Source organism: Gambusia affinis, linkage group LG24 (genome assembly GCF_019740435.1).
Source record: "Gambusia affinis linkage group LG24, SWU_Gaff_1.0, whole genome shotgun sequence".
Lineage (NCBI taxonomy): Eukaryota > Metazoa > Chordata > Actinopteri > Cyprinodontiformes > Poeciliidae > Gambusia > Gambusia affinis.
The window spans coordinates 6,451,205-6,523,293 of record NC_057891.1 but is presented as its reverse complement, the minus strand read 5'-3'; the positions used below and the strand labels follow the sequence as shown (position 1 = coordinate 6,523,293).

At 39.0% G+C, this 72,089-nt stretch overlaps 1 protein-coding gene across 1 annotated transcript; it reads right to left on the bottom strand.

The window, feature by feature from the left end:
- Positions 1-28,637: 28,637 nt before the first annotated feature.
- LOC122827272 (SLIT and NTRK-like protein 5) lies at positions 28,638-42,138 on the bottom strand. Its single transcript, XM_044110037.1, has 2 exons — positions 41,441-42,138; positions 28,638-40,099 (listed from the first exon to the last, which is right to left on the bottom strand). The coding sequence occupies exon 2, from the start codon at positions 40,038-40,040 to the stop codon at positions 37,416-37,418; it is 2,625 nt and encodes an 874-aa protein (XP_043965972.1). The 5' UTR covers positions 40,041-40,099; positions 41,441-42,138; the 3' UTR covers positions 28,638-37,415.
- Positions 42,139-72,089: the final 29,951 nt, after the last annotated feature.

The window sequence follows — 72,089 nt, the reverse complement described above, 5'->3', positions numbered from 1 at the left end:
AGCACAATATTCTGAAGTGTTTATGTGTAAACAAGAGCCATGATAACGTAGCTGGGAGAAACAAGGTAGGAAAAGAAACACCTGAGTACAGAAGCCCTATTTGTGACAGCAGCTAATGCACTTTTTTTTTTTTTTTGCATTACTTTTAGGCAGTGCGTTTAAAAATACAGCAATTGCCGGTTTACAGAGATACAAAGTCAATTAAAAATGAGAGCGTCTTTTGTTTCGAGCAAAAAATTCTCCCGAGTGTCTTATCTTCAAAGAAATATCCAATTAAGCAACCATTCTAACTTTGCTTTGCCAGTTAAGCACGAGTTTCAGTGGGTCACAGAACATAAAAAGGTTGGAGAAACATGCTCTCCCTCAAAAGTTTCTGAAAGAATTCTTCCAGTTTTGTAGTACTTATTAAATTAAGTATTCAGCCAGTGCAAATAGGCATGTGTGCTCTCTATCAAACTTATTTTTTTCATCTGAAACTGATGTATATTTGTACCCTCTTCATGTTTCAGAGTATGTGGTTAACTCACAGCAGTTTTAAACTAACCATATATCGTATCAGTTTGTTTATTACCTATAAGTGAAATTGCAAATGCACTCTGTAGAGATTTCTTCCACCTTCCAGCTGGGACTCAAATTTCCAAATTGTTTGGAGAAATGAATCAAAAAGATAATTTACTAATCCTTAACGAAAATTTGATTGCGGCTGTTGTGATAAACTTCCTCCTTCCGAACGTACAATCTCACAAATGGAAAAAAGGGTAATAACGTCCCTCTGCAGAAATCAAAACATGACCATTTGGCCAGCAGACAAGTGAAGGCACAGTGGCTCTCAGCAGAGCCAATTACCACAAGAGAATAACCACATGAAGTGCCCCATCAGGGATAATGCTATAAAATTGGGGAACAACGCTGGAAAGATGAGGGGAAAAGCATCATGGTAGTATTATGAATGGGTATGTGTTTTCACAAATTGTCTTATGTCCAAGTATCCATGACGACCGCCACCTATGAAGCTCTAAAGTTGGTGAAAATCAGTAGGTTAAAGACAAACAAATGTTTAAAAACCAGGAGAAGGACAAAAATGCTAATTTTACATCTAGCCACTGTTGTACTGAACATACGATTCCTGTAGTTTTACAGACTGAACCGATTTCACATAGCATGTTATGCATCAACCTCAGTGGCCAGTCTAGACATCTGGGGTGGGACATTCATGCCCTCGGTGGCTGCTGTGCTGCATGTTTTAGATGTTTCCATGCTTGGAGGTTTCGAAGAATTTCATGAGCCAATTTTCATTCCTTACCTCTTTGATCTTACTTGAGGATGCACAAGGGGCCTGTTGTCGAGAGGCAAAGGTCCACAATGGACAAGTCAGAGAAGGGCCAACACATTTTCAAGAAACAAGAAAGGAAGTGTAACATTATATTGAAGAGCCGACAGATTTATTTTTGTTTCTTACATAAAGACCGGAATGTGTTAATAAATCCTTTATCTAAATTAACTTTTCTATTTTGGGATTCAGAGGCAGTTTGTGTGAAAATATCCCTCGTTTTACTAAGTCATATGCAATCAAACACAACCACTCAACTGACTGAAGTACATTTTAAATAACTTTGTTAGAACTGTTAGGTATTTGTGGTGACCCTAGACTTTGCTAACCAGGTAATGATCCAAAATGCCCATATAAAAACTGCTAGCTCATAAAGGTACTGTAAGAGGTTAGTGATATTATTTTTTTTTATACCCAAACAAATGTCCTGATTGTGCTTTTGTATTGAGCATAAGCATGTTCTTGAAAAGATTTCACTGTAATTCCCAAACATTTTGATCAGATCTACTTAAAAGCCCAGTTGAGCTTCTGCACATTTTGGTGTTAAATTCTTGACAAAATAAAAATGTGGGATGGCGTTGTAAGAGCCATCTGAGCGTACGTTCTACTCAGCAGTAAGATCATTAACTTGACCCGTTGGTATATAGAGCATAAAATTAGTATCTGAATTGGTGTTAGGCCCCTTCAACAACTGTGTTGTCACATGGCTCCAAAGCAAATTAAGACAATTCTTCTTTATCTCATTAAAACCCATTAATTCACTTTAAGCAGACTGTGCAACTGATTCAAATTTTCCCATCAAGGAAAGATGCAATTTCATGATGAAGGCAGAATGGTTACCTCGTGGTCAAATACACAATTAGGCAGCATGGTTGGTTAGCTCAAAGCTAATGCATTGCAATAAGCTCATTTAAACCAGGACATCCTTTGGGGCACACATTGCTTTGCTCACCTTTACTGCTTTCTTAGCTGTGTCACAATTAGTTTGAACATGCTGGCATCATAACTTTGAGAAGTTTTGAGATTATATACTCTGAATGCTCCCGATATCGAGTGTTTAGCAAATGTCTTACCGTTCCATCGCGCTTTACTTTGCAGAACCTGGTAGGGTGCGTATCTTCTGAATTCCTCCCACTTCAAAGCAATGCCACAGTGAGCACTGCTCACTATAACACTATAAACTGTGATACAGTCGGGGAGGTTGAGTCATCAAAATTGGTCGAATTTCAGCAGCCACAGAGAAAGAGCAGCAACACATTGTTAAGGAGATTAGAGGAACAGTCAGAGGAGAGAATCGCCTTTACTTTAATCCCTTATGGGTTTAAATGGAGACGAGCAGACACTGTTTGAACGTCTGTGAAACCGGGGCAACTGTCGGTTTTGGTGGAAAAAAGAAAAGAAGAGATGGAGTGTAGCCAACATCCAGAGGTTCTAGAAAATGAAAGGTATAGCAAATGTTGTTTGGGAGATGTATGAGGAATGCAGCCGAGTGCGTGACCAAACTTAAAATTAGTTTGGCACTAAAACACAAGATCTTTCACACTATTTTTTTTTTTTTTTCTTTTTCCTCAAACCAACCAAAGTGCTTTTCCTTGAAATTGCATTACGCAATCAAAATATGGGATTGAATTAAGGTTGTACAAACCTACAATATCACACATTTCCATCATTTAGTGAGAATGATCTGACACAAGAGAATTTAAAACCCTGCTTTGCTAGAGTAATGAGGTGGCGCGGCCATTTCCCAGTGTTCACACACTTGATGTTTCTCCCTCTGTAAAAGAGTGTATCGTGCTTAATACAATCGGTCTGTACATTAATTCTCTAGAGGGAGAGTTATAATTAAATGGATGCAGAAAAGTAGTTAGTTTCTAAGTGTGCAAATAAAAGCTAGCTTGGCCGTGAAAGTCTAATTTAAAAAGGTGCATTAATAGAGAGGAGGGGAACAGCATTTGAAATTCTGGGGGACATTGCTGTATAAAATGAGCAATACTGGCAATGAACACTGTAAATAGCTGCACTATTTAACTTCTAGAAGCCTCTTTGTTTTCCCTCATTTACAATTAAAGTCAGTTAGCATATCGCGACTCGGATAGAAGAAACTCATCAGTGAGTCATGTCTGACATTAAGCATTGTCGTAGAAACAGTTTTTGAAGCCATTGCCATTTTTAGTTTACTATTGATCCTATTACTTATTGTGATATTAGTTTGAATATATGACACCTTTGCATTTGTAGCATGTATTTAACCACTTGATCAAATTGAAAAATAAATGCTTAATACTTCAACAAATTGGTGTGAAAATATGACAATTTGAAAAAGTTTTCTTACTAACTAAATAGCAGCTCACTCACATTTTATACTTTCTATCAAACAAGAGGCTGATAGGCCTAACATTCCCTTTATTTCAAAGCTATAGGCATTTGTTTAAACCCAGCTTGAGTTATACTGGATTCATACTTGGGGTAAAACAGGGAGGGAAATAATAGCTGCTTTCATAAACCTATTCAAAAGACATGGATGCCAAGGGCTTTTACAGTTCTAACAGCTAAGATGCATGCAGGTATAAAACTATGACACCTTGGTGGAATGAACATCCCAGCACCTTTCAGCACTTAGTTATGGATAGTTTTTGTTCTGCAGTTTAAACAAGGCCTGTACATCAGATCAATAAATCTGCATTAAAGGTCTCTTCCAGTAGGGCTTATGCATCAAATAAATAATTCAGTAGACCAGGATACTTCTCGCAGCTCTTATATTTTATCTGACCATCGTAATGTGCTGACTGTACGACTCTTTAAACCAGTGAGAAGAGGTCACAAGCAAAATTTACCTACATTGTTTATTCAAGAGGTTTTGCCTCCTCGGGTGTTTGGAAGGAGATAAACAGATTATTTTTATGGCAATTTGTTTGTTTTGGAGCCTGGACTGAACCTCCACATGAGAAACGGCAACAACTTATTTTGTCTGATGAGCAAGTGGCAGCCGACATCTAACTTTGTGAAGGTGCTGACAAGAATGGCAATTATTAAAGGGAAGCAAAGGCTTCCTGGAAGTGGCCATTGGCTGAAAGCGAACATTTGACGGCAGCTAACAAACTCAAGTGAAGGGTTAGCTCTGGAACTGTCCAGCGATAGTAAAAGCCCTTCCTCTGCCAGCTACAGTGAGCTCTACAGGCCCCCGTAAGGGTCTGTCTTTCTCACTGAAGTATTCCCAGAAAAGTTGCTGAAGATGCAGGGAGTTTGGAACCTTCAATTATTTCCAAACTGAACACACACTCCTGGCGAAATGTACTAAAACTAGGAGAAAGGCATTACATGATTTGACAGGCAAGTGGCTCACTTCCCCGTGTTGCACATGCGAGCGCGTCTACCGCAAATGCAGCATAAGTAAAGCTAAGCGGCTGCTCTGCCTCGTCACGCCTTTTCAGTGCTTCTCCTACTCAGGCATCAAACACCATAAAACATTTTTGCTTCTTCCCATCCTGGCACAGGCCTGTCTGTCTCATCCTTCAAAGCCAATCCTCAAAGACGGATTATGTTTCAGTTTCTCCTTCAAAAAAGGGAGTGGGAGTGCTTTGGAGAAGAGAAAAGATGAGGATGATGTGGCAGTTTACAGTACTTTGCAAAAGTATTCATACCCCTGGAGCCTGTCTATGGTTTGTCATGCGAAACAAAAACAAATCTGTTTTATGCGATAGACCAACATGTGGTAGAATATAACTGTGACATGGAGGAAAAGCAAGTCTTGGTTTTCGAACATCAATGTGTTTTTTTTTTTTTTTTATTTAAACAAGTTCCAGAGTGAAATTTTTATGCTAACATAGTCACATGGACAGTGATGACACCTTTTTTCATAAAAACAGTGATATTAGTCAAACTTCTGAAACTGACTTTTAACACTAAGCATGTTGTAGAACCAATTTCAGCCATCAGGTTTTGGCACTTTGACTGACTCAACATCCAGTTGAGACAGTGTTGCAGTTTATTAGCTTCATAATCCAGCATCTTGACTTTCCGATCACTCTACACAAGACTCCACTAGTGTTTCATTGTTCATCATTCTTGTTGTGTATTGTGACTTTTTGTGGAGATTTGATACTCCATGTTTTTCACATCTAAAGTAGTAAAGATTAGGGTTCTGGACCTCTTTTCATCTGTCCTTATTGATGAAAACATTTCTGGAAATGGTCGTGGTGTGAAGGGTTTTTGAAGTAGACTAGCCATTTTAGAAAAAAAAAAAATGTTAACTGGATCTGACTGAGCTGGAGCTATTTTTCCAAGAATGCATAGAAATGTCTGTCACGATATGCAAAGCTGGCAGGGACGTACCCCAAAAGAGAAATGGAGTTCTACAAAGTAACAAACTCAAGAGAAACTGAACACAAATACATGTCACACAGTTCAACATGTATAGTTTTCTTCCCATCCCATAATTGTGCACCACTTTGTGTTGGCGTATCACATAAAATCCCCATTAAAATGTATTCAAGTTTCAACACGACAAAACATGAAACGGCTCAAAATGTGGGTTTCCAAGTCACTGTCTCTGTTTTGAAAGTTGCTCTTTGAATCTGGGGCAACTTCTATCCATTTAGAAATCTTCCAAAACTGTTTTTATTCATTTCTGCCCTCCTACACCGACGTCCTACCTTCTTTGCTTTTCCCTCTGACTCAACCAAACCTCACTCGGCATCCTTGACAGTAGAGAGATCACAGGAGTTGAGAGTAACGAGACACCGACTTGCTTGTTTCCACTGTATCCTCTCTTTCTTTTTCTCTCTATCCATACTTTGCTGCCTCCCCTCCCGACACGCAGTCAGTCATTGTCTGCATCTCTGCAACCTGCCACGAAGCAGGGAGTAATTCATTACAGACTGATGCCAGGAGTGCTGAGACAAAAAAGGTGATGAAATCAAAACACTGTCGGTTGAAGCCCACCCTCTTCCTTTGCTTTACCGCTATTCTCTAACTCTCTCTCTCTGTCACCCTCAAACACTATTCGCTTTGAAGTCTAAACCTGACTCAGCAGCCGCGTTCCCCCTTCAGCCCCACATGACCGCGGCGAGCATCAATGTCAGGCAACCTTGGCAAAGACTTGTGGTGAGCGAGCCTGACGCAGGCATGCAAATAAATTAGACGCATGCAAAGGCACATCAACAGTGACCGCAAATCACATATTCAGGAGCAGGAGGCGACAGCGCCACACTCAGATGCACTCAATAAAAACACACTGTATAGGGGTAGGAGGCGGGGGGGAGGGGTTGTCAGAGGTGACGGGGGTGTGGGTGCCTGGAGGAACGCGGCGCAGAGCGGGGAGGTAATTCTGCTACGCCGACTGACAACGACATGGCAACAGGGCTGCGTCACCAGCTGATAGCAGGAAGACAGAGAGAAGCGGGAGTGAGGGGGCGGGAAGAGGGAGGAATGAACAGAGCGAGACGGCGCGCGTTGGCAGGAGGTGTAAAACAATTGGAGGTTAAGAAGATTGAGGTAGGGCCGGGGCCATAAGTTATGCATTCACACCTGCTGTTTTCTTCTTCTGTATTTATGAGACTCTGTCCACTCTGAAAGTCAGTGATCAAAGAGAATCAGAGGCTGTCAGTGAACAATGGCTGAGGTGGGGGCACAGATACCGTCCTGCTCCACGCCAATCCACAAGTCCTGCAACACAACACATGTAAATGTGCATTTTACTCAGGACTGGGATTCCTGTTTTTGTTGCATTCCTTTTACCGCCCAAACTGATGACACTTAGTCTTCAACTTACACCTGTAATACTGTGCCCTTTGTTCTCCCTTTCAAATGTCAGTACACATTTTGTTTACTGCATGATTAGATTGGTGACCCAGTAAGGAACTGCCATTTGGCACACTTTACAGCTTAGTGTGTGGCAGTGATGCTCTAAGAAAGATGGAAACAAACAATGTGCGTGCAAAAGAAAGGGGAGGAACATATTTAATGTTGGCATGAATGTAAACAAAACACACCTTAAAAACGACATCTTTTACTTTTAAAGGTTACTCTTTAATAAAGAAAAATAAGAAGTGATATGTGTTTTAATGAAAGTCGTCTCTTTAGAGAGCTTAATGTTGAAATGACAAGTTTGCTTTGCTTGAATGAAAATGGCAAAAATAAAATTAAAATGAATAAGACTTTAGTCAGGTTAGAAAAAGTATTACACGGTTTCCTAGCCTGAAATCGGTGCTTTCTTTCATAATTACTCTTCTGTAGCTTACATCTTTAATATGTAAAAATTATAGCACTTTTAAATTAACCAAGACTAATTACAAAAATACCCTCAAATTATACTAATATAAAACAGTTTTTAGTATACTTCAGTTTAGTTTTTATTTTCATTCTCCTCCATTGATAAATGGGTATCTAAGTAATGTGTTTAAATGAAATGAATTGCAAAAGCAGTTAAAGATCAAGAAATAAATGACCAGCCTTAAATTGTCTGTTTCATTCAAAAAGCTTTTAATTTGACAAGCTGGTTTTCCTTCAGTGCCTACATTTCCACTCACCAAATGCTAACAGCTTGAATGCCACAGGGTGGAACAGTGGAGCTGAGGTTGAGACCCGACAGTGAAAACAAAAAGCCTGATTTGAACCTGCACGTCAGCTTCAGCTTCTCTGTGTGCAGTTTGTATGTCTTGTGTAGTTGCGTGGGTTTTCCTCATCTGCTCTGGTCTCCTCCCACATGCATGTTGGCTTAACTTGAGATTCTGGCCACAAGTGATCAAACATGGTCTCTTTTTCTCTCTCTGATGTTTTTTTTTGTTTGTTTGTTTGTTTTTAATGGACTTGCAATCAGTAATATGTGCATGTTCTTTTTTTGATAAGGGTATTTAAAATTGCACAACCTTTGAAAAGTCTAATGTTTCATAAAGCTTATATTGCATTATTGGTAGTAACACAAATAATCTGTGTGAATTGCATGCTTCTTCCTGCTTAGACTGATAAAACTTATTATTACGAATAGAATCAATCTATCACTGATATATCAAGATATAGATGCCATATTTGTATCTATTTGTTGATGTTTTGGATCAATCTGTCTACCTCTGTTGGAACAGTTATTCCCAAACCAAATCAAAACTTAACTGGTGTTGCATAAAAAAGTCGCTTTGGTGTCGCTTCAGTAGATATGGTCACGTATCCAAAGTCGACCTATATGTATTTACCTTTCATGTAAGGTCATTCCAACTTTTCTTAATCAAAACTTTTTACAAGCAAAAGAAACACTGCACTTGCCAAGCTATTACATGGAAAGATAATTAAATTTGATAACAGAAACAATTAATTCAGCTTTTTTTGCATTAGTCCGGAAAGTCAGGGACTTCATTAACTTCCACGCAGCTAGTCTATTCAGTAATTTAATTCATGAATTTAAACTTCTGGGAGTGGCAGATCAAGTAGTATGCAGCAATTTAGTGCTTGGAGCTGGTGGATGAAAATGTGAGCGTTGTCTTTTGAAGAAAGACATGAAAGTGCCAGCTACCTGTTTTAAAAGGTTGGGGAAGATTTGGATTACTCCTAACAAAACTGACCACATTTTCCTGTTTTTCTTGCTCAGCCTTTAGGGCTTGGTCGGGCTCGCCGAGGTTACCCTTGAGTTAGGCAATCCAGGAAACAAGGTCGATTTACACAAAACACAACAACCAGACAAACCTCGTCTATTAGAGCCTCTATCTGCAGGTGCAGCAGAAAAGCACAGACACTAATCCAGTCATTTAAAATGTCACTAATATTAATATTTATCAGCTTCATCAACCCTTTAAACATCCATCTAGTTAAAACCCGACAACATAAGTGTTACTTGTTTTACTAAATATACTTGCTCGCTTCTGATGAACCAAATATAATGTTCTGTCTGTGCTGAATCTTCTTCTTGCACATCTTCACTAGTGGTACCAACAGAACCAGGATATGCTCCAAGTGTTGACATTTCCCTGTTGAAGAAATTATCAAGAGAGTCATAGCTCTGGAGTGGACCAATCTACTCTGCTGTGGTCCCAGGGGCCACCATTTCAGTAAGCAGTGAAATATCAGGGTGGACGCAAATCCAGCCGGTGTGACATACTGCATTGGCAGTGAGAATTATCTTAATTATTTATTTTTTTGGTTTTATTTCCATTTTTTGTCAAACTCTGCAGCTCTCTATGACTCTGGCGGCTGAAACAAATTTCTACTTTGTTCCGCTTTTGTTCATGAATCTGGCAGCACAGATGGGCCATGCTGGAGACGCAGTCAGGAGGGTATTGTGGATGCGATTTTTTCTTTTTGTTTTGTTTTGTTTTCTAAAATAGATGCATTCAACCAACAGGTTTCATGTGTGTGCAGCTTTGCTTGTTCATTACCTCGGTGCTCGTATCAGAATCAACAGACGCCGATTGGTTTTAGTGCAAGGAAGGGACCAAAAGTGTGTAGATGTAGCACGGGGGAAGGGAAAGCAGTTGGGACTGTCAGTCCACCAACAGAGCAGCAAGCATGAAACATCAGTTGAGTCAGGCTATCTAAAGTCACATTCAGTGTCACGCTGGGAGGAAGTCTTACCGCTTATTTCTTCTGCCAAAACGCAACACAGAGCAGCGAACAAGCCGTAACTGCGGATGGCTTTTTTTTATTCTTTTCTCCCGTCTTTCTCCCCCTCATGAAAAGTAAGCAGCTGTTTTGAAGACACCACTGAGGTACATTATTGTTCTTCGCCTGCATCTCGAAAAAATGTCATTTTTTGTTTTTGTCACAGTGTGTGAAATGGCAAGCAGCAGCCCACCTGTTTCATCTCAAAAAGATGACAAGATTGCAGGGCTAGACACCTAGCAAATTATTCAAAGTCTCCGAATCAGAAGAAGGAGGGGAAGGAAAGAAGAGAGAGCCAAAAGCCTGGGCTGTCATTCTAACTCTTGTCATCTGTGCACACACAGGAGACTCACTCGTCTGAAAAGACTAACATACTTGGTTTGTCGGGCTTGGATCCCCTAAGGTGCGACGTGTCACATGGAGCTTATTCTCATAAAGTAGAAATCCAGCAAACCCGAGAGCGGGATCTTTAAACCCCCTGTTCACCTTGTGCAATGAACGAGCGGGTGTTGCTTGCGGAGACCTCGGAGCAGAGAAACCGCCGGAGTTGCACTCTGCATATCGCCCCTTGGTGCGGTGCTCGCAGGCGAGTAGCGGGCATAGTGAATCAGCAATCGCACAAGTGTACACTGAGAGCAAAATGAAAGTACCCCTGCTTTCAATTCTATTTATACATCAAGAAATAATGTAACCTGGTAAAAAGCAGCTCCTTCTTCTACACTTTGCTTTGTAAAGAAGGTCTACGCCTTTGACTATCGACAAACGATTACTTGTTGGAGGTGTTGGACTCTGTTGAAGTTTTACTTTACCCATCTGATAATATTTGGCCGTGACATATGTAATGTGCCACTTTCCTGTCTGAGGTGAGCCAATCCCACCTGCTACCAGACAGGCCTGTTGGTAGCAGGTGGGCTGGTCTGCTGCTCCTGCTGCTGAGCTCCTGCTCCGATCAATGGCATCAGTTGCTTCAGTGAGCAGATCCTCTCCTCAGACTGAGAGGCTTATCGTCACAAACTGGACTCTCTTCAACGTCAGAGTCCCCGTGTGCAGCAGGACCCCCGTCTTTTACCAGCTTTAGCCTCAGCTTGAAGCGAAGCTACTAAACACACACACACACACGCACGCACACGCACACCCACACCCACACACGCCCACTGGTTTTATTTTTGCCTCAAAGGAGCTCAGTGTACCCCTTCCAGTTGCATGAAAAACATTTGCTACTTTATCTTTTTTTTTTTCTTTTCTTAAATTATGTAAAACAAATTTGTGTTGGATCACTTAAGGGAACGTATCCAGTCTGTATTAACATAATGCAAAGGATGAGGATGCCACTGTGAGGTCTGGGAGCTAGGATAAAGCTTAAAGCTGTTGGAAATCACAATTTCCTCGTGATCTTTGGTGCTTAACACATGCAACAATGGATGACTGATTTTTTTTTCTTTTTTTTTTTTCAGTATTTGCCTGTTGGTCGTTTTCAGTGGAATAATCAGTCGTCTTGTGAGCTCCAATGGAGTAGAAAGAGCTGGTAATAAGAGACCACTATACTCAAAATCTTTTCCATCTGGAGTTTAACTTCACGGCTATAATTGTCTTTAAAAGGAGCAAAAAACAAAACAAAAACTTATTAGAAAGTTTTCAAATTAACCAGCCCTGCTAAATTAAATCCAACATCCCAGCATTTACTGCCTTAAAAATTGGTTCACACCTGCAATGGCTCTTATTTACACCGGAAAGCAACAAATCCACCGCTGCTACCGACTGGGTTTTCCAGATTCTTCATGTCCCGTCCCGTCTGAAGGCGTGCTGATAGAGTCTGAGTTGGAATAAATCAAACGTGTGCACGTCAGATTACAGAGAGGCTACACTCCCCCAGTGTTGAGAACTAACATTCTCGTGTTGTGACAGCATCCTGTGTCCTTTTTGCCCAGAGTGAAGTAAAGACAAAACTAGAGTCTGTATGCATATGATATCCATGCATAAAATGGGGTGGGGTAATTTTTTGCACTACAAGCAAAACAAGGTTTGTAGGCTGTCTCAAACTGTAGCTGCCCTTAGGAGCTTCGACTCAGACAAGAAGAGTGCCTGTATATTGGAAAATGTGGCCTGGGTGTAGAAAGAATGCCTGAGGGTATAACATGAAAGAAGGCAAACAAAGGACTGGGGCAGTACATGAAGGAACGCTTCTCGTTCCGTCTTTGTAGAGAGACGCAACCGAAATTCAGATTCCTTTGTTGTTTCTCCTAATTGTTTTGGGAGAAAACTGACAATGATGAATGGATATGTTGGAGGAGAGCTTTCAAGCCTCCTGCCTTTAGCTTAAACAGTAATATTTCACTGTCATGCATCTCAGATAACTGGATGATTGAAGCGAAGAGAAGACAAAAGAAGAAATTAGTTGATTACGACCTCAAAATGTCAATAGAGAATGTCAATATGGGCAGTTCATCGTGAAAGATATTCTGTATTGACGTTTTCTTTTTGCTTGAAGGAGATGAGCAAAATTTAAATTCCAACATTATTTTTTTCTGGGTTTTTTTGTTGTTTTTTTTCTCAGGTATAAACTATTTAGCCATTTGAGAGTCTGGGGTAGTTTTTGGGTTGTGACACACAGCCTGGTCTCAAAGTTACTATTTCAGTACTTTTCAGTAATTGTAGAACTTTGAAACCAAGAAGGCTGAATTTAGCATTTCAATATCATTGTTTGAAAAATATGTATATGCTGAAAAGTGTTCAGCCATGACAAAAATTATCAGCAATTGGAGGAACTGATTAAATCTACATTTGCCTGTTGGCCAATAATATTTGCAATTGCAGAAATGTCTCTTTGTTTCATGCCGGTGGTATTTTTTTTTTTTTTTTTTTTCCGTTGTAATGGCTTATTTTGTATGTGAGTGAAATACCACCTTCTTGTGTAATACAGAACTCTGGTGATTTATGAGTTTCAGCTCTATGATTGGAGCTGAAATTTAATAAGCAACAGAGTCCAGACAGAGACTGCAACATGTAGAAGGAAATGGTAGAAACCACTGTAATTTCCCAGTTTCTCACTGACGTAGAAATGGTGGGAATGTGAGAAGATGCTGCAGCAAGCTTTGCAAAACGTCCAATTATAAAATATGGACACCTAAAAACTGAATTTGTTAACTTTCTTGTACACGTTGACACTGTCTAAGAAGATGGGACTAAAACAAATATTTAAAAATCGTGTTTTATATTTTTCCAAATCATAATTATTAAATGTGATGAAATGCAGGTAACACCAGACGTTACCTGTTAAAGGAAAACATATAAAGCTAATGCAAAAAGAAAGAAAAATCTGTTGATAGGGCAACTATGAGTTATACAATACACAAATCGGTACTTTACGTGGAAGGCAACAACAAAATTAAGTTCAGTAAGAAGTTCCACTTCAAGTCTGCTAAATTCACAATGCTTTTTTTGCATTTAAAATGGTATGTGAGGCAGGAAACATCCACTACATATCCTCCAGAATACCTAATCTCCACGGTGACGCACAGTGGTGGTAACATCTTGTTGTAGTTCTTGAGTTGAGACATTGTTGTCTGAGTAATCTTTAAAGAAACTGTAAATTTGAAACCTGAACAGTTGTTGTAAAATAACTAAAAAAATACCAATTTCACTTCCAACACCCAGATATACATCAGAGACTGAGAAAACGTATTAGTTACCTTGTTAAGACCAGCCGTGTTGGGAAGGCTCTGGAAAAGAAACATTTCTTATATGTGACAGGGACTTAATGTTGAGGTTTGCCCTGAGAGAAAATTAGAATGAATTAAAGAAAAAGGGATGCTTTGTGTCCTAAAGCAACTCTATCAACATGGAAAAACACCTGCCTTAGCAATAGCGGAAGACGACCGACGGTAGAAGACTGACGAAGGATGAACCGTGTTGAAGGGTGTAACCTGTTCTGTTTGTGTCTTTGTGGCGGCCCACATCAGTCATTACAGACCCTACATGAAGAATGTGTTATTTATGTCCACGAAGCTGTCACATTGAACTCGTGCTTACATGTCCACTGAAAACTCTTTGGATGAATAATGTAGGTTTCGGGGGGGAGTGGGCGTAAGTGTGACAAGCAAGAAAGAGGGACAGAGGTGGATACAAATGGTCAGATTCACAGTGGGAAAGAGATGCATGCGGTACATGTCTCTTGGCGGCAGATCAAACAGAGGAGGACTGTAATCCTGCGCTGAGTGTCAGAGAAGAAGAAGGGGGGGGGGAGCAGCACAATCTCTTGACAGCTGAGGAAAAGGCAGAAAACAAAGGGAGGGATGGAGCACTGGCGCAAAACAAGCCCTGCCAGGAACCAGAGCTTCAAGGCCTTTTAGATGTGAGGGTGGAAAAAATAAAGAAACATAAAAACTCTGACTCAGTACAGAGGGAATTATTTAAAAGATAATACAGAGGGAGAAGGAGAAAAGAAGCAAAGAGGGAGAAAATGGGCAACGGGAGGTTGGAGGGTGGTAGAGTGGCAAAAAAACAGAGGGGAGGATTAGAAGTTTTTTTTTTTTTTTTTTTTTTGTGGTGATAGGCAAGATAAAATTGAAACGGTGTATAGAAAAAAAAGCCAGAGAATGTAGGCCAACGAGTAGCTTTAACTGAGGGTTAAGTTGCTAGCCTCCCTTGCTGCTTAATTAGCATGGCAGTGCCCTTAAAGAAAGCATTGAACCACCGCTTGGCACTCTGGAGCTGCTCTCTCTCCAGCAGCTCAAGGCCGTGGTTGTACTGGGCAGCTCCCATGCGGGCCGCTGCCTCCCCCCTCCAGCATCTGTAGCAGCAGCTTCCCCTCACACTCACCAGCTACAGATGTATGGAACAACATGGATAAAAAGCTGCAGCATGCGACTCCTGTCACAGTGGTGCTTTATCACTGTGCATTTTGGATTTTAGCCATGGAGAAACTGTTCCAGCAGGTTTTTTGTTTTTTTTTGTTTTTTCATCACCTTATTTCAGCTTAAAGTGAAACCTTGAATATTATGCAAACCCCAATCAGTGGTGACTAAAATGGGTTCTACATTTTAAACCGAAAAAAAAATGGTGGTAGAAAATGGTCTCCGAAAATGACCCTTTTAGGAACCATTGTTTCCCAAAAAATAAATAAATAAAATAAATGTTGGGTTAAGATTGTTGCCAATGTTGAGGCTTAAAAGCAAGATGGAAGCATCTTAAAATGGAAAAGTCGAAAAGGATAGGTCTTCCTTTTCTATTGAACACTTTCAGTATTTATTTAATAATAAATGAGAGCACAAACATCCAGCCATTTATTTTTTAGCTCTGATTTCATAGCCTTTGTCCTTGGCCGTATGTTTTTTAAGAACATTTCATTTTAGTTGTGGAAAATGGACTAATGGATGTTTCTCTTTGGAAAAAAACAACTAATAAATGCAAAAGTTGGAATTTGAATTCCTTTCTTATAAGAAAAACATCCCAGAAATTTCTTGTGGCCTGTATTTTCATATAAAGCTGCATCATACCAGAAAAAAAATACCTATTTGTAAAGCTACTGATAATAATTGCAAAAATTACATCAGTTACGCTACTTTTATTTTGCTTCACCATCACATAATATGCCCACGACTTTAACTTAACTCCAGCCTCTTAGCATCTCCTTGTTTGAGCATTAAACACATTTAATAATGCAACCACCTGAATTAGAAGTCTTTTGCAATATTCACATACTCCACTGCTTCGACAGCAACCTGTTATTCTCTAAACTCCATTATTATAGAACACAAAAACAGCTAACATTCAGCATACAATAGTAGCTTTGATTCAACATTCTTTGTACAAACTTCAAGTGCTGGAAAAAAAGTTGGATGTTGTAGCTTTTCTTTTTGTACCATACAACCCGTATGATTTCCTAACTCTGATTTATTTTTGATCGTCTGGTCCCCTGTGGTAGCGCTCTAGGAGTGAAGTCAGAGATTCCTTCCCTGGATCGTTAGAGTTCTACATCTCTGCTGCTCCTCCAGAGACACTATGGGCCTATCCATCACTTCTAAGATCATTTCTCTTCCTACCTTAGCCGACAGTCACTGTATGTGGTTGTCCCCGTAATCTTTCCATTATCAAATAATGGATTGAAAAGTGCTCAGAGTGATGTTAAAATATGATAAATTTACAAACTATGTGGATGTCTGACAGCCTTTTTTTCTCTTTCTTCTATCTGTGGATGATGAGCAAAGAGTTCAAATCATCTCCTTGTTTGAGTGGGTGGGGAGGAGATGGAGAAAGAGCATAATGGCACAGGAAGGCTGTGTGGGCAAGACACGTGGTTCGCTCTGTGTGTGTGTGTGTGTGCGCTCCTCAGACAGTAAGGACGGCGATATGTGCACGTAGAAAGTGTTTGCTTTAACCGCGAAAGTAACACAGACTGTGAAAAGACAAAAAGAGATGGGGGGGAGGAAGTGTCCTTTGAGCAAACATGGGATTTAATTAAAAAATCTTGGTGTGAGTAAACTAAGACGGCCTAAGAGGTTTGATTGCCTATTTTTACCCGCTGACATCTTTAAATACCACGCATGTGTAAGCTATTTCACTTGGAACCAGATAGATGTGTTTAAATGATATACTATATGTGACATTTCCCCAAGGAGACTGCTTTTAAAAGAGCAATCCATTTTTTTTTTTTTTTTGTCACAAACCACTGAGAGCAAACACAATGAAAAGCACTCACTCATTGTCTTTCACCTTAATTAAGCCATCCATCTCTGGATACAAGGGAAAGCAAAGGCACAAGGAAGAAGTTGGGTTAAAGTCTGACCAAACCCTCTAAAAGAGAATTTTTTATTAATTAATTTAGTTTTTATTTTTTATTTTTTTTTTTTTTTTCCAAAAAAAAAAATTAATAAATAAATATCTTGGGAGTATTTGTTTCCAATCAAAATGAAAGGAAGGAAAGAAAATTAAGTAGGATTTGATTGCCACGGTACGTGATTGTGGCGTCGTTTGTTTGCAGCAAGCCCTTTATTTTCCCTGTCAATCATCTGCTTCATGCATTATTTGTTTGGGCCCCCCACTGGGAATAAGCACTTAGATATATTTATTTTCATACGCGGCGTCGAATACACATACGATGAAACATACATGAAGGAAAAGCACATAAGCAAACACACGGTGTGCTCTTTGTAGTGAAAATTCCAACGGAATCTGTTTTTTTTGTTTTTTTTTGTTTTTTTCTCTCTCTCCCCTTGAGAGACACTCATCACCACCTGCCAGTGATCTGATCAAAGTAAACCAGAATAGATTTTGTTGATTTCAGACCTCAGATTTGTCAAAGTGCTATTTTCAACTGCAACTTGTACTTCTTTTAGCCTGTTGAAACCTGTCACTCACTATTACTTAGCGAAGGTGCAGACCCAGCATGACCGAGCAAAGAAGGAAACGTTTTCTTTTTTTTATCTCTTCTTATACGTATCTTGTCAGGGCCTGAGAACCATATCCAATAACCTGTCATCTGCCACTCGCAGCTCAATCAGAGTTTCATTGATTTTTAGCATCACCAGTGACGCGCGGCATCTGATATATTGAAAATGCGCTACATATTTGGGTCACCGATAAGATGTTGACTGTTGTCTTTGTCCGTTTCTGTCACAGAGTTTCTGGCAGAAACAGAAACGGAAGCGGAACGTACAAGTGGATCCCAGTAAATTGGAATATAATTGAAAAATTGACACTGGAGAATCTAGAACATAGGCAACAGCTAGTACATTCATTGTTTTAAGAAAGAAAAAAATAGACTGGATGCTGAAAAGTATTCACCTCCTTGGATGTTTGATCAACCAAATGAGGCATTTTTTGTACCAAATTGTCTGGCTGGTGAAGAAATGTGACTCCTTATGCATGGACTTTGTATTGGAAAGTCTTTCTCAGCTGATCCAAAAGTGAGTTGCAGACCTGTTTTCAGTTGTCTAGTATTACTCCTTGAAAGAGAACACTCAAAGTGTGTGTACATACATTTATAGAGCGTGCTGTATCAGCTTATATTTTCTTGAAGTACCAGGGGAGGACAACTGGCTTGGCTTTGGAATCGGCACAGAAACGGACGGCACACTGAAGTACATAAAATCAACCTCTCTTCGTTCTGGTGCTGCACTCTGATGTGCAAGTATACTTCCTTTGCTACTCAAGTTGTACTCACCCATTCTGCACTCAGAGTGCAGCTTCTCAGCTGTGGTTCAGCTGAACACACAGAATCAGACTGGATATTGAAAAGGTGAAAAGGTTTTTATTTTTGTTGTTTTTATTTGGAGCAACTCTGGTATTTAATGATTCTGTTTCACATACGGTCAGCTTGGTCATGGGTAAGTTTTCTTTCCTCTGTTGAAGGAAACTGTTTAGAAGCCGCACTTTGTTTTTACTCAACTTCATTCAATTTGATAATGTGGAAGAAAAGAAGAATAAAAGACTTATGGAGCTAAGTAAGTACTGTCTCAAAGCTGTATTGGAAAGGAACTAAACTCAATCAATGAAGCTTATTGGAATAGACAATTAAGCTATATGTGTTTAGTCACATACAATGCCTTTTAAAGGAATACATTTTGAATTTTAAATGCAATTTCTTTGAGTTCCCTCCTTAACATTAGCTGTTGACTTCTGTAACAATGGGGATATGTTACCAAATCTTCCTTTCTTTCGCTCACGTTCAGCATTTAAAGTTTCATTACCAAAGAACAATACTAAAGTTTTGCCTTTATGCTAAAACTTCTACTTGTAGACCAGATACTTGATTTCCCTTTGGATTTCTGCTTTATTGGAATGGAACGCTGTATGGGCTTCGAGTCATATGCACACCTATGAACATATTAAAGTAAATGTTCTCTAGCCACCAGAGTGAGATTACGCCAGCAAGCCCTTCTACTTGTACAGATCAGCACTTATGTGATGGTGTGGAACTGCAAACCGATGTAGGCAATGATCCACAGACGATGTGCAAGGGAGGGATAGATGGTGGATAGAGGGATGGAGGAGGTAAGATGTAAAGGGGAAAGGTCACTTGTTCCTCAATTTGTTACTTTGTAACGTTGGTAGTGTGTTTAAACACACACTGTAGCAGCAGGCAAATCCAAAGTCGACCCTTTGCTCAAATAGTCGACCCTAACTGAACAAAGAATATGGATAGTGATTGATTTGTATGCCATTGACCTTGAAATACGTTGTGCCTGTGCATATTTGCAAGGCAATTGGAAGTAATGCAGTTTAGATAATCCTACTAAAGGGTTTCTTGAGATTTAGTTTAGCTGTTTTTACTGTTTTTGTCACGTCTTGTTGCATTAAGATGGATAAGAAGTTGCTTTTTGTTGTCAATCCTGGTTGTTGGCGGCTGTTCTGTCTAGTCAGCATCAGTTTCAAAGACCCAGTGTGACATTAGGTTGCCTGAATGTTAATTATAACTTAACCACAGTTCTTAATCTTCTTTTTACTAACATTGCATTTTCATTCTGGTTTTTATCATAGTTGTCAGGATCATCTTATTCTTGAAGAGTCCTTAACGTTTTGGACAAACACTCAATATATTTTCTCCATTTTCCATTTCACAGTCCCGCCTCTCAACCAACACTACTTGTTCTCATCACTTCACCTTGCTTGTAAGTGCGTCTTATACTCCCGTTATGAAATGCTGACCAGCAAAGTACCTCACTGCAAGGAATTCATATGTCCTGAACTCCTGTGGGATTTGCATGAAATTACAAAGTCCCTTGTTACAGGATTGTCTCTGACAATAGAGGCCATTAGAGCAATACTTCTAAGAGGATATTTGATAATCTGGCAACCGTTATCTTTGCCGGATACACCACGGCAATATAAGTCTCGGAGAGAATAAGTCAACCCACCTATTGTCTCCGACAGAGCTGGAGCAAAGGCTTTATGGGAAGCGAAAGTTGGAAATGCTGTAAAGCAAATGAAGATTAAGCCTCCTGAAACGAATAGAAAAAAAATATATATTCTTATGCTTCATTTCATTTATACTCGGAAGTCAAAAACATCAGTTTGAAGAGGCATTCCATCTTCTAAAGGCAGAATTTCCTTAAGACGTTTCTAAATGCTACACGTCTGTCTTCCGCCAATAACCAGAACATCGTTTATGTTGAATTAATTTTAATTTTACATTTGTTTGTATGTCTTTGCTCAGCTAATCCTTAATGGATGAATATTAGTTTGACTTAGCTCTAGCTGATTTATCTATTATTTTTCTGATTTTTGTGATTTGACTGGTTTCCAAACAGAACAAATTAACAGCATGTTGCAAATACATTTGCTCAACAAAGTGGATTTCATCTTTTAAGACTTTGCACTTTTGTGGCGCTGCTGCGCTTTCGCGGCATATCGGCATCTCTATCTCTATCATCCATTTTCGAGAACCTAGCCATGTCTTCTCAATGGTCACGCTCGACTTGGCTCGAATGGTGGGGGGGAGAAAAGAAAAAAAGCTTGAATTGTCTCCATGTATTTTGCCCCTAGCTGCTTCCCTCAACACCCTTTCAGAATGAAATGGTGCATTTTAAAGAAGAGGTGAAATGGAATCCCTGGATGCGGCCTCAGAGGTAACATTGCCTGAAGAAAGAGGGTTCGGTGCAGCGAGTCCTTTGACATTGCTGTCACATTGAGTGAGAATCTCGGCTAAATGACTTGGATTCTGTGATTCTAGCTGTGCAGTCAGATGCTATGCAGGTGTTGTAGGCAATGAGCGCTGAGATGACTGATGGCCAATCTGATTAAATGTGACTCAGCCATATCTGCATCCGTAATAGAATGATAGACAGAGTACATTCTAGCAAACAGAACTCTGTAGTGTCCCGATTTGACCAGGGAGACGGAACGGCGCAGGGGGAGAGAATCTACAATTGCAAAGACGTTTAAAGCCTCTGCCGTTTAATTTCTTTTTAATCATAGCTGATTGATGAAACATAATTGCATCATAAGAAAGCAGTGTATGCAATGTCCAAATGAGTAACTTCACCAGTTGAATAAATTAGGTGGCTCGATTGATCCAATTTTACACATGGAGTTTGTTTCAAGGGCTTGAGAAGTTCTTTCTCTGAGTAAACGGGAGCTGTTTAAAGCCTCTGTTACTCCAAGGAGATGCCATTTGAAGATTAAACGTAAATGATACTTTAGACTATCTGAGCTGTGTAAAACACCCTTCGTTCACGATTGTTTACCCCAGACACTAATTTCATCACACCAAAAAAATGGCATAATGTGGTTCCCCTGAATATTTTTGACTTAGTAAGTGCAAAAGGCAATTGTTAACATTTGTAATTTAGATCAACCAGGGGAACCAGTTAATTACTAGGGAGTAGAGTGCATTGTCACATTTTCACATTATTTAGCCTGGTGCAGCTTTATCTTTGCTAATGAATTGAATTTACAAAGAGTAGTTTTGCTGGTGCAAGTTTTCAATTTTACCTTTTTATTTTAAGTTTTATATTTTAGCTTTTTATGCATGGACGTTTGCAGCCTTATGCTATTTGAAAAGTATGCATCTTAGTAGATTCAAATTATTTAAAAAATCTATAAGACGGTCACTTTTCGTTTTTATTTGTAGTATATTTCCTGCCCTTGGCAGCAATCTTTCACTTTAGGCACTTTTGTTTTTATTTCTATCCATTATTTAGGTTATACCAATTCTTTTTATGTCAGCATTTTTTCACAAAGAACCATAAACTTAAATGCAACCTTAAATTTTGTTGGGATGTTAAAGGAAAAAGGAAACTCTCTTTTCATACTTGCCTTTAAAAAGAATCCCTGTGAAATAGATTGCATTTTAATGTGCCGAAATGTGGGATAAAAAGCATAAAAAGGATACCCTCTTTGGTGGTTGCAACACAAAATGCAATAAAAAGTCAAATAAGAACTCTAATTCAACCCTTTTAAAGGTGTGATTCATTTCCAAGACTAGCATCTCACTTAAATAAACTGAAGCAATAATTCAGAAAGTTCTTCATGAGGAGGATGGAGTTTATATGATTTGGATCTTGTGCAACATGCTCTGAGGATGTGGCGGCGGCCATCTTAATGAGTTTGGAGCTTATCACTGCTCACGAGAGAAAGCAAATCAATCACTACCCCTGCGCGGTGATGGGTATGTGGGAGGGAGAGTGGAGTGGGAGACGGAGAGAAGTAGAGATGTGACACGAGAAAGAGAGGGAGAGCCTTTCAGTCCTCTGGTGTTGTCTAGCACAACAGCCCATTGCTGAGGATTTTCCTGAGGGACACTTGTTTTAATAAAAACTGTGCCCATATTAAATTCTAATCCATTAGTGTGTCTGCTGAGCTCTGACAGTGTTTTATCAAACCACTGGAATAAATGAATGTTTCTTCATTATCACAACTGGAGCGTTTCAGTAATATTGCTCCAGTACTTTCTTGTGCCAGGGATGTGTTGAGCAATTCTGACTGCATGCGTTGATATAAAGCACACTCCCTGCCACTTTTAAGCTACATTTCTAACTTGGATCCTGCTTATTAAATGCATTTGTGTAACTGTTGATCTGGAGTATACAGTTAACAAAATGAAACGGCACCAGCAAACATTGTGCAGTCTATCTTTCTACAGAGATCAACTAGAACTGCAAGCAGTTCTAAATGGGTTCTGAGCTCTACCCAGTCCGCCTCTGACACTGCCCCTCACCGCACTTCCTGCTCCTATGGAGATAAGTTAAATAAAAATAAATAGAAGCTAAATGAAATACATCATTGATTTAGTGACTGTATATTTCACCCAATCTTTTTTTTTTGCATCAATTTCTTGCTTGAGCATTACCTAAATGTATTTAAGAATTGTAGGAAAGCCTGGAAAATGATGGATGGTAAAGCCGCGGGCTCTTGTTTCATTAACTGAGGGTCAGAACATTCACTTTAATGCCGACTTGATAAATGCAAACCTGGCAACTTCTTTCTTACCAGATTTGTTGGCTTCTATTTTCCTTTTCTACATTAGCAGTAAACGGGAGCAGATGCTCGAGTGAGCAAATGGCTAAAGAGCTGCCTTCTTTCTTCAGGACAGATGACCATTAGGAGTATTTTTTTTAAGATCTAGCCCTTAGTGTGATGAGAAGAGATGAAGAGCAGGACATCAATAACAGGAACTGGCAGTGGAGTGGATAATTAGCCTTAAAAAGAAACAAAGGATCAATACCCTACCCTGCCATCAAAGTCCCAGCCCTTCCTTGCTTTACAAAGCGTTTGTTCATGGGGAAAACAGGTTTGGACAGCGGGCAGGAAGCTCATCTATCAATCTGACAGAAAAGTCATGCACTGTAACTGATAAAGCATTGCTGGATTTTTGTGAAGAAATGCTACTTCGAAAGTTATTTAGCAATAATTGAGATTGGTGAGGCTAAAGTTTTCCACATTGTTTGTAATTTTAGGTATAATAAATTTAGTAAGTGTGCAGACTTGGTGGATATAACAAAAATGATCTATTAATCCATAATGTTTCCTTATAAATTTAAATATCACAACATCAGAAACATTTTACTTTAAAATACTTTTAACCCTTAACTGTCACCCTAATAACACTTTCAAGCAAACCAATACCTCCATGAGGACCTTGGTGTCCTCTTGGGAGTTAAGAAGTTACTTTTAGATCTTCAAAAGATGTTTGCATTTCTTCTGAAGCTTTCTGCTAAAGCTGACGTTTTATAGTATGGTAGATATAAGTCATGAAAGTACATTAATATAAAATAATGCTTTGACTGCATGCATAAATGAGGAGGTGATAAAAACATTAACTCTGTACTGATTAATTTATTCTGAAATAATGATGTAATCAATTTCTTCTTTATTTTATTATTATTATTTTTTTAAGATTCAGCCAGATTTAGTTCTGAGAAATAATATATTTTTAGCTGCATTGGTATGCAATGATATGTGCACTTTTGTATTATATTATATTATATTATATTATATTATATTATATTATATTATAGTCTTTCTTTGTATGGAAGAAATCCTAAAGCACAACAAATGTGTTTTTGTAGAAAAAAAGCTAAACCAGCAGGAAATGCCATCAACTATCAGTTTAAGCACCCAGATTTTGCAAATGACAGTTTAATGAGCTATCCTGAAGACTTTACCCTGCACTATTTATTTATTTATTTGTCTCATAAATCTTGGATAAAACAGTGGAAATCAGTTATTGATTGAGCGCATATCTGTCAGAAAGTCTGAGGATCATTAGGAGAGTCAGATTGATTAGATCTGGTGACGTTATTAGCAATATTTGCATTAGAGAACTTGTGTTTTGACACTTTTATCTTTTTTTTTTTATCATGTTCCAGTCAAAAACTTTAATTAATTCTTGGGTCTTGAGCACAGTGAAACATCCCCACAGTGAAACTTGGTGGTGGGAGCATCATGCTGAGGGAACACAAGACAATTCTGGTTACAAAGCTGTTAGTCCAACAATCTGAACCTTCTGAGACTGCAGCCAGTGGTACAAAGCTTGATATTCGGTGATATTTGGATTTCAGCTTTACTTGCAAAAAAGCTGAAAACCGTACATGAACTTTTATCCACCATTTTATTTATTTGTTCATTACCTAGATCTTGTGCCAGTGGAATAGTGTTGGAACTTAGATTGACCTGTAAATCGAGAGCTTATGCATTACTTACATTACTTTAAAATTTGTTTTTACAACATGACAATCTTTCTATGCTCAATCCTCATTGTCATTCAGGGAAAATCAAGCATGGAAACTGAAGATGATCGGATACTTAAAGTATTAAAGCGCGCCTCGTTTCTGGCGTTGTCCTCCTTTACTTATTCCTGATGAATCTCACCAGCCAGTAGTCCAGACATAAAGCACCACCTTTGTTGTGCCAAATGAAAAGGCCTTTTCATCATTAACATTTTCTCAAGGAGATGCAGTGTGATTAGTTTCATTGATGAGCTTCCACATCAAAGACAGAATAAAAATAATAATAACCAGAGACAGAAAAGAAGAGAGGTACTTTTTTTGAAGAAATCAAAAAACTCCAGCCATGGTTGGCCTTGTGTTTATACCAGCCTTTCCTGACTTTAATTATTAGCACATAAGTAATCTCAGAGGCCCAAATTGATTATTTGAATTTTCGCATTAACTTGGAACCTACGGGGACCTCAATTTCCACAGCATCAGAACGTTATCCTCGTTTGAAATCAGGTTTTATTTAAAACCTATTACCGGGTTTCCGAAGCACGCGGACGGCCAAGGCGCAGTAGTATGTAATTATCTTCATATGAATTATTAATTTCATTACACCGCGACTGAATAAATGTAGCAAGTTCAGTTAAGCACTTTGATGGTGACAGCGGAAACATTACATTTTGCGAGACGAAAGTCGGTGTTTCAAAGGCATTTATTATTCATTGGATTTATTTATTTATTGCGTTAGAATATTCTCACTGTTGACCTGGCGGAAATGTGTTGAGATGATACTATTGGACTTTTTTTTTTTCACTATTTCCAACCATGCTTAAAAAAAACACAAATTTGAGAAACTTGATATCATAAACCCCTGTTTACTCTGACACCCTTCGATATAGTCCAGTTTGGGATTTAGATTCACCTTCCAGCTGGTCATAAGCTACAATGGAATGCTTTGAATTTTGAATCGGAGTTTTTATGTTTTCAAATGGCCTAGTCCAATTTCCAACTTAAATCTAACGAGTATGTGTAGGAACACAGTCAATCTGACTGAGCATTAACTATTTCGCAGGGAAATATCCCAACAAAACCCTGATGTTTTTGTAATAGATAGAAGAAAATGCAAACATTGTTATGAAAGCAGGGTATTGCAAGCTCTTTTTGAAGCTTCAACTTGGACTGGAATTTGTTCATGCCCCATTTGCAAAAAAAAAAAAAAGATCCTTTACAGAGCACAAAGGTCATACGGCGTAATCATCAGATTAAAAACCAGCCAGCTGTAAACTGCCCAATCGTGGAGCCATTAGCCGTTAACATCCTGTCAGCAGAAGGCAGAGGAGGCATTTGAATTTGAATCAAGTAATCTCTACGGTATCTTAAACGATTGGGAAACTGAAAAATAACACTTAACCATTGGTGATTTGCCTTTAACCGCAGTTAAAGTCAGTCCAGTGGTGCTGAAAGAGTCAGAATTCAAAGCTTTAACATTTTTAAAATGGACAGGCCTTTTACAGCTGACCAATTAAACTCCATTTTATTTCCCACAGAGGGAGACAGGATTTATTTATTTTTTTTTATGTGGCGAAAGCCTCCGCTCCATGCTGGGGTTACAGCCTCCGAAGATTGAAATTGTTTGCATGCACAGGTCACCACATAAACCCATCTATATTGCCTTTTGAGTCATTTTTCACGTAACAAACTGAAAAAGAAAAAAAACAAAAGCAAGAGACATGGAGGTGTCCCTCAAAAATGCCCGTGACAAAATGAAAAATCTTGTTCCGAGGCAGAGATGAGGCCGTCTCGAGTCAGATTGATTCCTCCCTGCTAATGGGTTAATTCTGGCATAATTCAATAAGCGCCTTCTCCCATGATACCTTACACATTTATGTGGAGTCTATAATAACATCCTGACAGTTAGATGAGTTGGGAATCTCTGGTGGTTTAATTTGGTTCTAATTCCTCCTGTTAACACACTTTAACAGAGCAAATGAGATCTAATACACATCGCCGACTTGTTCCTGCCGTTTGCATCATTTGGCTTTTGATCAGGTGTGCCCGTCACCTGGGGGCAGGAGGCTGGAAATGCCGGATTTTTAATATAAAGTTTCAAGTTTGAACCTCCATATTCGCAGGCTGAACATGGAGGTTAATTGCCTGTGATGCAGAGTAGAAAATGGATTATATCAGGCTGTGCTCGGGTGTTCAGGAGTGTTAAAATAAAAAAAAAAATGAAAAGAGGAGCATGGAAAATGATAAAAAAAATTGTGTCCAGCCCTGACGAAAAGATGTTCAACCTTGAAAAATGGAGGTAGATTAAATAACAACCAATCGTCTCTGTTTTCTTCAACATGAAAAGAAATGGATGACAAACTAAAGGTCAACCCTTTCCAAAAAATACTTTAATTAGGCAATGAAATGAATATTTGATCCAGTTTTTAGTGATTTTGTCAAGTGTTTTGATTTTAAAAGAATATACAGAGGTGCTTGAAAGTCCTGTTGGAAAAAAAAAAAGCAGGCTTTCAAGAGGGGGGAAAAAACTGATTTTGTAGAAACGTCTGGCTGGTAACTTTAACATGAGATTGTGCTGCAGCATTTTACAGTGCAGTATTTTACTAGACAAATTTTAAAAAAATCCAACATAGACATGTCTACAGCTTACTACATCTGGCCTGCTAACATAAATGCTTTATGTTGCATACATTTTCTTTCATTTGTTTGTTTTTGTGCTCATCAATGACCTCTTTTTACACCAGTATGACTCTTTGCTTTTCATACACAAGGCCTACACACACACACACACACACACACATACGCCGACAGATTCACAGGTACACAGAGAACATCATAAGTAGCTGACGTCAGTAATGCTGTAAGAGCTCTGAGAGCTCTTCCACAGTAGCCTTTTTTTTAACAAGTACACCCACACTCTGCCAAGTTCAGCCTCGCCATTGTCCAAACACAAGCAAACTGTCACTCGGAGAGCTCCGGGAGGACGACACGGTTGGAAAAACAATAGTTTCCCCATTGGGACCGGTCCGTTCTGAACGGTTAAAGTCGGTGCCAAACTTCATCCTTTTTAGGGACTCAATATCTCACGGGCTGAAATCAAATAACACTGTTGGATTCTGGAATTGTCTCTTGCCTTTCTTGTCAGTGCTATTCAATGCTATTTTCAACTGCCACATTAGTATGTCTTCCTCTCCGTCTCTCTCTCACGAGTGTGAAAATTAGTTTTTCTACCTCCCACCATTTCATTATCCGAGCGATCTCCCAGCGCACAGCCTAATTCCTTTAGCGGGGCCCCGGTTTTCTGCAGACTCCTCGCCGCGCTTTCAAAGCCACGGAGATGGAAACAAAATGGGGACGGGACAGAGAGAGGGAGGCAATGGATGTAAAAAGAAAGAATCAAGTGGAATTTTACAATAAATCAGAAGGCTGGTAAAGTGGATACAAAGGCGTAAGTGTGCGCCACCTCAAAGACACAAACCACCCACACGCCCAGCCTTATCTCCTTCCTTCGAATTATCACACTTGGAGGCACGTAGACACTGCTAAAGAGCCAAATTTACCAGTGACAATAGAGTCTAATTGTGAACCGAACTCAGCTAGGTAAACACATTTCCGTTTAGAAGATAACTGAGTTTGAACCTGAGGGGCAACGTAACGTCTTCGGCGCAGCACAGAGTCTCTCAAAGGAAAAACCAATCACCGGTGGAGAAGACGTGAGGACTGCTTTCCAGCTTAAAAGAAAAGTAATTACAAAGCAGGAATTAACGCAATCTATATCAGACGTGACATTTTCGCTTTGATTAGACCACAACAATATACTCGGACTTAAAGGTGACTTCACAGATGGAAGATTAAGGAATTTGGACACCAAAGAGATCTAAAAGGGATTATTTAAATTTTTATATGGAAACTATACTCCCTGATCTTCGATGTGACTTGATTATAAAATTAGAGTTTGGGTTCGATCATCTAATTGAGCTTAGCGTATAAACGTTGTTAGTTGTGCCATTGGAAACATCTTAATCCAACTTCAAAAGTAAAAGCAAAAAATCTCAAACTCCTGTACACATGGCATTTATTAAAGATTTTGAACTATGCATTAGAAACTCCAACAATGACATAATTATTGCATCATTCTTTGCATTTAGATTCAAATCTTGCCACTTTTGACTTACATTTTGAGTTGAAAAGATTGATTTTGAAAGACGTCTGACAGTGTCTTTCAAAATCAATGCAAATGCATCAAGGCCATTTACATTTTCAGCTCAAAAAGCCCCTCCATTGAATGTTAACACTGGACTCCCATTCAGTCTTGGAAAGATATGAATATAATTTTCATAATTTTTTTTTTATTAGCTACCTTCTCCAACTCATTGATCATTTTGGTCTTCAAGTTACTTGCAGATATAGCACTCACATTTGTGAAAACAATCATAAAAAAGTACCATGCCAAATCTCTTTGACCTTCTATATTAATAGTGTCCAAAGTGTGGCCCCAGGGCCATACTAATAGTTTTATGGGGTCCTAAACTGTATTTAAAAAACATAAAAAATTTTGGCCCAACATCGAACCCATCTGACCGACACTGAACGATAAATGAAAAAAAGACTAAATAAAAACAATAAACATTGCATATAACAATGTTAAAAACAGAGAAAGCATTTTGAAAACTCTTTTTACCCAAGAAATCAAAAACATCAGAGCTGTGCTGTATTTTTTGATTTTAAACGACTTCCAGATCTCTTTTCTAAAACAAAGATGCTTATTTCACAGTTTCATTAATATATTACATATTTGTTTATGTTGAATATTTATGCAAAATATCAGTTCTGCATTTTGATACATTTTTAATCTCATCAACAAAAACCTTGACTTTTATGCGTTTGGTCACAGATGGGGTTTCAAACTAGTCCCATGATTTTTAAACAGTTAATTTAGTTGCCAGATACAGCATTAGCACTCCTCTAGGGTATAAAACATGTGCCTCGCAGATCACAAACTGTGCTTTAAACTGTCTATATTTATATAATTAAGTCCTGATTTAATGTCAAAATATTGCAGATTTTCAATTAGTGCAAACACTGCTACAAAATCCAGAAATTTGTAGAGGATATATGTCACTCTTGTTACCACCACCATTTTTTTATTTTTTTTTATTTTTTGGAAATTTCTGGACCCAGAGTACAAATAAATCTCAATATAAATATTTCCTGACCTTACGCTTTCATTGCACTCAACTCACACAAGCAAAATAAAAATGTTTAATAAAGTCAGTGAATCCTGCATATACCATGCCTTCACAGCTACTGTTCAGTATTGAAATCACTGACATAAACAAGGCAGGGCAGGATGGAGCACGTGTCCAAGCAAATACAAGCATACAGTAGAAGCGCTGAGCCTGGATGGGCTCTACTTAAATGACTTGACAGTCTAAAGGAAGCCATACATCAACCTGTTGTTTTTTTGGCCAGGCGTCACCGGGGCTCGGCTGGGGAGTCAGTAATGCTATGGTTGCCATTTATCAAACGACAGGGTTACTGCGGCTCCGGATCAGCGGGTGGAGCCGCCATAAACAAACAAACAAAACGGGGGAGGCCTGATGAATACAGCCCCGCTGCCCAACGGGAACTTAAAAAGAGGACAGGCTAAGCGGGAAGGAAGCGGCGGGGAGGCTGGAGAAGTGGGTTGGAGGACGGAAGTAAAACAATGATAGAAAAAAAAAAACAAAACAAAGAACTAAATTAAATATGAAACATTTTGCCTCACAAAACAACAACAACAACAAAAAAACAGCCATTTCATCAAAACATTTCTCATATTCCCATGAACATCAATTCGCAAATATGTAACAAAATGGAAATAGACTATTGACTATTGAAATGATAGCTCCTGGGATGATTGCCTCCATTTTGCATGAAGGATTTCCATCCCTATGTTAACTTCATCCACCATCAAGGGTGAACTGGGAGGTGAAGGTTGAGGCAGGATTGCAGGAAGTCCATTACTTCCATCTGCATTGATTTATCAAACGGGGATTCGGCTCCATAGGAGCACCATCTGTTTTAAGTCGCATAGTGTACGCACTAATTGCAGAGTTTTATTTACCATCATAGAAAGGCGAGTAGAGTGTGTAAGATGTATGGATTTTGATCACAGTATAGCTGAACTTCCACAGCTATGCAAACTAAAGCTGGGCTGATTGCTTTACAAGATTTTAATGAATACAAGAGCAGCCTAAGGTGTTTATAATCACTTGAATAACAGTAAATGTACAAAATGTAGTGCTGAAACAGAAAGAGAATACAATTTAATAAAACATACTAATCAGAGATTTTTTTTTAAAGTGTACATATCTGTTTCTGAAATAATCCTTCAACATACTTTAAATGAAAAAGCTGAAGGCATCTCCTTTTTATATCTGTAATGTTTCAACATGTACATAAGTAGTGGCAGATATCAAAAAATTGTCCTATTTTTAGATTTGTTAAAAATACATTGATTTACTTTATAAAATGATTCAGTGTCATTAAATATGAGGTTAGTACAGTAAAAATAGATTTATGTGGATCCTCTGTCAAGTTATGACATTGTATTGGAGTTTCGTATTTTCTGGAGCTGCAAGGAAATTGTAATTACAATGGACCCCTTTTATTCACAAGGGTCAGTTGTAGCTGTCTATTTTAATAGTTCAAACACCAAATGTATGTCAATATGCATAAATCTCCACTGTGAAAACACAACCCAGAAGTTACATCCACAGTCTTATTTTCATTGTTAAAATTATTGCCAAGGAAAATGGAGCTCCTGGATTGGCTACTTCGGAAATGGCAGCCAATAGCATCTCACCTAACAATGCACCAAACGTTATTAGCTTCTCAAGCTGTATTTACTTTGGAATATATGAGACATGCTTTAAGAAAAGAAATATATCTCTGCAAAATCAATTACTTTTCGGTAATACTTTTTTGAAAAGTATTGCAACACAGTGGATGCCTCCCTATTTGCGGTTTAACATTTGGCAGGTTTTATGTGGAATGTAAATCCAAATTATTCATCTATTTATTTATTTTTTTCCTCAGTTTGACTAAAATATTTGAAATAAGTCTTGAAAAGTTAAAACACCAAGCTGCAGTGATCTTTCACATGCTATTGGCTGGTATTTGCAAAGCAACCAATCCACAGTGGCGTTTATTTTCCTTGGCCCTGATTGGCTGTAAAACAGAAAAAAAGCAAGCGTGTATGTTAGCTTGCTTTCCACTGTTAGTATTATTCATTAAGGTTTATTTGGTGAATCTCTAATTCTCCCATCCAATCACAAAAAAGGCAACAGATATATTCACCATTGATTGTAGCTGGCACGTTTTTTTTCAGTATTGCATAACAAATTAAAAAAAAACCTTCAATGTATTGACAGCAGCAAGTGGCTTTTTAATTGGCAGATGACACATTTGACTTTAAGATGCAACGGATAATCATTCAAAGGTTGAAATCTGAGTAGAAAAAACAGGTGTTATAGTACCATTTAATTCAGAAGTGTCAAACTAACATTCCAGATGAACAAAATTTAGAGCCTTTTTTAAAAAATTTAATAAAATACAAGTTTAAAATTCACTCTTTATTCTGAATGTACTGGAAAAAACACTTAAATCTAAAGTGCTTTTTATCTATGTAAGAATATGTTTGAATTTACTGTGACCAAGTCCTTGAGAGTCCCTATGGATGTTAAGAGCTTTACCATGGCATTTTATGAGAAAATGCCTTATCCATAATGCATTTTTGGACCGTAAAGCTGCCCAGTCTACCCTCATAATGATTCCCACTTTAGATTTAAGATCATAGGGACAAACAAAGCCCAGAAGCTTGGGGGTAACAATGACAGAAAAGGCACAAGGAGAAAGTAAAACTGATCGGTAATTATGGCAACGTGAGGTAGAAGAGGAGGTGTTGGCAGCGACGGGGGGTGGGTAGAAATCGGTTGAGTGCTGATGAACATTTGAGCATTTCTACATGCCTGAAGGAATTCCATTAACCACTCTGATTAAAGTAATCATTGGAGCCATCGGTGCCTGTCAGATGCCATCCCTGCCCTCTCAATTACCCAGATCTCCTTGAACTCAATTGCTCACATCATCATGGAGACCGGGTGGCGAGAAGGAAAGCGAGGCGCACTCGGAGGAATGTGGCGGCATCGGCGGGGGGGAAAAGGGGAAGGGGAAGAGGCCGCAGTCGATGAAACGTCACTCGAGCATATGCAAAATGTCCACCCTGCATGTCTCTGTATGCCCGGGGTAGATGCGTTATTAGCATAATTATCATCTACGTATGATTGCAGCGCCTTACTGCAAACCGAAAGCAGCATAAGAAGAAACAAAAAACAAGAAACTTGAACAATTAAATCAACACCCAACTCGAAGAAAACTGCCAAGTTTTGAATTGGGAATAAATGATGGCACGATATAAATAATATAATGCAACATTGGGGCATTCAAAGACCAAAAAATACATAAATAACAATCATGTTAAGCATTAAGACAGGAAAAATATCCAAAACCTTCATAATATCAGTGTTATTTTGTATGTTAGTGACAAATTTAGTTTGCAAGTCCTTAGCCTTTTTTATGCCCCCACTTTATTCTTATTACCTTTCGCATAAAAATGATAAGAAAATAGATGCAAGAGGTTGGCAAAAAAAACAAAAAAAAAAACAATTCTATTTCAGTTACTGTTAATTTAAATTATACTAATACTCTGTGCATACTACAAGATTACGTAAAGTTATGTGAACTATACTTAATCCTAAGAGTTGCTGAAACATGGTTGTAAAGAGGGGTCCTTGAGTGTAATTTTGCCCTCTGGCCTTGTAGATGGCTAACGCGGCCTGCACATGTGTGGCATCAAGCTGATTTTATTTACCATAAACATCTAATTCTGCCAATGCAATCTGAGAAGCCATGAAACTGGATAGGGCGCAAAAACTTCTCCAGAAAAAGTTTTTTTTTTTTTCTTTTTTTCTTCTTAATCAGCTCCTTTTTTTGTTTTGAGAACACTGTTTGAAAATAATTGCCGGGCAAGTTCAACTCCACGCACTGAAAATAGCAGAAGTGATGAGCCAACACTTGGTGCAGCTTGGACAGGTTTCATGCGCCGTGCCACTCTGCTTCCGCATTGATTAACTCTCAAATGGTGCGAAAGCAGAGAGCGTACCAGAACACCGGCTGCCCATCACCCGTCTCTCTCCCCGGCTCTGCCTTTCTGATGAGCTCTTTCTGCGAGGAGGGAGGCTTCCTCTGACGGCGGCGCCCTACACCTGTACCGCACACCGCCAGCCTTGCGTCAGATTGCACGCGATGAGTTTCAGTCAGACATGATCAGGGATGTCGGTCAGTGTTGAGGCGACACCATTTGGGATCTTTCACATCGCTGCAGAAGTTCAAAGATTTTCTGATCAATTTTAGTTTTAAATTGATTTAGCGTGCAATTTTGACAAATGCGAGTATATTATTCTGGAACTGTAAGCTGGGTCAAGGCAGCAATTAACCAAACAGTCTGGGTTGGATAGATGTTCGTATTCGCACACACAGTAATGGCAAACCTATTTCAGAAAAGGGGGGGGACAATGATTCATTGATTTCATCAATGTGTTCAAGCATTTGTCATCTGAGGATGAAAGAAAAAAAAAGTAATTTCAGGATATGAAAATGAAACCCCATCTGTGCCACCTTTTAAACATTTGTCACTCTGCTGCTCAGGTGCAAAGTGTTTAGTAATATAAGTATCACAAAAAATAAATATAATTCCATGTCAGGAACTGTGAGCATCCCACAGGCCACCAATGCTGGGTGAGTGCACACACTCCTTGGCTATGATTCACATCTCCCTGCAACATGTATGACACATCCACAGTTACACTCGGTTCCAGGACTCCTCATCTCCCAAATGGTTGCCTTCTGCTCTCATTCTGAGCTTCTCTGAAAGCAATGAGGACCCAGAGCGTTATTTTTTTTTTTCTTTCTTTTAATAAGGCAAGGCAGCAGGCACCACGATGGACTTGGTAGTGGAAAAAGAAAAAAGAAAAAAAAAACATAAACAGTTATATAACAGCTCTTTGCACGCGGAGAAGGTTTAATTATAAATTCATTTAATTTCAAATAATTCCCGGCGAGTTGAGAATTAGTCGGCAGGCCTCCGCTCCGCAAAGATGTCGTCTGTCTCTGCTGAGGGAGCTCTTGGATTCCTAAATGGTGACGCACGCTGCACACTGAAAATGGTGGCACAGGGGCAGCCTCTTGCCTTTTTATGGACCCTGATTTGCGTTTTCAAGTAGTGAAGTGGCCAAACACGAATTGAGACAGCAACTTCAAACAGTACAAAACATAAAAAATCTACCTTTTAAGTTTTGATCTGTATTTTAAAAAATGTCATTTCACCCTCTCACATTTGAATCTGGATCCTTTTGAACCCAGAGCCCCGTCTGTCACATAGCATACACTACCACAAATCACTGAAAAACACAAATCACTGAAAAAGTCGAACATGAAAACTGCAAATGTAAAATGTATATACTTTTAATGTTTTAAGTTTTGCTCTTGATTGAATTTTTGCTAATTGTTTTATACTTTTGCCTGGTTTTTGTGTCCAAATCACAACAAGGAAGCTATGTTTTGCACTGATTCCTACTCAAAAACAGTCCAGCAGTGGCATCTTTGCTACAGACAGTAATAGTTAATTGACTTATTTTGTTTTGCTTAAGTGTCTAAAAGTTGTTGTTTTGATTTGTGCTTATCATTTTGCACCATTGCAATGTTGGTCTTTTCAGGAGCAAAAAGAAGTCATCAAATACAAAATCTTTCATACCAACCAGTGCATCATTTTACACTTGCTTTAAACTTGATGCATGTCTTACTCACTTTAACAGTTGATGATTTAAGGACATTTTCTATGCTTTTATTCTCTACTGTTATGAGGACCAATCCACAATGTTCCCACCACTCTCTGTAAGCATTATCCACTTAAAATGCACATTATATATGTTCTTTATTAGCAGTTAGGAGTCCGTTAAACTAGCTAAAAATATTATTTATATGCAAAGAATGAAAATATTACATTTGAAATTTTGTATCTTTGCAAAGCCAAGTTAAAATGTGATTCTATTACTATGATGAATAGTCATCTACCAATTGGGAGTTCAGCTGTTGTAATCAGTGGTCGTAATTTGATCATTTTTGACTATCCCAAACAAATATCAGAACCACAACTAAAAAATAGTGCTATATAAAACCACACTGAAATATACAATTAAATAAAATTACATTTATAGCATTTTTATGACTATCCATGTAATTCATAAAAAAACTAAAAAAAAAAAACTATTACAAGCCTATTATGACTACCTTCAGTCTGAATGTATTCATCACTGTCAAAGTTGATACCCACTGGCTTTGCAGGAGCTCTAAGTCAGCTCCTATCATGTTTATATAAATGACCTCCTTGTCGCTTAGCAGGCAGCAATGTGGATACAATTGTCATTGTATAATTGCAAAGGTTTAATGCTCATTGATTGAATCCCCATTGATTCCAGGCTTTTCTGAGACTCTAGCTTGGCCCTACGAGTGAAGCACTGACTGTACCTTCAGTCACCGGTTCTTAGCCAAGACATTGTCAGTTGATTTGCCAAATTAAAAGGGTACACCACCAACCCAACTCTGATGTTCTCAGTAATGTCACCCAGAACACTTCAGTTTTCCTCATAAGCACAATGTATGAACCTGACATCTTGATTTATTTGATGACAATAACATAGTTTGGTCAATATAGTGCAATAAGTGCAAAGCAATCAAAACAAAGGAACCAATAAGGGATAGAGAATCTGCCAATGCTTGTATAAAAATAGGTGTTACATTGATTAAAATATCAGTATTACACAACATAATGAATACTTCAAATATCTTTTATGAATTTAGTTTTGATAACATATCATCTCTACATATTAAGAATGAATACTCATATTCATTTTTAATATAATAATCTCCTTTATGAGAGCTCAATGAAGGCAAACTCGCCTTCCAATTTCAAAAAGTGCAGAAAGCATACAAAGACACTATTTTTTGTATTTTTTTTTTTTTTTGTTTTGTTTTTTTTTTAAATCTTCAAATGACGCAGTCTGTTTTTGAACATTGGGGGGGTGTGCCACTTTCAAAAAGAAAAAAGCCACTGTTACAATGCAGAGCTACAGTAAATGAAACTACAAACATAAGCCTTTTTTTTTCATGGAATATGATGACACAGGTAATATCTGATGTAGAATCAAAGTTGTTTTTTTTTGTTTTGTTTTTTAAAAGACATGGCAGATTATATCAATAAATACTTACTTACAGACTACAGCAGAAAATAGTCCTACACAGTTCTGATCATCTGCTGTACTAGTGTTTTTCTTTTTTTGTCCAGGAGGAATTTTATAAACTGTTTTTTTTTTTTTCTCTCTCTTTCTCTCTCTTCTGATTCACAATATACCTTTTTTAATGTATGGTTATATTCCTGAAAATGAAGTTGGATAGGATTTACCAGTACACTTACATTTTGTGTTATTCCATCTTCACCATAAAAAAATAAAATTTGCATCATCATCAGTGGAGTTTGTTCGTCTACCTGTCAGAAAGCTGTATCCGTTTTCGTGCTGTCGTGTTTCAGAAAGAATCGATTGTTCGGCACACCCCGTCCTAGCTCCCTCGCGTTTGCTCGTGTGTTTCTGTGCCAAGGCACCCTTTAATAAACTGAGCCACTGTTTCAAGGAGGACCAGCAGTGAAAGTGTCTCATTAACATTAGCAACCGCGTTGCTCAGAACTGACTAAAGGTGGTCTGTTTCTCAAGGACCTCGAGGTAATCAGGCTCAGACTGCAGTTTAGCTTTTAGCTCCAAATACTCGTTTCTGTTGGGCTCCACATAAACAGTACTGGGTGCAGTGCCGTAGAGCACCGTTTCTCTTATCCTCTCCGGGTGCAAGAACTGCCGTCTGACATCGAAATTTGGGTTGTACGTGTACGACACAGGCCCAGTGTACTTGTACTCTAAATTGGCTGCTGGGAGGGATGGGATGGACTGATGCGGGGACTGCTTATCGGGCTCCAGAATACCCCTGAAAAAGTGGTCTGCATCCTGGATGGGGGAAGGGTTGTCACGTGGCTCGATGGTGCTGACGCTGTACGCGGGACTCCTTAACGTGCTACTATCCCTCTCCTCATCAGGGGTACTCCTGTATGTCACCTTGAGCTCGTGCAGGTCTCGGTAATCCTCCACCGTGTTTCCTTCCCGTGACCTGTAAATGGGATTTTTGCACATGTGGCCCATGGGGTGGGGAATGTACTCGTAAACGTGACCGGCGGGGGCTTTGACTTTAGGGCCGGAGCGATTGCTGTAGAGGCTGTATTGCAGGTTAAAAGAGCTAACGTCCGAATTGTTTGTGCTCGTGCGGTCACTCTGAGACTTTTTGCGCCTTTTCATCACCACCACGAAGAGTCCCGCTGCCACAAAAACGGACATGATGAATACAAGCAAGAGGCTAAGGATGAGGACGGAGAGGGGTACTGTGCTGCTTGAGGGGCTGAACTTTTGAGGAGCGTTTGTTGTGACAACATGGTCGTCCATGGGCTCCTCCGTGGGGGGAGTTGGTGAGACGTATGAGTCAGTATAATCTGGGCACAGCTGCTCAGACTGGATGGAACGCAGATCCGTCCCCTTGTGGCGTATGGGCGTCTCGCACACAACCTCATTAACCACCGTGCCTGCACTGAGCTGCTCAATCCATATCTTCATACCCACTATGTCGCAAGAACAGTCCCATGGGTTTTCAAACAGATCTATCTGCACAAGCAACTTGAGCTGATCTAAAACACCGCTCACAGGCAGGTTTTGGAATTGGTTGTTACGCAGATTAAGTCGAGACAGGGAGAGGCTGGAAAAGATGCCCATGGGTAAAGTTTTGAGGAGGTTGTTGTTGAGGAAAAGCAGCTGGAGATTAGGCAGGTAGCGAAAAGTGCCAGCCTCCACCTCCTTGATTTTGTTGTACTCTAAATAAAGGTACTGCAAGTTCTGCAAGCCAAAAAACATCTCCCCTGTAAGCCTGTCCATGAGATTACCATTTAAATACAGCCGACGGAGGTTGGTTAAATCCCCAAAAGCCCTGTCATGGATCACACTTATCCTGTTGTTTCCCAGGTGAAGCAAATCCAATCCAGTAGCATCAACAAAATCAGATCTTCGCACCACAGGGATATAATTTCCAGTGAGATACATTTTTTTAGGATTGTATGGCTTGGGTTTTAGATCAGAAATGCTTTCAATCTTTCTCTCTTGGCAGTTGACATTTAACCCAATTTCAGAAATCTGCAGATTACATGTGCAGGCAGTGGGGCAGTCCAAAGGCACAGGAGATTTGGTCTGAAAAGCAATGATGGGGCCGTAGTTATATGGGTTGCCGCCCGGTAACCGAGAAGTGGGCTTTAACCTAGTTCTGTTAAATTGCCGTGTGCCCTTGGTTGGCCTGGAGGAGGACCTAAAAACAGCTGATGAAGTGACAGAGGCCGTGACAGCAGAAGGTGTGGTCTGATAATATCCATTGGTGCTGCTGGGTGGTGCAGGCCTGACCGTGTCCTCTACGGGTCTCCGTGGGCACAGCTCCTGCTTGGACACCTCATCCAGGTCTCTGCCATGCAGCCTGAAAGGCGTCTCACACACCACCTCCCCGACCAGAGCCGTGTAGGCTATGCTCTCCAGCCAAGCCTTGAGAGCAATGAGCTCACAGGAGCAGTTCCACGGATTTTCCTCCAGTTGTAATTCCACAACTTTGTCCATGTGCTCCAGGAGGCCAATGTAGGGGAACATTTTTAGTCGGTTCCCCCTCAGGTCCAAGTGTGTAAGGGGGACATTCCGGAATATATTTGAGGGGAGGGCAGAAAGTAAGTTATCATTCAAAATCATTACTGTCAGTTGGTGCAGTTTGCTCAAGGCATTGGGCTCTATAGTTGTAATTAAATTATAATCAATTTGTAGGTATTCCAAACTTTCCAGCCCTGTGAAAGTGTCGTCCCTCAGAAGGTCAATCTTGTTGTTATTCAGGTGCAATCTTTTTAATCCCTGGAGTCCGTTGAAGGCACCCGACTCGATCTCGGAGATATCATTGTTCCCCAAGTGCAGGATGGTTACCCCGGTGTAATTGATGAAATCATTGACTGACAGCTTCTTCAGGAGGTTCCCTGTCAGCAGGAGGTGGTACATCGGGAACTGAACCGGGCTGATCTCTGTCAGTCTGATGATCCCCCGGTTCTCGCAGCTCACCGTCAGGATCCCCTCCTTCTCGTCGCACTTGCACAGACTCCGGCAGATTTCCCCATAATTGTCATACATCTCGACCAGCCTCGGAGATGATGCAATCAGAAGGATTATTTTTAGAATCCAGATATGCATTTTGTCCTGGGAGAGGATGCCCCGGCTCACTCGAGTGTGGTGCCAGTGTGAGGTGTCATCTAGGGAAGGGGAGGGAGAGGGGGTATAGAAGGGTGGGTAGAAGAAAATAGAAAAAAAAAAGGAGGGGTTCTTTTTTATACTGCACAGGAAATGCATGAGACACGTGCAACATTACTAAAACTGCATAGCTGCCTACTAAATGAACTGAGCCCCTGTGGGTATTCATGGCACACAGGCTAAAAAACAAGTAGGCCTATTGAGGATTGTTCGGTGTGAAGATGTGCTGCAACTTCAGTGCTTAATAACTATAAACATGAAGGATAGGTGCTCAACTTGTTGGATTGCTTAGATTAAAACCAATCCATCTTGGGAAAATGGAAGTCTAGACTTCATCATTGGATTTCCAAACACCAACCTCCGATGGTGCCTCCAATGTACCTTACACAGGAATATTCCATCGTTTTCTAATGAGAAATCCTCACTCAGCTCCCCTCCACTGCCCCCCCTGGTAAACTGTGGCCAAACTGTCTGGATTCTTTTCCCTTTCCAGGCTAGGAGCAAACAGCAACACGAGGACACTGGGATTACATTCGAGAGCAGTGTCATTTTTATCGACTCTTATTTGAAGGATTGGGGGGGAAACTGAAAAGGAGACCAGAACGCATATCTCTCTCGAAAGGAATTGATAGAGAAAAGGAAAGAAAAATAAAGCAGGCACTGCTCATCTTGGAGAGGGGAAAGGGGGAGAGAAAAAAAAATCTGGCCTAGGAAGGCGACAGAACCTCCTTTTTGCCTACAGGCAGAAATGATCGAGAGAAGTTGATCAAAGACAAAGACGGCATGAGGGGCTGTTGATCTCTGCTAAATAACCAGAAAATGAGGCGGCAGTGCTTCTACTGCCATAGAGTGGGGGGTGAGGGAAAAGAGGGGGTTACATATTGTTTTCCCCCCTTTTTTATGCTTCGTGTGCATGCGTATTCGCACTGCACGCATACATTTTAGACTATGTACACTGAATCCCCATCCAAATAGTCTTATTTAAGACATCTCTGGGCGCTGCAATCGGTTCTTAAAGTCACGTCTGATGTAAATGTCTGTTGCAGAGTCGGGTGCAAGACGATAATGGGTGTTATCACTAACTTGGGAGGCATTTTTTTGTCAAGGTAAAGGGAAGCGGCGCGCACACCTTTTTTTCTTAACTGTCTTGAATCGGATCAACTTCGCTAATGCAGTAAAGGGCAGAGAGAGGATGTGGTGGGAAGGGGTGGGCAGACAGAGATTTCAGCACCACGGACAGATCCCCATATATAAAAAAACAAGTAAAATTCCAACCTACGGTAGAAGATGCTTAGAATTCGAGCATTATGCGTGAATAAATGCGTGAATCAAAGACATCTTACCGTGCCGATCCGTGTGAACGCCAAGGCATCCCTAAAATCACGGTCTACTCTCTCCAACCACAGTGGAAAACATCGATTTGTCTTTTTTTCTCTCTCTCGCCTTCTCCTATGGTGTCATCCGTCCTTCACTCGATCGCCAAAGCAGATATGACAAAAAAAATTGGACGAAATGGAAAACAAATAAAAATTTAATAAAAAATAAATAAATTAAAAAAAAACAAACCAAAAAAAAAAAAAAAATCAAGTCAAGTCTCCTCCGCGTTAGGCTCCATACAGCAGGCGCACGTTAAGAGTGCCGTCTGATCCGGGGAAAGAGGAGAAGAAGGAGGAGGAGGAGGGAGGAGGGAGAGATCTCATTCACGCCAGCGCGGCTTCCGAGTCCGTCCGGCCGAAATCAGCGGCGTCATCTCGGAAGAGCAGCCAGAACCAAAGTTCGGACATGGCTGAGAACAGAGCGCTGTAATCCCACATCTCAGAACATCACGCCGGGCTTGCCGCAATCATTTTTTTGGTTTATTTTTCTTTTTCTTAAAGAACGTGACTTTCCTCCAAATGCACACAGAGCTGAAGCAGATGACAAATGCGCCTCTTTATTTTAGCCGCCAGAGCGTCCAAAGCGAGCGCAGATCAGCGAATATGCTCTTCCAGCTTTCTCCACGAATGCAAGAATCTCTCTCTCTCGCTCTCATTCTCTCTCTCTCTCTCTCCCTCTGCAGCTCTGCACCGGTCATGCGATATCCATCCTTGCTGCTGTGCACAAGCTTGATCTTCCCACCAAAACCGCTCTTTTTTTTTTTTTTTTTTTTCTTTCTTTTTCAACTAGTGGAACTTAAAATCAGGCTGGCGCAAAGCAAAGGCGGCGCACACGTTCTACCTCTGCGGAGAGTATAGTCTAACAAGAAGAACAAACACAATTCTTATGTGAAAACGTGTGCTGCCGCTCAATGAGGGAATGAAACGCAATTTAATAGTCGTAAAGGGTGTCTGGTAATGATAAGGAAGGTGGGTGAGGGGAGAAAACGGGGGCAGGTTCGTGGTGGGGGTTGGGGGGAGGAGGAGGCTGAAAGAAGACCCGCAGAGGGCAGCACGATGATGAAAAAGGCATTCTTTGCAGCAGCAACAAGCGTCTAAGAGGCGCATGAAGCTGTTTAATACATCATGACTGATCCTCGTGCACTAAGAGAGCTCTTTATTTTATTTATTTATTTTTTTCTCTTTTGCCTGGGGGTGGGGGGGTGCTCGTTTTTAACTTAAATTGTGTACAGGAAACATCCCCTCTGACCCGTGTCACCTTTAGCTGACTCATGATTTAGGGAAAGTGACTCCCTCCCTCTGGATGTTAGGTTTTGTCACATTAAAGATAAAAATACCAGAGTGTCTAATTTACAGTTTGCCACCAAGCTGATGGAAGACGGGAGTGATAAATGTGAAACATAGTGATGGCAGTATCATGCTGCAGGGATGAGTTTGTTCAGATGATTTTGATGGATGAATCTAAATACAAGAGTAACAGAAGAAAAGATTTTTGTTTCCCTTAAACCTTGACTTCCAAAATATCCCAAAGAATAGTTCTTTTAATAAAATAGAACAAATTTTGGAAGCTGCATGCCTTTATTTTAACAAGGCAAATGTAAGAGCCTTAATTTATAGATGTTTTTTGTTTTTTTTTCCCCCCAGATGTTTGTTTTTACAAAATCTGTTTTCTTTATTAAATGCAGTTAAAAATAGAACAAATAACACTGTATACAGTATAAATGCCTTCCACATCTGTCAGGTTTTTACCTGTTTATTTTTTCACTTTACAGTTATGTATGTTTGTTTTAGAAAAATCCCAATAAAACACTTTGAAATTTCCGGTTGTACGGGGACAAAATGCGAAAAAAGTTCAAAGGGTGCAAAGACTTTTGCGAGGATCTGTACCAAAGTTGCTCCATGACCGTTTCCAAATCCATATTGGATTAAACCTATAGTGCTTGCAAACACAAATTTACAAGAGATCTACATCCGGAGAATTGAATTTACTGTAGGATTAAGCTTAATCCAGTTTTGCACCAAATACTCCAGCCCACTAATGCTGCCATGCATCTGCAAGAGCTCCACGTTTTCTTTTTGCGTTTATTTTTTATTTTTTAGTAAACCAAATCACGGTTTATTTGCCCTCCCTCCCCCCTCACCCTCTAATTGCTGAAGTCAAGTCAAAGCAGAAGCTGCCCTTTCACCCTCTCTCGCTACAGAGAGACATGAAACTTTAGAGGCACTTATAACTAAAGCCCCGGACGGAAAATCAAATTAAATCGAGGCATATGGTGGGCCGCCCATGTCCAAAGAGATTTCCCACTTAGTCAGTATTGTGCGGTAATAATTCAACTCTTGGTGCTCTCCGTCTTTAGCATGCGGGGAGCGACAATAAGCGGATGTGGCATCCATGCTGGCTTTTTTTCAAAATTAGCCGTGGAGGACGCATTGAATTATCTTAAAGTCTTGTTGCTCTGTAATCGTATTAAGAGCGGTCTATCCTTGGGGATGGGTAAATCGGTATCAGGCTGGGACACAACGATGGGTACTCCCTCGCTGTAGAGGAAGTAGCTCCCCGGAGAGGCTTTGTGGCATCAAAGCGAAGGGTGCAGATGCCCTAAATCTTTTTCTTTTTTTTTTTTCCTATTTTTTCTTTTTGCCTTCGTGCTGATGCGGAAGGTAGATAGGTCCGGGTGCTCGCATTGCAAACTTTGCAGAATTCAACTTTTGTTGCATCAAAAGTTTCTTCTTGAAGCTCGGGGGGGGGGGGGGTCATTTTTGCACCACGCACACACGTGTCGGGGTTCCGTCTGCAGACGATGCAAATCTTCTATCCTCCAAAAGCCTAATGGGCTCATACGGGCACAAAGTGCCATTACCGTAGATCAGCTGCACGAAGCACGCAACATTCTAATCGGGTCTTGGACAAATAAGAAAGTTATTAAATGCAAATGAAAGTTCACGCTGCGGTGAGCTTATAACATGGGTCTTTTGGTGGATCTTAATGGATTTTAAACATGATAGAAAAGACCTTCCTCTTTTTAACTCATTAGCACAGCGGCTGTTACGTGTTGCAAAATATATTTCATTAATAGCTCTTTTTTGCTAAATAATTTGGCTTATATTTGCTATATGGAACTTGTTCTTCCTTCCTTATTTAAAGGGAGTTTTTAAAGCAAGGAGAGAGGTAGTTGGACGTCAGTGTCTTGATTATTTTCTATCATTTTCAGAAAGTTCAGGCTGAGTCGTTAAGCGAGGGACCAGTTCCAGAAACATTCAAATAGTAAGTTTCATTTTTATAACAGCTGCACGTTTTAATCTAAATGATCATCACCTTAGATGTAAAATTTGTGAGGTTTAGAAAGAAAAGTTGTTTTAAGATTGTGGAAATCTGCACTGATGCGCCTCTAACAGGTTAGCATTGAAAGTAATGAAAAAGTTTATCTCCATGCATCAAAACGTGATTACAGATATTAGTGTGAGGGTGCAAAGTAAATTTCTGTCAAAAAAAATCTCAAGTTAGAAGTTAATTTTACACATTTATAAGGAAAAAGCTTACATTTTCTGTCAAAAGGTTGTTCAAAGAAAAAGCTTGAATATCATCTGACATTGTAAAGTCAGAAAATTGTAATAAAACAAAAAACTGCCACACGTTCTCTGACTGAAGTGGTAAGTTTGGGAAATGTGGAAAAATTGACCATGTTTTCACAATTCACTTTATAATCTCAGTACACTTAAGAACTTTTAGTTCTAATTACATAAATCTAAATCGTTAATCACTAAGAATTGGAGAAATTGTTTGCAAATCCATGACTTTTCAAGTCTTTTCAGAATCCAAACTCTGCTTCAAAAGAGCAACAAAGACATTCGTCTATCAATTCTAGTAACTTCTATCTTCACTCTTTTTTAGTTTTAACTCATATGTCACTGAAGAAGAAAATGCCAGTAAAGTTAGTAAAAGTAGAACTAAAAACTATGAAATTGGAAGTTTTATCTAATGCAGTTCCAATGTGAAATTGTGAAATTAGTCTTACAGTCAGGAATTAGCAGAGTTCATCTTCTTGACTAACGTGAAACATCCTACAGAGTTGCATTTCAGTACTGGTTACTGTTCTCCTTTTGCACCCAAAATTTATTTTTGAAAAACCTGAGATAAACTGCAGTAGCCTTTTTTTTTTCTTTTTTTTTTCCCAAGAAAGGAATTGGAGAAGCATAGCATGTATTTATATTCAGCCCCTCTGAGCCCAAATCTGCATACAGTCTGGTGTGATTACAGCTGAATATTTATTTGGGCTACACCTTTACCACCTTTGTACATCTATAACTAACTTTATTTTCTTCTTTCTTCCATTCTTTTAAGTAAATACCGTAAGTCAAACTCAGTCAGAAGAAGTGGAAAAAGCATCCATCTGACGCCTTTCTTAGATCTTGCCAGAGATTTTGAAATGGCACATCCAAGCTGTGTCATTTCAGCTTGGATACTCTTCCATTGTATCTGTAGGGGCCATTTTCCTGCCGTCCTCACGTATTTTTGAAGTACTAGGTGTTCTCCGCATGCCACACCTTTCAGATTTGTATTTATTAAAAAGGACAAAACCTGTAACCCTTTCCTCCCACTTCACCTCTTTCTATTGCTCTTTTTTGTAAATACATGTAAGCGTAGTTTTCAACCACGTCTTTAAACATTCCGTCTGTCTGTATTATCGGCTCACGAATCCTTTTGTCAGCCGACAGTCTGACATGCAGTGTGCTGTGATTAACTTGTGAGGTTTCCTCTGACTCGCCTGTCTCGAGGCCAATTGATGCCGTGAGCAATTTCCGTCCTAACCCAGTAGGTCTCGAACAGGTCTTGGAGGCCAGAATCCATTCAAAACGCTGATAATCGGGGAATTAAAAAACAATTTCGGGTTTGACAGAGCAATCCAACTGGCACATCTCCTCTGCTGATAACAAGATGCGGCGCAGAAATTGCTTTACATAAACAAGCCTGGATGTAGTTTTTGGCCCCCGTAATGGAATGAAGGCTAATGAGACAAGCAAGGATGGATAGGATGGAAAAGTGAAAGTGTTTTGTTGCTCGGCGCCGGTGTCACTTCACCAATCATGCCACTAAATAATTCCTTTCATGCAGTGTCGCGTTTAATGCATCTGTCATAAAAGATATAGCAGAAGCCCATTAGCTTTATCTCCATTTGAATATTGTATTTAACATATACACATACTTATTATCTGAAACAATCCGTGTTTGTTTTATTATTATTAAAAGCAGTCTCACAGCACGCTGATACTCTAGGTCGTAACAAACTTGTGTAATCATCACAAATGATTACACAAGAATAATTGTACAACATAGCCAAAAAGGTAGAATTCACACGAAAAAACAAGAGAGGGAAAATTTGCAGATTATTGCTTTATTGCTAAAACAATTGTTGTCCATAAATTATATTGGAAAGCCTCATTTCTACAGAAAGAGAGAGATGGAGATGACTGATAAAACAGGGGAACAGCCTAAAAATTGTCTTAGGTTTTTCCAATGTTAAAAAACATGTTTGTTTTTTTTTATTTCTCCTAAAATATTTTTTGGATGCGAATTAACAGAAATGAACTGATAATGTCACAAAACTGTAGTCAGATGATGGGATTTTTCTAAATCAAAATTACAGTTAATTTCCTGATTGGAAAAAATGGATGTTATTTTTGGGATTCAGCTGTGCAAAAGAGACCTACACTGAAGACTTCCAAAAATGTTATTTTATTTTTTCCCAAGCCAGTGTGGTTAAACGTTTCACTGCTACAAAAATTAGATTTCCTTTCTTTTAAAATTACTTTGGTGACTCCATGCAAAACTCTCCGCATCAGCCTCGTCATGAAGGCTGATATCCGTCACGTTTGCTTTTTGCATCCTCTAATCAAACCACGTGCAGCTGAAGCCTGCACCTCCATCACAGTTTCAGATGATGTAGAGCTCTGCTGTGAGCTCCCACTGTAGAACAGGAGCCCAGCTGCTCTGACAGCCATGATTGATGGTCAAAGCAGCTCAGGGGGGTTTCACAGCGAGCCCTTCCCTCTGTTTTTCCCCTTCCACTCCCATCCCTCGGCCCAAGCCAAGTGGGACTCGGGTAATTTAAAAGTGTCGAACGCGTAACATGCAAACTTAACTAGGAGCCTTAATGAAATGAGCTGCTGACAATGCGATAAGTGCATCCTCGCCGTATCTGCGAGTGGATCAGATTGACTTATTAGCTCCCCTCACGGGGGGGGGGGAACAAAAGCAGTGAACCATAACCGAGTCGAACTCGTTCATTTATCTGTAGTCAGCAAGCGCGAAAGGCTTTTAAGGTTATGGTGCACTCAAGAGTTGGATGCACTGGTAATAAAATAACCTTTTGTGAGTTCAACTAACTGACTGCTTGGCACTCTCAAAGGGTGAAAACGGGGATCAGTGTAAAGTCTTGGAAACGCAGCATAAACACTGAACCACTAATTGCATGCTGCTGTTGTTTCATAGAGAGCTGACAGATGGGTCAAACCTCTCTGCAGGTTGGTTGTCAGTCATTTAGAAATGTAAAGTTAAGTATTCAGATGATTTCTTTTCTGTGATATGGGAGTTTAAAAGGATATGTCATTCTGAATGTTGTGTCTTACTCCATTTTTGATTAGGGAATAACAAGCCAATCAGAAATAGAAATAGAAAGTCTTGGTGGTTGAAGAAAAACATGCATCTGGTCTGCATTAATGTAGGAACAACGCATCCATTCCTCCATTTTCTACGCCCACTGCAATAAATATTAGCTAGTTATTTAAACAGAACACATTTATTCACCCTATGTATGTAACCTAATATATTTTGTGACATTTGTTTAATACAGCATAAAATGTCTTAGAAGGTTAAAAAAAAAGGTGGTTACGTCATTGAGAAACTACAACTAACTTGTTTCAATGCCAAACAGCACATGTTCGCTATTCACCCAAAGCAGAACTTTAAATATTGAGATATCAGTGATAATTGATGACACCTATTACCATTTTCCCATTTTTGTTGGTAAACACACACAGGATTGAAACGGCGATTTTGTAAAATAGCGTAACGTTAAACTTGGCTATATCCGTACGGCAGACAAGCAGAATGAGTAGAACGTGGATTGTAACAGATGCAGTATATAAAAAAAAGAAAAATTAAAGCTAGTCAATAAAAACTTTACTTTAGAATATAGTTTGTGCAATAAAATCTAGTAGTTTTATTTTAACTTTTTATCGACTGTGTCCCTCCAGTCCTGTAGGAGGCCATAGAGCACAATAATACCCCACTGGTTAAAACACGCAGAAAAAAAAAGGACGTTAATTAGGTAACAGGTGCTGAGGAAGAAAAAAAAAAGAAAATTCTATGGACCATTTTTGAGGCTCTTATTTGTTTTACTAAAGTTTCACAGCAGACAAGGCGACAATTGCAACTTTTAAAGAGTATGTGAATGGATTTTTGACTCACTTAACCAACCGGCTATTTATGGTAAGTTACCTTATTACCTGTCAGCGAATCCGCACTGAAGCGTCAATGTGTTCCGTGTTGGTTCAGCTAATATTCCGTTGGGTTAATACTGAAGTTTTGTCTCTTATTTGTTTTGTTAGGGATTTTAGACTTGTTATTAGGAGAACTGATTAGTGTTTTTTATTTGCATAAGACTAAGTAAATACACTCAGTCGGTGGTTTATTTGCGTCAACTGAGCAGAAAAGTAAACAAAAGACTGTTTTTTGTTTTTAAAAGGGATTGTGCAAATAATTTCCGATCTGAAAAACAAACAAAGTTTTTGACATCAGATGAAGATTTCAAGACTATTAGTGCGATTAAGTTTTAGAGTTACTGGAATGAAAAAAAAAAAAAAATGCAACAACTTATAACTGGTGTTGACCTTTCTATTATTAACAGCTTCTTGTTGGGGTTTATTCAACTGGGAGATTTTTTCACACATTGCTATGGTGCATCCACACCTTTCAATGTGTTTTAGGATTTCATGGAATATAAAGTAGGAATAGGAAACTAAAATTCGGTCTTACATTTTTTTCTGTTTTTTTATTTTTATTTTATTATTTTCTAAAACACAAACAATTCTATTAAGACATGTATGTCTTATACATACATATAACTGTTTCTATACACGATTTCAGGTATTTTGGAGAGTTATTTGATCATGAATGGCTTATTTAAGGCCATGAATGTCATTTTTAATGTCTGATGTTTTTAGGACCCCTTCAATAATTATTTGTTTTTCTTTATAAATCATTCAGAAGTTCATAATATATTTTGGAGCAAGTGTTCAAGTGTGGAGAATCTCCTGTATGATTTTCTGACGGAGCACAGAATTCGTGGCTGAAGCTCGTCATCCATGTTTGTAAGAGGATGGAAGACCCCAACCATCACACTACCACCACCATGTTCAACTTTAGGTAGGATCTTTTTGTGATTGGTGTTAGTTTACCCCGTACATAAGGGGAACCATAGGTTCAAAAATATCCCCATTTAGTTTCACCTGTCAACAGGACAGTTTTTCCTGTAGTCTAGAATTTATTTTGTAAATGTTCATTTTGGTCAGTGGATGCGATTTTTCCTAGTCTGTTTCTGATTATTCAATTATGAACTGGTTGAACAATCCAAGAAAGGTTCACTGCATTTCGTGTTTAACAATTTGTGGATTATGGCCGGAGTCGGTTTGCGTTAGAAATGCCTTGGTAACACTTTCCAGAAGGATTTAGCCCTCATCTTTTCTTGAATTTATTTAGTTGAAAGCATGGTGTATTGCGTTGAGAGAACCTTTATTTAATTTTATGACGGCAGTTTCTGTTAAAGTGACTTCCTGATCATACAGGCCAGGCATCGACCTTCAGTGCTGTAAGTTAAACCGAAAGATTTCCAAAAATGGGAAAATACAGTGAAATCGTGATTTAACAAAGTGGGTTAATGCTTTTTGTTTTGTTTGTTTGTTTGTTTGTTTGTTTTTTGGAAAGGGTCAGACTTTCTTTTTCATAAAAAAATTAAATTGCTTTAAGTAAAAAATAGGTTGGAACAAGGAGTGAATTCATTAAAAAATTAAAATCCTGGCTTGTGAGGAGCCAACCAGTTAATGAATTTTGCATCGGGTTGTGCCACCCTTTGGGAAAATTAAATGCAAATCAGTTTGTAACCTTTTGAGCAATTCCTCTCACAATCAGGCAAACAAACAAACAAACACTATCAACCTCATAACCTCCTTGGCAGGTGGAGCACATGCTCGCTTAATAACTAAATAAAACCCACGGAATGAGAGGCATCTTGTTATATTAATCTTCTTCCAACCAGGAAAATGCCTTCAATTAACCTGCCAAAAAAGCGGCACACCATCAACACATCATTAACTCAATGAGATCCTCTCAATCAAGTCACAAGAAGGAAGCCTTCCTTTGGTTAGTGTGCACCACGCTAAAGTGTTTTTACTGTAACATGCCTAGATTATTTTTTTTTTTCTGCCAAATTATTGAATAAAGATGTATGAGCTCCACAGCAAAAATATTTGACCTGTTGTTTAGGTTATTCAACCATCAGATTGAGTGCTGTTTTATCCATTCAGCATCCGAGTGTCTCCAGAACCCCTGATCATTAATGTAAAGTCTTTGAAAAAGAAATTCATAGATTCTGACATTAGCGTTCAGGATGTCGATACATGCTGCCACATCTGTAGCACTGAGATCGTATTTTAGGCATGAATCGCTTCGCTGAAAGGGTCGTCTCCTTTCTGTACAACTTAGACAAAACAATTGCCTTGTCCAACATCCCATCGGCTCGTTTTTAAGAGAAAAAATTTACCTGTTTGCCCAAGGGATTCTGCTTTTTTTATTTTTTTTAATTTTTTTGCAGAAGTTGTTTGTGTGTCACATTTAAGGGTGTACTAGAAACACAATGCAAAGGTTCCAATTTGGGACTTTTGTATGTAAAATAAAATGAATAAATAATCAAATAACTGCTTTGATATATTTATCAAGTTAGTCTGTGCAATTAATCAAAAAAATATATAAAATTGCTAAATCTCAGTCTGATTGCATTGAGAGTTACTATTCTGAACTTTCAGGTCTGTCTGGATATTTGTCAGCTGGATTTTGACTAGGTCATTCTAACATGAATATTTCTATTTCAGAGCACTTCACTGTTCTCCAAGTAAAATAACTGTGTTGTGTTTCTTAACTAATAGATTAATCATTTTAAATCTCCTTATGGAATAATTTAACCTATGAATTTAATAATCCACATTTGGAACTCCAAGCAAGTTTGAATGAAAAAGTATTTTATTTTTTTTGTTTGTTTGTTTTTTAAATCTGTGCTGTATACATGCAGCAAAACAATTACTTGCTCTAATTTCAAACTGTAAAAGCAGTTGAACTTTTAAAAAAAATCAAGCTTTGCTTTAAGTCAAAAGATGTATTTTTTCACAGGAAGCTTTCACTACAACACCAAGTGTAACATTTAGACTCGAACAACAAAACCCTTTTCCTTTTTGTCAGTCTGAAGACGCTCTCAGCACTTTGTTGAATAAACCGCTTGATATTCCATCAAACTCCGTCTCTGTCACTCAGCCTGCCTGAATCTCTCCTGCCATGGTGAAGGTTTAGTTTTTGTGATATTCCTCCTCCTTTTCTTTGTTTTCCTAGTCTCCCTTGAACGGGCTTTTTACAGACGCAGCGTGAAGTACCAGAGGCTTCCCAGCAGCCAGCGAAGGTTAAAAGATTGCATGGTGGCTAGGCAGGCCCTGACGGTTCGGGCACTGGATCAGTCAGTGGATTTGGGGGCTGGTGGCTAAAGCTTGTCCCCCCGAGGTGCACTGATGGAGCGACTTGCTTCATACTGGACCCAGTATGTGTGTGTGTTAGTCTGTCTGGACTCAGGATTTTGTCTAGCCCCCAGTAGACTCTGTGGCCTAGATGGAGACTTCAACAAACAGAAGACTTCCATGGCCTAGAAAAATAAATCTCAACAAGTTAGGCCTACCGTGACTTCTTTATAGTTCTTGCTGAATTTCTTAGTAACTGCTTCAACAGTAACGCTCTAAGCTGCTTCTTGTAGCAGCTGTTGAACTACTAAATCCCAAAAAAAAGGTTAAGAATGAAACTTTCCTCTTAAGAAGCAACTTTTTTTTGACCGACCTACATGGAGCCTTCATAATGTTTTCATACGTAGCACCACATTAAAAGCACAAATTGCAATGCTTTTTGTTGGGATTGTATGTGCCAAATGAACACCAAGCAGCTAATGGAAAATATTAGCGCTTTGGCCTCAACCTAGAAGATGTGTCCCTGGTTGCAGAAAAGGCTAGATTTGTGCAACATATGAGAAGATTATGTGAACCTAAGCTATGGATTTGTGCAGCTCCTCCACAGTAACCATAGAGTTCTCTGATCCATGTCTGACTTCTTGGCTTTGTCAGTTCAGGTGGTGGTCAATATCTTGATAGATTTACAGTTGTGACAAACTTGTAACAATTATTTTAAAATGGTTTTGATGCTATAAGGATTTTTGTATTCAAAGTAGAGATTGTTTTAATGGGGCAGGGACTTTGATGCATTACATTTGATTCATTATATGCAGAGATTACATAATAAAAAATTAATTTGAAAAAGCTCTGGCCAGAACGTTAATATTCATGTGTTTCCGGTACACCTGCAAAACTGACGCACAAGTTGCATCTGCAACCAGCTGTGGACGATAGAAACACTTCTCTTTGCCCTGTGAGGGTTAATATTTGCTTCTACATACAATATGATTGGAAGTTGCAAAAGACTGATGTGTGCAAATTGCGGACAAACGAGTTAATCTGTTACTGAATATATTGAAGAAGTAAATCCAAATGTAGCAAGCAAAATATGTTGCAACAAGCATGGGGGTTGAATAACCTAAATGATTTATAAAAAACAATATTTAAGTTCACATGTCTTTCTATTCAATAATGAAGCAGCAAAAAATTTTAAGAAGTTAGTTTATGAGTAAAATTTGATTGACTGGACTCTGTAATTAACTCAGTCAAAATTCTCAACAGTTTCACTAGCAGTTTTTTTGTCTTTTTTTATTTCACCTTATAAGTATAGCATTTTAGTTTGAGTACATTTAGGTCCTTAACAACCGTCATAACATTTCTCCGTTGGCATGTTTCTCTCATGCATGCGTGGGTTTCTACCTGATGCTCCAGTTTTCTCCCATGCGTTTACCTTGTTACTTTACGTTGCCCCAAGGCATGGCTGTGTGCATGTGCTACTATATGACTTGTGTGTTTGGGTTGGCTGTGTGATGGACTGGACAGGTGTACCTGACCAGCAGTCAACACTGTGCCCATTGACTGCTGGGATACAGTCCAGCTCACCTGCAGCTTCAAACAGGATTGAGGTGGTAGCTGAAAATGAGTGAGGAACTGATTTATTCTGCTTTCGGTGACTAAATTTATCCATCTTTGTAGTTTTTATTGTCACAAAATCCCCACAGGTTTTGTTGTAAATCGCATTCTGAAATTTGGTAGAAGAAGTTTGCAAACTAGATACCATTTTGTAACTTTATTTATCCAAATGTTTTACTTTTTGTTATTTTATGACACACATAATGAATAATTGATACGACTCTGTCAAAATATATACAGCAGCGATTCCCCTGAAATACCTCGGCATGCAAGGATTTATATTTAGACTTTTGTACTTAAAACATAACATCGACGGCTGAATTACAATTTTTTTTCATTGAGTCATGCTGATGTTGAATGTAAGGTCGACACAACCGCTCTCCGAGCACAAACCGCAGTTCTCTTCATTTTCATACTTCTGCATCCTAAAATTGGAGAGCTTTGGAAGTCGGTAATTTAAAAGAGGATCTGAAGGGAGGCTGTGGCTCACTTGGAGCGTTTGAATGGCGTGCCATTCGACACGTAACAGGGGAAACAAAGCAAGAGTTTGTGTTTGAACTGAAAGTTGGGGGCACTATTTGTAGCGGTGGGACTGGAGGCAATTTGTTTGATAGAGATGTGCCACAGAGGGAAGCTTTTCATTAAAAGTCACTGGAGTTGAGAAGAGAAAGCAGAGTTCCATGTTCTTTATATTCTTTCACAAAAGCAGAAATGAAGCAAAATCCATGAAACCACAATGGGTGTGAATATTGCTTCCTTGGGTTATCACTGCCTGTACGTTTTTGCCCCGAGTTTTTAAATATTCATGCCAACAACTAGCAGTTTTTGACTTAATTGAGGTTGTCACCTATTATTTTCTGTTGACATAATTTCTGATGCATTTTAGTTTACGTACAGTTCTTCTTTCTGAAATTGCTGCAATGAGTTCTACATCAGAGAAGGCTTTGAGCAAGGAATGTCATTTATGAGCAGTAATTGTTAGATGAGTGTTTTGGTGTTGAGTTTGTAGGTTTAATGATGAAAGACGATGGACGACATGAACTCACAAAAGGTGCATTTACTTTTTAAAAATATTTTCTTATTCAAATTTTATGAGATTCTTCTGTATTGGTTAGATAAACAGAGGGCTAGAGACTTAAAAACAGGGAGCAGTCTGAGTCAAAGCTATAAAGCCCAATGTGAGCGAATTAGCAGATGGCATGAAGGCTAGAAAAGAGAAGGAATAGGTAGTTCAGGGTGGAGTGTAACTTTGGCACATTAGCATGTCGCTTGACTCACTAAACAAAAACAAATTTACACAATCCAACTTTTTAAAATTTTTGTGATCCGATGATTTTTTTAAACTCCATTCGGGGTTAGATTTAATTTTTTTTCATTATTCAGTTTTCATCTCTCAAAATCCTATGCTTAATTAAATCTGTTGATTCTCTTCCCATTTATGCTTTGTCTTGCTCCATCCTTTCTGAGAACAATAACACGAGCTGGTAAAATACACAGTGTACTGTTTACCCGCTTGGGAGCGTGTCGCCTTGGAGTGGCTTTAGAAGAACTATGTGTCATTTGGTGCCTATTGAGAGGACACAATCAGGTCTGAGCAGCTGCTTAATCTGGAAGCTAGGCTGAGGATGGGGCTGTCATGATGTTCCAATATCTGCAACTGGTTTGACTATTTGATGTTTCACAAAATAGGTTTTACAGGCCAAGAAGGGGAAATGTACAATCATCTGTGAATCACATTTGGGAACAGCGACTTGGTGCCTTAGCCCTCCAAATGCTGGGCCTCTACTGTACCATGACTATGTTGTCATAAGCAATGTTAACTTAATTTACCTTCTTTATGACCTTTGTATATAATTAATAATACTTCCAGGCTGTAGGCGGTTATAAACTAAAGATGTACTAATTCAAAAACATAACAATAATAATAATAATAATAAATTAAAGAGTCATTACCTGATGTTTCAGCAGAATACTGATTCAAAACACAGAACTAGTTAAGCAGATATAAAAGCAATTTCAGACCGAAATCCTCTCAAATCTTGGGGTGAGAGCAGCGGAATTGAACTAGGACTACACTGAATAAATGTACTCTGTTTAAAACTTGCATTTTTAAGCCTATACCATTTTCACCAGGAGCGTTAACAAGTGTGAAAGATGCTTTCTCATTGCAATAACAGTTCCGCCACACAAATTGGATCCGTTGCTTGGTGTCCCAGGAAAGTGATGCTGCGGAGGGCGCTGCCGGTCTTTCCAAAGGTGAGGCGGGTTCACGTCCCTTCGTCTCCAGCTCTATCAGTTCCAAAAGCTTGAGCATTTGATGACCCCGGCCCACCTTTCAACCCCTCTTTCACAAGCCTCATATTTCGACCTCCCCTAACCGGCAGCACTGTTATCCACTTGAGTTATCACAGTGCGAAGAAACCGTCACCCAGAAGGAAAGCTAAATGAGTCGTTCCGTTGCCGTTTTGAATTGGTAATTGAAACAGAAGATGGAAGAAACACATCTGTTGCCTCGTTTGGACACATCGACACTCTATGGCTGTTTCCTTTCATGGGAAAGAAGAAGCAGAGAGTGGAGAAGGTGCTCCTTCCTCCATAGGTAATTGCATATTGATCCAAGTCACTGAAGATCTAAACTGTGACAGTGCATTCGGTTTTATCTCTAAGAGAGCTCTTCTGTGTTTGTCTTCTTCCACTTCTTACATTGGACAGTGGCCGAGAGTAAAGAGAAATGATATTCAGCTAATTACATTTTCACAGAGATGTCCCTCTTCCCTCGTCTCCAGCTCGCAGGTCTCCGTCGTTACGGACTTCACAATTATTCTATAATTAAACGGCGGAGCCTTTCTACTCTACTGTTTGCAAAGTCATTCACTCGTTCTGTGTGGGAGACTTTTTAAATTACCAAGTCACTCCTCTTTCTCCGCCTTTCGCACCTCGCTCCCTCTCCCTGTCTTTCAGGCTTCAGATGCTGTCTGTCCAATGATCCAGAACAGCCTTCAATGTCTCCCCCCGCTGATGAATTAAAAGAGTTTCTTTGGCGGTTGCAGCCTTCGTGGAGAATTCAAAGGCAACCGGCAAATAAAAAGATTTTTTTTCTCTAAGGAAAGGAGAATTTTTTTTTTTTTAAGAGCACACTTTTTTTTTTCAGCAGTGGGAAATTATTAACAAACTGAAGGCAACTGCATCTTGAGGCCAGCTACTTCTTCCTTTTTTTTTTTCTTTTTTTATTTAATCATGGGAAAATTCACTTTGAATACTTAAATAGGTCCAAAAAGAAATGAATGAAGCTCTACAGCTTCATGTTTTGTTCCAGGAGTTGCTGGCAGATTTCATACAGTCATATCAGCAAAGGAGGAGACGGACAAAATGAAAGCGAGTTCTTTTCAAATTCAGATATCCTATTTTAGTTCTGCCAAAAAAAAAAAAAAAGCCAGCCCTGTCTGAATTGAATAATTTAAATTCTGCGTTTTATCTCCCTACGCTCTCTGGGGTCTGGTTCACACTACGCTTGCATGTGTGACTCAGTTCGAGGTGTTGCATCACAAAGCTTCGGAGTGTGGATGAGCAGACGTGCGCGCGTGTATCCCTGCCATTTGGAGGTGGTTCTCACAAAACATCTTATCTAGCCACTCGCATGGCAATAACGGTTTGCAGTTTTGCGTCGCCTCCTGTAAGAGGTAGTCATTGAGTTCTAGTGTTTTTAAGGGGGAAAAAAAAAGAAATTGTTTGTAGCCACTGTAGTCTGTTATCCATTCATACCCAGTTTGTAGACATTTTGTCTCCTAAAATCTTCACAGATGTCCTACTGTGTACATGCAAGATTCATTTGAAGGACGTCGACTACCATCTGAAAGACTAGAGGGAGGTGGGCGTCTGTCAGCTTTCAGTATATTCAGCTTATTACCCAATCAGGAAGGTGCCAGTCTATAACAGAAAGTGCTGCCTGGTCTTATCCATCTGTGTTCAGACAGCTTTAAATAATCTTGTTAAATCACCTTTGTCTCCAACCAAAGGAGATGTTGAAAGTCGTAATCGGTTGTTGTTTTGCAGCTGGATAATTTACCCTTACCTTTTGTTCAGCCGTACTTGTTAAATCTTAAAATTGAGATACTCCTGCAGTGCAATTCCTTCTCACTATCCTGACACCAGGAAGCCATTTGGTACAAGTATTTGCCTCCAGGCCTGTGTCCTTAATGCAACGTCATCTTTGGATAGCCTTGGGTTCTTGTTTCACTGTGTCTGCAGTGCATCCGAAAAGTACTTACAGCAATTTACTTTTTCCACATTTTACGTTACAACTTTATTCCAAACAATAAATGAATCTCTTAAAATTCTACACAGAAGATTATGTGGAATAAAAATGCATAAATAATTAAGACTTGAAAAACCATGAAATCAAATTTCAAAAGTAATCAGTGTTCTTGATCCACCTTTAACAGCAATTACAGACTCAAATCTTTTTGAATATAATACCACCTTTCTTGTACCCATTCTTCTTTGCTCCATTTGGTTGGATGGGGGTCGGCTGTTCAGCCATTTTCAGATTCAAGACTAGACTGGCTTGACCACTCGAGAAAATTCACAGAGCGGTTATGAATCCATCCTCTTTAAATATTGGTCATGAGCCTTGGCTTGTTGTCTTACTGACAAATGAACCATCATCTCAGTCTCAGGTCAAGATCGCTCCTGAGCAGGGTTTAATTCAGCATGTGCATCTCTTTCCCCAGAGTTGTGCCTCAAGCCAATCCTGTTTTGGAGGTCTACAGATATTTCCTTTGATTTCATACTTTGTGTTTGACCTCTGACCTGCAATGTCACTTTGGGTCTTTACATAGACAGATGTGTTTCCTTCCAAATCAACTCCAATTAGCTGAATTTATCTCAAGGATAAATAGTGGAAACGGGTCAATATTGAGCTACGTGCCAAAGACTGAAAATATTTGTGTAAATGTGATTTCTTGGTTTTCTGTTTCTATCACATCAGCAAAAATGTTTCCACATCCCTCAATTGGGTATTTTCCTGAAGAATTTTGAGATGTTAAGATAATTTAATACAATTTATAGCATTATTGTAACACAAAATCTGGAAAAACTGAAGAACTATAACTATTTTCTGGATGCATATTTGTGGTAAAATATTACACTATTTCATATTTGTTGTTGTTTTCAGAGTTACTCTTACTTTGTGAATATAGAGGCATTTCTTTTCCTTAGATTGATCGTACTCGTCTGCAGTTGGATTCCAGTAGAAACCTAAAAGCACTATCCATAGCGGCATGGCTTTGGGCATTCTTGGGCCATATATAAAGATGACGGTTAACACAAGATGGCTTCATATTTTTTTTAGTGACCCGTCAAACATCCTGACAGAAATCTTTTCCAGATTCTTCAAGGTACAAGAGGCTAGAGAGATGACAAAGAAGCCTGAAGAGTTTTTCTTTGAGACAGTGGCCCAAAGTTCTGGTGAAGGTGTTAAACTTTACAAACTGTTTTCACATAAAGACTTTGTGAGTTAATGTGCATGCACAATAAGAACACACAAAACCTTGAAGCTTTGCGATTAGTGACCACAAGTAGGCACATTTTATAAGCTTGTTTCTAAAAGTAAAATAAAAAATTCAGTTGTACTCAGAGGTCATTCCTTTTTCAAACACTATTATAATTAGCTCATGTATGCAATATTTTACATTACCACAAAAAACAAAGCTGTGTTGATACATTGATTTTGTAAAACTCTGGCTTTATTCATAATCTGTGCCTAAAAAGAGCAATGTTATTTAAAAATGTAAATAACTGTTCAGTTTAATTTTGCAGTTTAGCCCAAAACCCTTGAAAGATCCAAGCAGCTTGGTAGTTCTTTAAAATCCATCTAGTGAAGCTGTTCTTCGAAACTCCAGGCTGTTTAAGCTTAATTTCAATGAAAGGTACATATCAGGCGTTATCTGTTAAGTGCCCTATAGCCAAGCCTTAAGCCTTCTTTATGTCTGTCTTCTTTCCGCATTCCATCTCAATCCTTTTCGTTTTTGCTTGAACTCCATCACCTTTTGTTCTAAAAAGGGATTGAGGATGTCTTTGAGACCGTCTAATGTAATTCTGCCTACACATTCCTTCTAGGTAAATTGTCTATCACTTCCAGCAGTTGAGAATCCAATCTGAGCACCATGGAACCTAAATTAAAATAAATAATAGCTTCCATATTTTCTTGGAATCTATTTTATTTTTTCATGACAAAATAGATCCCAGAAATACCATTATACCCCAGTATTTCTGAAACGGCAAACTAAGGAACGATCCCAATTTAATTTATTTACTCAATAGCTTTTAATGTTGACTATTTGGCAATATATTAATCCAGGATTTATCTCAAAATCATAACAAATGAAGCCACATTTATCTTCCTGAGCTTGCACACAAATTCAATAGAGTCCAAGGATGGGAATACAAACATATATTAGCTGTACAACTGACACGCTATTTAACAGTAATTAAAATAGATCAATAAACAAGCGATACAGAATAAAAGGTTATCCGTTCATTATCCGTTAATTATTAGCCATTTACTGATAGCTCCATTATGGGTTTAAGCTGTTCTGAGTGCTCAAGGACGGAGTTGATGTGGAGTTTGCTGGCTCAATATATACATTAACAGCACAGGTGTATCCAATAAAAAGCGGCCACTGAGTGTATTTATTTCCAAAAACCAAAACATGTTAAAAGTTGGCATTGTACATTTTCTGTTTCTCCAAGGCATTAGAAGCACTCACAACTTCTTGCTTTCCTACGTTTCGCCAGTGGACAACTTAAACCTGAGAGCTTTTTCTAAGTAAGGCCCTGAGATTCTTGGCAGTTTGCGTTGCAAGCTCTAATTCAACTTTGGATCATCACATACCCTTATTCTTGCTGTGGAAGAAAGGCAGATGGAGCTTTCTTGGCCATGGCCAATAGAAGAAGATAATTAAAAGCACTTTTCATTTGTTTGAAAGTGTGGACTGAGTGAGAAGTAAGTGACAAACAATTATCCTACACAACATGCCAAAGGGTTGTTGTTTTCAGGTGAAGTTGCCAAACAACCCACCACTCTGCAAGTGAGATCTAAGTAAAATGATAGTTGAATGAGTTTATTTTTAATGTTCACGTAGCAGAACCATCTCGCTTTTACTGAAAGTTCTCGATTCAGTTGAATGGCTTAGAGAGCAAAAGCAACAGAGTGTCCGAATTATCGCTCATTTGAACAACTTCTTTGAAACGACATAATTTAGCTTTACTAGGTTTTGCTCGCAGGAAAAACTTTCCTTTGCAGAGGTTTTCAGGATGTCTTTGTCAAGAGTGGCAGACTCTCCAGGCGTCTTGGGGGGAGTTGTGAAAAGTGCATTTCCAAAGAGCATTGGATTAAGAAAGTTACTCAGAGATGATCAATTTATTATTTATTGCTGAGTCAAGAAGATTTCTGTTGAAGATATACTTTGTTTCAGCTCTAGTTGAATAAAAAGGACGGGGCTTTGCATTTTCCATTTGTCTTCTCCCCTAAAGTAAAAAGTGGCCTATCGTTTTGCTGCATAAAGAGCATAATCAGCCCTTTCACCCCTTAAGCACAGAGAAGAAGCAAATAAGCCATGTTTGAGCCAAAGTGTTTCTCAACGTTTAGCACGTTTGGCATAAGCAGTGCTTGATAGGACTAATTTGTGAAGGGTGGGAAAATAATAGAATCACTGACTGTCACTACCTAATGAACAGGTTAACTGTGTCTTCAGAGCTCCTACATCCATGAAAAGGTTAAAAGCACTTGAGAAATTATAACCTTTTTAGTGGAGCTTTGGAGACTTGGTGCTAAATTTGCCCTCACTATAAGCAAGTGAGGGTAAAGCATACAAACTATGCTTTGCCCAATTTAGAGGCTGTGGGGAGACAGAGAAATGCCTGGTGCCACTGATCTGTCATCTGCACTCACTTGCCTAACCTACTCTCATTGCAATGTTGATGCAAAGCTCAATGTATTAAAAAAATATTGTTGGCTCCTTTTCTGATTAATCGACGCCAAGATCATCATCCTTTTTCAAGTGGATGGACCGGCCTTGATCATTTTAAATGTCTGAAGCTTAAATAGAAGAACTGTGTATGCACACCATTTTTCTGATAGTTTGCTAAAACCACAAACATGAATACTAATTTTGTCTATCGCACAAATTTTGATTAATATAACTTTGTGGTTAGCGTGACAAAAGTGTTTAAAACACTTTGCAAGACACTGTAAAATATTTGCTAAAATCACACAAGCATTTGGAAATTTCAAACCCCCCTAGATCCAGATCTATGCTAAGCTGCATCCTAACAAATTTAAATTCAGGTCCCCAGTGTGGCAAATCGGACCGCATGCAGTCTTCCAAAGGGGAATACCCTTCCAGGCAGAAAAAGGCAGCATGTATGTTCGCAAAACCTTTGGGGAAGGCCACTCTGCTGCATACAGATAAGAGAAATGAAGAATTTATGCGACCTAATGGGCATGAGAAATACTAATCCTTCCCAAATGCTATATGCGAGGGTATAATTTTTTTTTCCCAGTATCCTGTCAAGATTCTCAAAAGCAGCTAATTATACCCACTGTAAAACACTGATCCTCTTTAAATCCATCATGTTTTCAGTGCTGCTCTTGCAAGCTGACCAAAGAGAAATAGATATTACTTTGCAAGTCTTACAAACAGCCCAAATCTGTCAAGAAAGGTATGAAAAGGACCTCCTTGTTTTTTGCCTCTTTTGTCTCCCTTCTTCTTCTTGTCTTTTTCACCACCAGCACTTGTCTGTGGAGGGCTCTAAAATAAGAAATCCCTTTCCGCAGATATAATTAATCACTCTGGGAGAACAGGGCGTGTAATTATTTAGGTTACCACAGAACTCTTCGAACCTCCTCCACTTCACCCTCCCTTCATTCCACACAGAAGGCTTTGAGGAGACACGAAAACCACACTAAGCATGGCGGCTCACTATAAAAGCACATTTTGAAGCGCATGACCGTATGTGTATCTGTGAATGTCCGTTTTAGGTTTTGCATAACATTTGGCATCATAAACGAGTCACATTCAACATCTGGTTTTATACATTCTGTTTGAAATGTTGAGTGTTTTACTCAAAGAACTGAACAAATTACCCTGTAATGATGAGGCTAAACAGCTCTTTGGTCATTAATTTGGTGTTTCGTGAGTAGTTGCATTCATAGCTTAAAACTGTGCATGATGTATCTGCATTAACTTCATCAATATACCTCTGACTAGCTTGGAGTGTCATAGTCAAAGTCCATCCTTAGTCCATACAGGTTCCATAGCCACTCATGTTTGACTTCATGAGCATTGTTCTTGAAACAACTGCATTTTTATTGTCGACCGGTTCTTGTTTTCTTGCATTGTGTTTTTATATTCAAGTTTCTTTGATCTGAAATAAGGGAATGTGTATGCAGTAGCAACTGATGCAGTTTATTTCCCTTTTGTAGCTGTTATTAGTGTGATGATTAGAATAGAATTAATTACTTTATAGTGCTTTTATCCCAACTCTGACAAATTGAGGCTTCTTTTCACACAACCAGAAAAACAAAGTGTTTGGCAAACAGCAGCAGAATATTTGTTTAGAGGCCCGGCAGTAGAAAAAGGAGGTGGAATGGCCCTGCCTTCTCTTTTCTTCCAAGTCTGTTCGGCAAGTAATTATACACCCTCGCTTTGCTGATAAAGAGTTCGGCATCAGTTCACCTGAAGATTAATACAGCACAATGAACCCAGTCGTTTGGAGTGGTCCTGGTTGATTTAGAATTATCTCGATTCAATGGGACTTCAACTAAAATCCTCCCTTGTCTAGCGGCCCGGAGAAAGTTGCCATTGTGCAGCATCAGCGGGCAAGCATCAAGCAAGCCAGAGAAGGGAGCGGCGGATCAGTAATGTGAGCTGTGCCAATTGGATAACACTGGTGTCCAAATGAGGGATGGCAGCACTTGTCAAGAGGGTGATAGAGCCGTGCTCTCTAAAGGGGAGGGTAGACTGATAATGTACTTTGTGCATGGTATGATGCCCCAAAGAGGGAACATTACAAAGCCTGAGAGTCTAAACCAGACGTCAACACACATTTCACTAATTCTCCTGATGAGATGCATTATCAAGGGGGGTGCTATGTTGCAGCTCTGCTCTTAAGTGGAGACTTGCACTCTTCCATGCCAGCAGCCTGACAGCATAAAGTGATGTTCATGTGGTGAAATATTTACCAGTGTAAAAGGTCAGTGGATCACTAGTTCATTGGTCAGGATTCATCCTCCGGGAACACTGACTGCTAAAAATTTCATGACCATCCATCATGCAGTTGTAAAATATTTCTATGTATGTTGTATGTAGCATGTGTTATGCCTGTGGGTGACCTCAGTCTTACAGGCGCTGGCTCTTATGGTTCTCAATTGGGAAAACGTTTGAATGCATACTCTAAGGGTCAGACATGAGGCTGTGTTTCAGGCAAAGGAGTTCAGGTAGATCGATATGTTGTGCACAGCTGATGACATGATGGATATTTGATGGATAAGATCGATATTGTATGAATTTATCTAATTTCAGAATTACAATCTTTCTCTCAGATTAATTTATATGTTAATTATATTCTAATTAACTGTTCAAATATGGGAAAAAATATCAATGTTAAAATTACAATTAATAAAATTTTTGATCAATTTGAGAAAAATCAATGCATAATTTAATTGATTTTAAATATGATCTGTTCTTGATACCTTTTTGATTTGGTTTTTAAGCATGTGGTAGAATGAGGAACCTACTGGAAGTTAAAATAGAAAACATATTTATAGGGGAAAAAAATCTGTATATAATCGTTAACAGAGTTTAGTGAACCCCTGATATTAAAAATCCCAAATATCTAAAAATCCACAAATACTTGAGTTAAACTTCTACCTGCCTCTAGTAATAACGCCAAATAATACTTACCTTAATATGCATTAATTCACACAGTTGAAATCATGCCGGAACATATTATTGGGGATACGGCCAAGCTAAACGTCACCCAATAGCATGTGAAGTGGCATCGCGCCTAGATATCTCAGCGGTTCCGCAAATTTGTGACATAACACACAAATAGTATTCCACCTATTTGTAGAATTGGTTACTCCACAAACAAGTGTAAAGAGGCAGGGATCCAATATAGATCAGAACTGGGCAATACATAGTCAGTGTGCCTGTGTTATTCACTGGCACTGTGGATGGGATCGGAGAGGGTCTGGCTCACACTTGGAAGGCACTATTGGCAATTACTAAAAGATTGGGGGTGAAACAAGATTTTGCAATATAACTTGTTCAGGTAGCCGTCTTGCGAGCAATGCCCTTTTTTTAGGTTAACTTCCTAGTTGGAAGAGACCTTAAAGAAAACTAAACCCACTGTAGGGACTACATGTTTTTTTTTTTTGTTTGTTTTGTTTTCTGCCCAGAAAACCCGTGACGTCTCAAAATGAGGTAGTCACAGGGATTTCTGGATGCCCCTTCTCAGACTGTTACCTCCTAGACCCAAACTTAGATAAGTGGAAGACGATGATCATTGATGGATCTGAAAGTGGAAGTAGATAAAATGGCTGCAGTCAGTTTATCCACTTGGGACCACATCAAATTTAATGACAGTTGGCAAATCCTCCAGTAGTTCTTGAGACATTTCAAGTCGGAAGACACCTGACATTGGAGAGATGGGTTGAGATTGACATCTCTGGGGCAAATGGTGTTTATTTGCTATGGTTGAAAACACAACTGTTTGCAAGAATAGCATCTTTTCAGAGTAATCTGCCTCCTCAAGGCAATAAATCTAGGATTACTGGTAAGAAGTTCAAAATTAAAGAAACCCCAGCACCTTTTGAGTGACATTGAAGGAGGGAGTGCAGAGATTTACTTTGAGTTTGAATCAAAACAGTTGAACTCACAAAGGGCAGCTTTAAACTAAGAGAGATAAAACAAATGTTTGTTCACAAGCCTGTCAGCCAGGGATTTTTTAAATCGTATCATTTTGTGGGTAATTTTAATATATGCTCCGTACATTTTGGGTAAGTTTGCCTGAGTGCTACGGAAAAATAGATTCCAGCCCATGCAAGTCCCCTCTCCCCCAGCACATCGTTGTCTTTCATTTCTCTCCCACACACTGTCTCGGCACCAACTCTAAAGTGAGTAATGCTTTAAAAGTTTCTGTAGCCAGGGGAAAGACTGTCAAGTAAAATTATATGTTGGAACGATCTTTCATCATCGCGAATGTTGTCATTTGCTTTCCCTCGGCAAATGACAGAGCTGAGAAACAGAAAGTAAACTCTGCAACATTAAGGATGGAATAAACACAGTGGAATGTGAACAGTTCTTTGTAATATACCGTAAGGTTTCCCTTAATCTCTTTATAGTTATTGCCTTTAAAAGATATTAACTGCTTATTATGTCTGCACACAGGCAACCTTAGGTTCGAGGACATAGCATTCACATTTCAAATGACAGTCCACAGGACAGTTTTCTGCTTTCTCTACATTTGTGCTTGCAGGTATGAATGCTTGCAGCAGACTGATGGTCACTGACAATTGGTTTCAGGAACATGAGCCCATGCAGGATATTTCTCCACAGATTTTAGCCTATCTTGTTAATTCACTGTTTTCTGAACTAGAGCTACAGTGAACAGTTTTAATAATTGATTATTCTTTTGATTTATTTTGACAACAAATTGGATAAAAGATTTTTGTAGACTTTTTAATTTAACCACCTAAGCTTATTTTGTACAATATTAGACATAAATAATACATCGCAAATAAACAAATCAATTTATTATTAAAGTAAGAAAAACATTGTCTAAAATGCAATAACTGCACGAATTTAGTGTTCAGTTGTAGCAAAGGATACATCTGCATCTAATAAAATACTTCTAACATTAACATGTGAACAGCTCAGCCCTTTCTGTTTGACTTAATATCAATGATAGCCTATTGTGCTTTATAGATTACCAGGTGAAAACAGGCAACAATTTAATAACAATGACTGAGTTTCATAACAATGATCTACCACTTTGACATCTTTGAGTTGGGTTTCCGTGCTCACCAGAGGACCCTTGTTACCCTTGCAAAAGTTTTCAATGACATCTGCTTAAATGCAGACTGGGAAAAAAAAAAACTCTGTAATGATGGTTTTGTTGAACCTGAATGCAGCATTTAACCATGATATGTTATGGTAATGATGACCTAGGTCAGATTTTTTGGTAGAATAATTGGCTTGTTTGAATTCGGCTTAAAATACTTTTGCTAGTCTATAAATCACTGAATGTCTTGACATTAAAGCTTTTTTGTCTTTGTATTAACCTTTCATATTACTCGATTCCTTTGGTTCAAGTCTAGTCTGTGTACCCAGAATCAGAAAAGAACATAAAAAGCCACATTAAGATTTAATAATCTTCTGAAAAAAACTTCCAGGAAACTACAAAAATTCAGTAACCCTTAGTTTTGTCCAGTCAATGTCAGTTTCCATTGAGAGCTCCATTTATAAAATTAGCAGATTAAGTTTAGTTTGTAGTTAAAGGTTTTACTTCATTATGCCACTGCAATGTACTTCTTTTTATGTTTTCATTGTTTGAAGCACTTGTTCCTGAAATGTGGTATACAAACAAACTTGCCTTTTCTTAGAAGATCATTTAAACGAAGAAGAAAATAAGCTTTGGGGAAAGAGGAGACGTCCTTCGCTAAGGGCAGACGGATAAGAAAACGTATTGCAATAAAAGCCATGTTTTTTTGTTTTTTTTCTACACAAGATCCAGGGATAAGGAAAATGACAAAAACAGAACGCTCCATTTTCCTGGATGGCATCTTGAACTTGTGGAAGTTTAGTCAGAGGCAGCAGTACATAAAGAATAAAATGCGCATCCAATGGCACATCAGTGTTATTTTGGAGGCCTTGGCCTCCGTATCCACGGATCATTTTACAGGTGAACAAGGAGGGTTTGGAAAATGAGATTGAAGGTCATTAGAAAGACTGCACACTCATTGTTGTGATGAAGTCTCTGCTGAAGGTAAAACAAGATTGCACACAGATCCTAAGGGAGAGAACCACAGAATGAATATAACATTACAAACACAGATATGGAATAAGGAGAGGTCAGAGAAACTAATCTATATAGATCAGTATTCTTGTTTCCTTGCATTGACTTTCTTGCTGCGTTGACTTTGACTCAACCCCTGCAAATAAAACTTCCACGTCTTAAAATAGGGAAGGCTTCGAATTGAGTTCAAGGAAATCCAAACCCGTAGTACAAAGGACAGCTTTTAGAGCCTGGCTTGATTTCCTGACATGGAGACTTCAAAAGGACTCCCAAAAGTGGAAGCTCCTGCTGGTTGTTATCAACTTTTTGCAAGTCAGGTTTTCAGTTGTAAATTTCTGAAGGGAAGACATCCAACTAAAGAAGTTGTGACTTATTTTTCTTGAAGGTCCCCCGCCCCAACCTGGATTTACAATCAAAACCTGCACATTCTCCTTTTTGTCAAGAACATAAATTGCTGTCCGGATGTGGCGGTCTAATCAAAAAGTGGCAGCCAGGACGTGTGGGGTTTTTTTTTCTTCTTTTTTCCTCTGAGGGCCCCATAAGCTGTAACTGACAGGGTACCAAAGAGCCTTTGGCAGGTCCACTTGCCCATTCAGAGGAACTGTGGGAGGAAAAGGAAGCAAAACTTGCTGTATTGCTTTCTGATGATAAGAGGCAAATCATATGAGGGCAGAAGATTGATTAGGCTACATTTTTTTCCCTGCACTTTTGTGCAATAATTTTCTTCCTATACATCTTCTTTGATGCGAGACATTCTGCAAATATTTGAGGAATAAAAGCAGTAATAGAAGCTATTTCCTACAAGGACACAGAGGTTCAGGAGGAGCACTTTGTGTGCCTTACTGATTTCATGCTTTAACTTTCTCCTCTGCACTGTTTTATTTTTTAAAATGTCCTTTATAGAGCATTAGATTGTGTTCCAACCATCTTTTAATTATTAGGTCAGTTCTTCCTCATATTGACATGAGAAAGAATAAAAGAAACCTTTAAAACCAATAAAACCTCACGGCAGAATAGAGCAAACTGTTAGATACAGTGTTAGAAAATTGATTTATTCCTTGTCCCTGCAGGATTCTATTTAATTGTTCCATTTAGAAAGAAAAGAGAGTGAAAGGAGAGCAGGAGTGAGGGGGAACATTATTAAAGAGGGGCTTTTGTTGAGAGTTGTTTTCCTTTGCAATGCTAGCTCTAAGATTCCTCCACATACAGAGCGAGCATTATCGCACTCATGAAATCTCTCTCGTTCCCCCCCTTAATGCCCGCGCTCCATCCGATTACAGCATCTACATTCCTGCAGAATACTAATCGAGCAAGTAAATGGTAACACGTTATTCGGAGTGAAGTTCAAGACCTCAGCTAATTTGGTTTAGCATTGGAGTGGAACCGAGTTTAATAGATCTCCAGTGCAACAGCTCATTTGCAGAATTAAAACAGACTCTGTGGTCACATGCATTGTTTTTAATGCGTGCATGTCAGGTTTTAAAATAAAAATTTTAGGGAAATGTTTTTCTTTCTTTCTTTTTTTTTTTTTCTCAAAGGGCCCATTTGCCTTTGAAGTCACTGAAAGTCAAGGTTTAAGGCATCAACCAAAGATTCAAAGTTTGGCACCAACCCAGAAATGAAATGTTTTTGCTACCCAACAGTTTGTGAATTAGCTAGATGTACTTTGAAAATAGTTAATTAGAATTTACCATGCAAATGAGTGCTGACTGCTCTATGGTGGAAAATGGATAACTGTGCAATTTGTGGCAAGTGAGACATATGCATCAACAGGAATGAAATGATTTAACTTTCTAAACTTCTGATCGTCCTTCAGAATCTCATTTGAGTAATTGGAAAAGTGGTTAGAGATGTGGATAAATCGTGTTAGACACTCGGGGAAACAAGCGAATATTCAATTTCTTTTAGCAGGATGGCGATTCGAAACGTGCGTCCAATATCCAATTAGAAGTCATTGGCGAGATTTAAATTTCAGACCTTAGAAGCAAGTCAAGAAGATGCTCCAAAAGGTTGATGTTAATGGTTATGATTTAAGGCAAAACAGTATCAGTGTTTTGCTGTCATCATCAACTTCATTAAAGTATCAGATTCACATAGACTATTCATTGAAAATTCAATTCAGTACATAAAAACGCTTCAAAAAACTAATATTGATTGTATTTGTCCCTCCCTTTAATCATTAGACGCCTAATTATTGCTTGTGTTTCTTAATGGATTTAGAGTTGCTGCTTCCTTGCTCAGTTAAGAGCACAGCCTTCGGTCTGCAATCTGTAAGGTAATCACTGGACGGTTAATTTGCTACTTCAGGGTTATTTTTGGATACTGTTTGACATTTGATATCCATATTCATCATGTAGATATCATTGTGATTTAATGAGAATTGGAGTCATAAAAAAGAAGAATAAATGACATTCCCTTTGCAGTGGACCTCCTTCTCTATTCATGTGTATTTCTGTTCCCTCTGGGCATAGTTGCCAAAGGTTAGCCTTGCAGATATAAAAAATGCAGTTGATAACTCTGCAGGAAAGCCATTTATATGGGAGGAGGCAGGGGAGAATTTTTAATTATGAATTGATCTCTAAAAATCTTTGGGTCTTGGAGTAATTCAGCTGCAGGGAATTAACTTGCTATCAGCTTTAAAAGGATTCAGGAAGAATTGTTGTGATGGAAGTCCATAACCTAAATCAACCGAGACGAGCCTATCGTAGAACGTATGGTGTATATATTGAGTAAAGACAGCTGTAAAAAATATGTTTTTTAACGTTTTTTTTTTAATGTTTTGGCTTTTTTAGAAAGTGTCAATGTTTGACAAAGTTCCGTTTTCAAATGTTTTTCAACCTGGACCTATGTAAAAATGTATTGCATAGGTCCAGTGGTCAACCAAAAGTGTTTCATTACTCATAGACGGTGTATAATTTTTTTGCTTGAGTAGGTTAATTCAGACAGCTTTCTTTACAAATAAATGATTTAGAAAACTCACTTTTTTGTCACATTTGATCAGAAACATTAGATGAACGTAAGCATTCATCTAAGTGATCATTTCATGTAAGCGATCATTTCTTGACATGACGTGATTATTTTGTCATAAAAGAAAAATATTAAATTAATAAAGAGTAGACAAATACCCTAAGTAAGGAATACATAGGAATTATTTAGAGAATAATCTATGATACTTGGATGTCTAAGATTACGTGTAAACAGATTGTGTTTGAACAACTTCGGTAAGTGTAATGACCAGTTTAGCAACAATCTTACCTCATATTTACACATTTTCCCCTGCAGTTTGTAAAAATGTGTATAATTACTCCAAGGTGTTCCTTCCAAGATGCCGCCTATCAGCCGTCGCCAGAGATGACTCTCTTTTACCGGTGGAAGTCCTGCCTGTTTCTGATTTCTAAAGGGGCTTTAAGCTGCCTGAAGCCTGAATGCCTCATAGGTGTGATTGTGTTGTGTTTAAGGCTCGCTCCTTGGTCGAGCAAAGAAGACGAATCAAACGGCTCTTGGCAAACGCACGCGTTCCCACTCGGAGTGCACTCACAGGTTTGCCGGTTAGCACATTCAGCCCTCACTGTTCCCCATCTGCACTGGCCTCTCTGAGAGACCATATGGGGAACAATGGCTGTCCGGAGCTCTTAATGTCCTTGGCTTCACGCTGACAGCAATGGAAACAATGTCATCGTTGCATGGCTGTACATTGCAGGTAGGCAAAACTTTATGGCTCGGCTGGAGCAACTGTTCCCCACTGGTTTATAGGATACATTATCCACACTTATGCTTTCCACTCATCACATTAAAGGAAACTGCTGGGGTTTACTTGTGTTTATTTTTGGCTTGAAGGATGTTGAAAGTGTAGCTGTGGCTATTTCCCTTGTTATAAGGTCAGTGGCCCAGCTGTGGACTCAGATCTAAAGCTTCATCATCATAATCATTAAAAATGTGTCTTCTGGGCGTGCGGTGGTGGCGTAGGGGATAACACAACCCACATTTGGAGGCCTTCAGTCCTCGACGCGGCGGTTGCGGGTTAGATTCCTGGACTCAGCCGACGTTTGCCGCATGTCTTCTCCCCTTTCCTTCCCCCCTTCCTGTCAGTCTACTTTCAAATAAGGGACACTAGAGCCCACAAAAGACCCCCTGGAGGGGGACAAAA

Bases quoted from the DNA above. Each gene is read 5' to 3' on its own strand.
- LOC122827272 (XM_044110037.1), bottom strand. From the start codon at position 40,040: ATGCATATCTGGATTCTAAAAATAATCCTTCTGATTGCATCATCTCCG.